The sequence below is a fragment of the Chiloscyllium punctatum genome, chromosome 15, assembly GCF_047496795.1.
Source record: "Chiloscyllium punctatum isolate Juve2018m chromosome 15, sChiPun1.3, whole genome shotgun sequence".
Taxonomy (NCBI): Eukaryota; Metazoa; Chordata; class Chondrichthyes; order Orectolobiformes; family Hemiscylliidae; genus Chiloscyllium; species Chiloscyllium punctatum.
In genome coordinates this window covers 59,467,139-59,539,227 of record NC_092753.1, presented here as the reverse complement: position 1 = coordinate 59,539,227, position 72,089 = coordinate 59,467,139, and the positions used below count along the sequence as shown (strand labels likewise).

The window sequence follows — 72,089 nt, the reverse complement described above, 5'->3', positions numbered from 1 at the left end:
GTTGTGTGTGGCCCTCAGAGCAGCTACAAGGCCAAGAGGGAGCATTGTCCTCTATCCACAGAAATCAGCATCAGCATGACACCAACCTCACTACATCAGCATGGCACTAACTTCTAATCTTGGTTTAACTTAGAATAAAGTTCAGTCCTTAAAGGTTCCACTTTGGAGCTCACCGCACCATATATCACATTGCCACTTCCAGATCATTTTGTGCAGGGCCATACACCCATCTCATACATCAAAGCAGGGTGCATCTCAGAGATCTTAGCTTGTTATTGTTGTACTGAATCACTTTGTTCTTACTTGAACTCTCGCAGCAATTCTGTCTTGCCTATGTTTTCGCAGGAAGCTAGGCTGGCAGGGTTGCCAGCAGAGAATACTCAATGGCATGAATATATCGGCATACTGTGTACTCCATCAGTGCCAAACCCACAGCATGTCCCATGTCTGAAGGGAAGTAGCTTTTGATCCAGTTAAATGGGACTGCATTCAGGCCAGTTGGCCATGGTCATTTGGGTCATAGGTGTAATCAGAGTATGAACATGAATGTACAAATAGACAAAGTAAGGGTAGAAGTAAACCATTCAACTCCTCAACCTGCTCTGCTTTTCAGTAAAATGAAGGATTTTCGTATTTTGAATTCTACATTCCCTTGCAACCCAATCAGCTTCGATTCCCTTGCCAAACAAGAATCTATCAACCTCTGCCTTAAATATATTTCATGACCCCCACCTCCACCATATTTTGGGGCAAAGAGTTTTACATTTTCTCACTGCTGTTCTGAAGTGTGACTCTTAATTTTAAAGCAGCACCCCTTGGTTCTGGATTGTCCCACAAGAGGAAACATCTTTTCCAGGTTCACCTTGTCAAGACCATTTAGGATCTTTAACACTTCAATCAAGTCAGCCCTCACTCTCCCAAACTACAGTATAAATAAGTGTTGCCTGTCAAAGCAACTGTCGAAAGCCAATCCATTTATTCCAGGTATCAGTCTGGTAAATTTCATCTGAACTGCTTCCAATGTATTTACACTCCTCTTTCAGTAAGGAAACCAAAATTGCAAACAGTATTTGAAATGCGGTTTATATCTGAAGCAAAACATGCTTATGTTGTGTGAGAAATAGAATGCATAATTACTGAGATGAGAAGCAAATCATTTTCTGAGAAAAATTCTCCATGAAAAGAAACTCATCGTGAAACTCCCTGAAATTGACATTTAGCCAAAATAGGAGAAACCTCAGTGCATAATTTGTTATTACTTCAGGTAGATAATGTACTTTGGTTCTGGATTTGAGAAATCATTTTTTATGGAATAACACCATATCAAAATCAAAACCTATTTTTTCATGTTTATCAGTATCTCTCACTACTTAAATGTGATTGTAATCTGACCAATGTTCCTTTTCTCTCACCATTCAAATTTATCTTTCCTCGGTCTGTCCTTATCCAAAAATTCCCACTCTTTCATGAAACATACTTCATTGCAGGAAAAAAAAGTTAAATTGAATCAAAATCAAGAGATCACAAATGCAGCAGAAGTTAGTAAAAACAAAAGAGACAAAAGAAGCAAATGCAATGTGAAAATGCAGAAATGAGCAAAGAGAAGAACTGAAGGGAAAATGTTTTGAACTGGAATGATATATACATCCTTAGGAACATGAGCAGAAAGGAAAGAATAAGTGAGATGGTGAAATGAAATAAGGAATAAAGAAGGAAATGTAGATGATGATTCCATAGGCAAGGAGTATAAAATGATAAAGGAAAGAAAAAGTAAAGATATTGTACATCAGTAAACCCATGAGACTAGAGTCGTAGTACCACAGGGATGTTGTAGAATTTAGTTTCAATTTCCAGAAATTCATTTCGTTTACGTATTTATATATTTGAAACATCAGTCAGACTGCAATCCAGGGAGTAGGCAACACTTCACCCTGTAGAGGAGTATTCAGGGGAATCATGTACCATCAAGAGATCAGTTGCACTCTCTAGCATCACTCACTATTCTCTAAATGCAAAATACAATTATAAAGCAACTGGGACAATCCCAGGGTGGGATGCATGCACTTTGATGGGTGAAAATGTGGGGTCCACGAGTGCTGAATGTTAGGACATTGAAGGGATAAATACACAAAGCAAGGTTTGCAAACTCCAATTACCTATCATCTGCAGACATTTCTTTGCCCATTTACAATGCACCACAGTGTGACTTTGCCTTTATATCAAATGCTGAACAAAGACAGATTGCACCATGGTATTGGTTGTTGCTAAACTAACATTATGATCCCAGCACTGCAAAAGTTAACAGCATACTTTCCTGGTCATCTAAGCTCTATAAAATCCGTACCTTCTCGGTCTCCTTCCTCATTGTGGGAGCCCCACGGTTTGATCCCAGTTGGTTTTTCTTAGCTGTGAAGGACAGTCTCATCCTTCTCAGGTGGCTGGGAAATTTTATCAGGAGTATATTAGAAGTCTGTTAGCAGTTAACATCCAAGGCTGATTCTTCATTATTTTTAACCTTGAGTCTTGAGCTCAAATAAAACTGAACCAACCCAGAATCCACAAATTCTGCAAAATATATTTAGCATTGGAACATTAATATAGTTTGAAATTCATTCTTTGTTCCCAGAGACAAGTTATTTGATCTTATTTTAGACACAGATACAAATCAGAACTGCCGAGAGCGGCTTAGTCGTGTCTTCTCAGATCTTATAAAAGATGAATGAATCAATCAGAATATGAGATGTGGTGCTCGTAAAAGGACTGTATTAGAACCGGAGATTAACACTTGGAATGATCTTCCTTCGTATTGTCTGACCAAAAAACAGGAACTGAACGTTTATTAATTGATATTTATTTTTAGTTAGTACACTTATAAATAGGATTTTGTTTTCTCCTTTCACAGTAGGGAAAGATGATTACTTCATAAACAACAGTTAAGCAAGACACATATTACACATTAATCTTTGCTGTGAGTTTTGCTGTAAATAAAAGCTAGAGATATATGAAACTGACTTCAAATTGTGAAGATCTCAAGTGATAGATTTTCGGCAGGGAATTTAAGTGGGAATTATAAATGCTTCATTATCTTCTGTAGCTAAACACTCTGAATAGCTCCACTAATTTGGAACATGGCGAAACTGGGTCGAGAAGGCAATTGTGGCAGAATCCTGTAATGTTAAATTTGACTCCATTAGAAACATTCTGGGACTGCCTGTGGAGACTCTACATTGAGCCCCTTGGAAATTGATGCTAGGAATGGAGACAACACTGGCAGTTTGGTGTCAAGAACCAGAATTCACGCCGGAGGTGCCACCAATAACCCCAGCATATGGCAGTTCGGTATAAAGCAGGTGTACAGACTTTTTAATAAGGTAGCAGTGGGAATCAGCAGATTCTTAAAGGCTAGTTTCTTCAAATCAGCCAGCTGCCAAATTATCAAAGAGAAGCAGCCTTTGTAGAAAAAGCACAATTGGTATGTAGTTTTATTTCTTCTGCTGTACCTCCTGGCCCAAAGCTCCAAAAGCTTGTCAATGCTACAACCTTTGTGGACTTTTACCTCAATTGAGCTGATACTGGCAAAGGTACACATGAATATTATTAAAATAACCAGACCAGTGAACATTTGTATTTGAAGAGTCATATTCAACTTGAACCATTCATATTGTTTCTTTCTCCATTGAGGTTATCAGAACAATTCAGTATTTCCAGCAGTTTCTGCTAAAATCCTTGCATTTCCAGAGTATAATGATCAGCTAATATTATGACACTGATGAGAAATAACTTACTTACAGTTCTAATGAGGGGAATATTAACCCTAGAGTTTGATTTTGTCAGGATGAGAGAATAGAAAAAGACACTTTGTAGCAGCATGGAGTCATAGAGATGTACAGCATTGAAACAGACCCTTCGGTCCATTTTCAAAATGCACTACAGAAATTCATCAAGTCTCCTTAGATACCACCTTCCAAATTCATGACTACTACCACTTATAAGGACATGGACAACAGAGAGATAGGAACACAAAACCACCCACAAGTTCCCTTCCAAGCCACTCATTATCGAACTTGGAAATATATCACCGTTCCTTCAGTGTCATTCAGTCAAAATCCTGGCACTCTCTTCTACTGGCATTGTGGATCGATCTGTAACACATGGACTGCAGCAGTTCAAGAGGCAACTCATCCTCACATCCTCAAGGGCAACCAGGGATGGGTTATAAATTCTGGTCCAGTCAGCGATGTCCACATCCCGTGAATAATTTTTTTTAAATTCAAGGACTCAGAATTGAAACTTTTTAAAATTTTGATGTTTGGAAGTAGACTTTTTTTTAAAATGAAAATTTCATAAGAGTTGATCTTAACTCGTGTACCAAAACACGAATGGAGTTCATGCCTGGAAATCCTGTGAGAAGTTGTGATATTTATAACAGCTGGAGGTGAATAATGCTCCACCATCTCATGATAAATTGGGAATGCAACCTAGTACAGCACCAACTGCTCTGCATGACTCAATTGTTCCTTACGTGAATCAATTGAGTCATCACGGGAACTGTATCAATTATTCACAATGGATGCAGCTTCCAATCAGTACTAGTAATTGGGAAATGCAATCTCCTTGGATTATAACTGTTTTATTCATAATGTAAGTTTGATATATGTTGTTTTTCTTAAAATAGCAGAAGCAACAAAATAATCCTTTTATGGCCTTGAACTTGATAGAGTAAATAAACAAGCTCTTTTCCCTGAGGTGAGGGACTCCAGCTGTAGAGGGCATGGGTTTATGGTGGGAGGGGAAAGAGATAAAAGAGACCCAAGGGGCAATTGTTTCATGCAGTGGATGGTGAGCTTGGGTTCAAACAGTTTACAATTGTGCAACATGCCAAGAATGAGGAGGAGCAGGGTGAGACCAATCAAACAGATGACAAGGCTCCTTTCACTCATCAGCAGAAGGCAAACATGGACTGAAGGGTCTGTTTCCATGGTGTCCATCTCTATGACTCTATGACGCTATAAGTGAGAAGGGATGTTGAAGTTCTCCAACTATGTTGTATTTTAATCATTATTTTCTGAAGAAACAGAAAAGAGTGTACCTACTACAATGAAATCACAATGAATCAAATTCAGATGACGCAAAACTCTGGTTGTGTCAAATTTGACGTCAATTCCCTCTGGCAGAATAACAAATTCACAGAATGATGCCTATAAAAACCTATCATTTGAAACTGGAAACATTCTGGATTAGCTGAAGTTGTGTGCACGTGTCATATGACTGTGCAGGTCAATCAGAGCAGAACAAGGTCTCACAAGAACATTGAATCAAGAAGGGTTGGGCAAGTTATCACTTGATATTGAGAGATTTCCGTGAAAGGACATACAAAACCTATGGGTAAGGTTAAACTTGGGGGAATATTACAAGTGATTGATCAAAAAGAGGGTGAAGTTGATACAAGTGGTAAACTGTGGCTCAAAACAAAAAAATGAATATTGTGAAGGAGTTGGAGATTCTACCCCTGCGTTTGTCAGTCTCTCTGAAAAGCAAGGAAAATATCCTGAAGTATTTTGACCAGTAGCCACTGTATTCTCTCCAACAAGGAAAAGGATGAGAACGGTTTCCTATTCCAACAGCTAAGTAGTCTGCTAATTCAGCTCAATCAGTGAATGATCCCATCTCCATTCCAATCCTATTAGAAAAAACAGTCACCAAGGGGATGGACCACACAGATTTCATCTTCATGGCTGAACTGATTCAAGGCACAGCAACATTTTCCATGCAATAGGCATTATGGCTGCAGCAATTATGGCAGCAATGACAGATGATAGTTTGCAAAATGGTGTCATCTATGCCCTGAATGAAAATACAGAAGTATGATATTTTGAATGTGAATGAAATTGGACTGTTTTACTGTCTTTTACCAGGCTACTGTTTAATGTTTAAAGATGAAGCATGCAATGGTGTAAAGCAGGGTGATGAGCCAGAGTTGTGCAAACACAGATAGAAATTAAAAGCTGCTGCTTCTGGTAATGGGAAAGATCAAGAAGTCACATTGCCTCATGACTGTGAAGACACTACTCATATGGTACAAGTCTAACAAAACTGCCTGGATGATCTACAATAACTTTAATGTATGTATCAAGTTGGCATTCATGCCTCCTAACGCCACAGCCAAGCTCTAGCCAAATGGTGAAGCTTCACTGGACCCAAAACGTTGACTCTGCTTTCTCTCCACAGATGCTGCTAGACATGAAGAGTTTCTCCAGCTTATCTATTTTGCTCCAATCAATGAGGCAGAGCAGTGTGTGATTAGGAACCTAAAAGCCAATAGCAGCCGATCTCTCAGATTATCAAGAGATGGAAAAGAAGCAGCAGTACAATCCAACCATTCTAGCGGCTATGTTCATACTGAAATATGATTTGGAGATGCCGGTGTTGGATTGGTATGGACAAAGTTAAAAACCACACAACACCAGGTTATAGTCCAACAGGTTTATTTGAAGGACTAGCTTTCGGAACACCTGATGAAGAAGCAGCATCTCGAAAGCTAGTGCTTCCACATAAGCCTTCTGGACTATAACCTGGTGATTTTTAAACATAATGACGCAGGCATGGAAGATGGAGACAGAATTCTTGATTGCCACTGGTTGCCAATGTCACATGGGTTCAAACAGTTTACAATTGTGCAACATGCCACGAATGAGGACGAACAGGGTGAGACGAATCAAACAGATGACAAGGCTCCTTTCACTCATCAGCAGAAGGAAACATGGAAGTTCATGCACAGGCAAACATGGAAATTTACATGGGGATGGACAGCACTGTACACTGCGCAATGGAACTAACAGATGAAGTACTGCAGTGTACTCTTCAGCTGAGGATTCCAAGAGAGCAGATGATTTTGCAGAAACAGATGAACACATCCCTGTTTTCCGAGCCAAAGTTGCAAAGGCAATAGAGATACTCCAAGATTTCACACTACAACACATAAAGACCTGTGAATATTAACTGCATCAATAACAAGGCAGAATGTATCATACTCATCCAGAAGACAATAGGCTAAGCAATAAAAGTTCAGTCTGATTTTTCAGAGCTAACCTTCATCATTTTTAATACCTTTCGCAAATTCAGATTACCTTAAATTATGAAAACAACTAAATATTTTTTACATATTTGCTGCTTTAATGTATTTCATTTGGGAATTGCTTTGGCATTTGCAGGCAAATAGGAACAAATGAACAGGAGTAAGCCATTCAGCTTCTCAAATCTGTTCTGCCACTCAGTGAGATCCTGGCTAACCTGCAGCGTTAGTCCATTTAACAGCTTTTCATCCATATCTTTTATTAGCTTTGCTTAACAAAAAGTTCTCGATCTCAGATTTAAAATCCATAACTGATCTAGCATCAAATCAGTTTACAATGGGCCTCCTCAGCTATATCAGAACACCACTCAACACAAATTTGCACTTGGATTTCCTGGGGTTCATCCCAATGGGATGTTATCATATTATAGTAACGCACACGTCAATGACTTTGATACTTTCACAGTATTATAAAATAAGCACACTTTTTAATTTCTACAACCTCTTTGATTTCAAAGGTACAGGCTTGAATCATTAATCGAATTCTACTTTTCATACACGATTCCATTAAAGCTACAGATTCAGTTATGTTGCTTTTTCTATAATTACATGAACTGTTTTTTCTTTGTTTAGTAGAAAGTATGAACATGGCCTTTAATAATGTTACTAAAACCTGCTGCTAAAAGGATCAAATCTTTTCAATAATTGTTCTTCATATTTTGTCACAATTGTCATTTCTGATATCTCTTGAGCAATGATAAAGCATTCTTGTCAGTTTTACAAAATGTGCAATAGTTATTTGCATTTTAAAGTTGTTTTTCTTAGAATCTGATTGCTAGCTCACTGTTGATCCTGCAATTGACAAACTTGTCTAAATACTAAGATGTTGCAGTCAAAAGTGCAAGCAAATGTGTTATCTATATCTATTCTTAAATCTTTGAACAAATAACATGTCTAAACTGCACATAAACCTATTCATTTACATCCAAATATAAAATCTAGAGAAAAGTATTTGCCTTGATTGAGCAATTTATATTTATTTTTCTAAGCTGTTAACTGGTATTACATTGTAATATCCAGCTTTTGTTACAGCTTCTGTCTCTACTTCAAACCTATATTCAATTTGTCATTTAAGATGCTTAACAATGGTGCAATTTTAAATCATCACATGCTTTAGTGAAAATACTTTGAAAATTGACCAAATGAAGACACAAACTAATATTAACTTGTACGTACATTGTAATGTTTGAAGTGCAAGAAACAATTAATAGTGCACTGAAGAGTATTTTCAGATGTACTGCTTTATGCTTGGCTGGTGTCAGAGATGTTCTTAATATTGATGAAGTGTGGTGATCCTGACCTCATATACAACCTGAGAAAGCACAGTAGCTAAATCATCGGCATGCTTCTTCAATTCAATTGCAATGTCTAGGATCTGTGAATATCAGCATTCCTCTATTCCTTGTAATTGAGCAAAGCACTGTTGATTCCTACCTAAATTTTACAAAAATACAGTATCTCTCACTGCAACAATCACACTTCTTAAAGGCAATGTCAGCCTAAGTCCTAATTAATCCACAGATTTCAAATAAAACTACAGACTTATCCAAACCTGGCCAGTTTACAACCTTTTGGTATTTGGGTCATAAAGTTAATAATTTAGCTCTGATATGTTATTGCTGAACCTTCAGGAGTTGCACTGGGATACCTTTTAGATTGGCTTGCTCAGTTAGCTCAAGCTATCACCATGTCATCCCATACAAAATGTGTGGAAAAGATTAATCGGGCTAAATAGAAGTTTTCGTTTGGTTTTTTTTGTATATTGATGTTAATTTTTGGCATTATTTATTGTGTGCTGAATTATGTGATGTCTTAAAATAGTTTCAATTAAACCATAAGATACAGGGAGCATCATTAGGCCATTCGGTCCATTGCATCTGTTCCACCATTCTCTCCTGGCTGATATGTTTCTCAACCCCATGCTCCTGTCTTCTCCTCATAACCCTTGATCTCCTTACTAATCATGGGCCTATCTATTTCTGCTTTAAATACACTCATGACTTGGCTATACAACCCTCTGAGACAATGAGTTCCAAAGATTAATTATCCTCTGGTTAACTAAATTCTTCCCTATCACAGTTCTGAGGAGTTGTCCCTTCACTCTGAGGCTGTGCCCTCATGTCCTAGTCTCTCCTATTGGTGGAGACATCTTCTCCATGTCCACTCTATCCAATGTCTGAAGTCACACAACACCAAATTATGGTCTAACAGGTTTATTTGAAATTAAAAGCTTTCAGAGTGCTTCTCCTTTGCCAGGTGGAGTGAAGAGAAGCACACAGGGACAGAATGTATAGGCAGAGAAATCAAAAGTTCATACAATGGTATGAGTGGAATGTCAACGGACTGAATAATAAGTCAATGCAGGTGATCGAAAATATCAGATGGTATGAGTAAAGTGCCAACCACTGAATAGCAAGTGAAGGGGTCTCCATCTAAGCTTCTCAGTATTCTGTAAGCTTCAATGAGATCCTCCTTATCGTTCTAAACTCAGAGTACAGATCCACAGTCCTTGATTGCTCATCACATGACAAGCCCTTCATCCGTGCAATCATTCTGGTAAATCTCCCCTGGGTCTTCTCCAAAACAGCATAATCATTGCTTAGGTGTTATAATCAAAGGTGTTATGATAAGTCTCCGGGACCTGATGGCCTGCATCCCAGGGTACTGAAGGAGGTGGCTCGGGAAATCGTGGATGCGCTGGTGATTATTTTCCAGAGTTCAATAGAATCGGGGTCGGTTCCTGAGGATTGGAGGGCAGCTAATGTTGTGCCACTTTTTAAGAAGGGTGGGCGGGAGAAAGCAGGAAATTATAGACCAGTTAGTCTGACCTCAGTGGTGGGAAAGATGCTGGAGTCTATTATAAAGGATGAAATTACGGCACATCTGGATAATAGTAACAGGATAGGACAGAGTCAGCATGGATTTATGAAGGGGAAATCATGCTTGACTAATCTTCTTGAATTTTTTGAGGATGTAACTCGGAAGATGGACGAGGGAGATCCAGTGGATGTAGTGTACCTGGACTTTCAGAAAGCTTTTGATAAAGTCCCACACAAGAGGTTAGTGAGTAAAATTAGGGCGCACGGTATTGGGGGCAAAGTACTAGATTGGATAGAGAATTGGTTGGCTAATAGGAAACAAAGGGTAGTGATTAACGGCTCCATTTCGGAATGGCAGACAGTGACCAGTGGGGTACCGCAGAGATCCGTGCTGGGACCGCAGCTTTTTACAATATATGTAAATGATATAGAAGATGGTATCAGCAATAACATTAGCAAATTTGCTGATGATACAAAGCTGGGTGGTAAGGTGAAATGTGATGAGGATGTTAGGAGATTACAGGGTGACCTGGACAAGTTAGGTGAGTGGGCAGATGCATGGCAGATGCAGTTTAATGTGGATAAATGTCTGGTTATCCACTTTGGTGGCAAGAACAGGAAGGCAGATTACTACCTCAATGGTATCAAATTAGGTAAAGGGGCTGTTCAGAGAGATCTGGGTGTTCTTGTCCACCAGTCAATGAAGGCAAGCATGCAGGTACAGCAGGTCGTGAAGAAGGCTAATAGCATGCTGGCCTTCATAACAAGAGGGATTGAGTATAGAAGCAAAGAGGTGCTTCTGCAGCTGTACAGGGCCCTGGTGAGACCACACCTGGAGTACTGTGTACAGTTCTGGTCTCCAAATTTGAGGAAAGACATTCTGGCTATTGAGGGAGTGCAGCGTAGGTTCACGAGGTCAATTCCTGGAATGGCAGGATTGCCTTACACGGAAAGACTGAAGCGACTGGGCTTGTATACCCTTGAGTTTAGAAGACTGAGAGGGGATCTGATTGAAACGTATAGGATTATGAAAGGATTGGACACTCTGGCAGGAGGAAACATATTTCCGCTGATGGGGGAGTGCTGAACCAGAGGACACAACTTAAAAATATGGGGTAGACCATTTAGGACAGAGATGAGGAGAAACTACTTCACCCAGAGAGTGGTGGTTGTGTGGAATGCTCTGCCCCAGAGGGCAGTGGAGGCCCAGTCTCTGGATTCATTTAAGAAAGAATTGGATAGAGCTCTTAAAGATAGTGGAGTCAAGGGTTATGGAGATAAGGCTGGAACAGGATACTGATTGGGAATGATCAGCCATGATCATATTGAATGGCGGTGCAGGCTCGAAGGGCTGAATGGCCTACTCCTGCATCTATTGTCTATTGTCTATTGTCTAAAACCACTTCCAATATTCCAAATGCAATCTGACCAGAGTCCTATTCAACCTCAGCAGTACACTTTGCTCTTGTTTTCTAGCCCTCTTGAAATGAATGCTAACATTGTATTTGCCTCCTAAACATCAACAGAACCTGCATGTTAGCCTTAACAGAATCCTGAATGAGGATGTCCAAGTCTCTTTGTGCTTCAGATTTCTGCAGACTTTCTCTTATAAAATAGTCTACATCTCTATTCTTCCTACCAAAGTGCATAACTTCATACTTCCCACATTGTATTCCCCTTCTATGCTGCCTTTTTGCTCACTTTCCCTGCCTGTCCAAGTCCTTCTACAGCCTCAACACATCCTCAGCACTACTTATCCCTCCATCTGTCTTTGTGTCATCTGCAACTATAGGCCTGAAATCCAAAGTCAGGTAATTTCCAGGACCCAATCTTGTCCACGTCACTATTCTCAAACATAAAATACACAATTAGCTTTGTGAGGTGACTTGGGCACCCATCAATGGCTGAGAGCCCTTTGTAAAGACAAACAGCAACCATGGTTGGGCTTGCTGTTTGCTGAGGACATAACACTGGAAGGAGCTGAATGGACCAGCACTGGCAGAGATAGGCACCTATGGTTGGCACCGATATTTCTTGTTGCCTCTCCTTAAGGATTAACAGAGGTCCCTCTAAGCGAGATCAGATAGCTTGAAGCTGATTGTTTGGGTAGGCACAGCTACTTATAACAATGGCACTCCGCCATTTGCAGGTAGCTGTCTCCTGAGTATTATACTTAAGACTTTGGGTTGTACCTTCTTGTCCTTGCAGTCCCATTCTGTACTGTTCTAGCTTCCTCTTGATTACAAAGCCCAGGCAGCACATTCCAAATCCTAACAACTCTCTGAGTAAAGAAGTGCTTCCTCAGGTCACTCTTAGCTCTCCTGTTGACAATCTTGAAATTGTAACCCCTAATTACTGACATGCCAACTATTAGAAACAGAATATCCTTCTTTGCCCTGTCAAAACTATTCATAATTTTGAACACCTCAGAAAGGTCACCTCTTAATCTTCATTGTTCCAAGGAGAATAAGTTCAATTTCTCAAACCTTCCTGCTTTCATTCTAGCAAATTTCTTTTGTATGTTCTCCAGAACTTTAACATCCTTCCTTAAATAATGTGCCCAAAACTGAACACAATATCACAAAGGTGGTCTGACCTATGTGGTAGAGGTGTATAATCACTCTTTGCTTTTGTACTAAATGCCTGTATTCATAAACTGAAGATCCTAGAACCATTCTTAACAACTGTTTCAACTTGCCTGGCTATTTTAAGAGAATTATGCACGTGTAGCCCAAGGTCTCTGTGCTCCTGTACTCCCTTCAAAATGCTTCATGTTTCTTCTACCAAAATGCCATACTTCACATTTTTCTGCATTGAAATTCATCTGCCAGGTACCTGCCCATTTGGTCAAATTGTCAATGTCCCTTTGAAGCAGCTCAGCAACATCCTCACTATTCACTATTCTCCCTAGCTTAATATCATCTGCAAATTTAGAGGCTTTGTCCTCAACACTCATCTTCAAAATCATTCATATAAATCAGAGAAAGCAAAGGTCCCAATATTGATCCATGAGGAACATCATTTACAACTCATCTCCAGTCTGAGAAATACCCATCTATACCTACCCCCACTGTTTCCTATCTTTGAACTAATTTCTAATCCATGCTGCCAAGGATCCATCAATCCCAGACATTTGTCATTTGCTAACTAACCTGCCATGTGGGCATTGTATCAAGTGTTTTCTGCAAGTCCAAATATACAATATCCACAGCATAAGCCTCAATCACTGTCTGTATCACCTCATCAGAGAACTCAATTAAATTTGTCTGACATAACCTTTCCTTGACAAAATCATGTTGATTATCTGGTATTAGCTTATTTTTCTCTGAACGTATATTTACCTTATCCCGTATTATGGCCTCCATTTGTTTTCCCACTATTGATGCCAAGCTTGACAGGCCTTTAGCTTCCTGGTTATCCTTTGCCCCTTTCTTAAACATTAGGCACCACATTTATAATCCTTCAGTCCCCCAGAACTAATCCTGTGTTCAGAAAGGCAAGGAGAGATTCTGTCAATGGCTCCACTGTTTGCTCCCTTATCTCTCTCAGCAATCTAGTATGCATCCCATCCGGACTCGACAACTTCTCTATCTGGGGTGCTGCCAGCCTTTTTAGTACCTCTTCTTTGTCTATCATTATACTGCTCAGTTGCTCAATATCTACATTTTCAACTGGGCCATTGTCACCATCTTCTCATGTGCCAAAGACAAAATTGAAGTACTCATTTAGTACAGGTAGTTCTTCTATAATGTGATGGTGGTGTCCTTGTGCAACCCTGCATTACAGAACAATCATGCTTTGGAAACAGTGCTTAAAGAGTTGGCAAACTAATTGCGCCACAGCCAGCACATGTTTTATATGTTCATGCTATAAAAACAGTGTCCTGAATTCACCAATTGTGTTACAGCAAATTCATGTTAACAAAAAGTGTATTATAGCAGAACAACGCGCACAACTGCTTCAGTTTCCTTATGGGCCCCATTCCTTCTCTAACATTTTAGTATTAATACGCTTGAAGAACATATTACTACTTGTTTTAGCACAACCTATCATCCTTTCATCATGCTTCCTTTGAGCCTTCTTTATTCCAGTATTAGCCTCTCTCTTGTACTTGAGATACTGTACCTGGTTTCTGTTGCTATTTTTATCCCTCAATGCATCATATGCTGTCTTTTCCTTCCATATTTTCCCATTGAAAATCTAGCCCACAGAGTCATTAGGGGACAGAAGGTGCTCAGTGTAGAATAACCCATTTTCAAACTCTATCTCTGTAATATGAAAGGTTCATTTTCCTCCAGTGCCCATCTTTTGAAATCTTTCATCATTTCCAATTCCACAACCCTGGTTGGTAGTGAATTCCACATCCTTACCTGTCACCACAGAAAAGAATAGTCATTTGGTTGTACAGAACTTGAATAATACTGAAAAAAGGCACACTTTGTCAAAGATGTTTATCTTTGATTCATCAGGTTGTAACAATTGACTGAAAACTCCTCCATATCTAGGGGAAAAGAAATTGAGAGATTATGGCAAATTGTTCTAGTATTTCCATCCCCACTGCCCTAAGCTATCCAAAATACAGCCACCTAGCCCATATAGCTTCTTAATTCTAAGCTTGCCTAGACTTTCTAGAACATACTTTCTATTCATTTTCACTCAACATTCATCTCTACCATCTTTGCTTCTACTGATATTTAGTAGCATCCTCTTCCTTACTAAACACAAAGACAAAATGCTCATTAAGTATTCTCATCTTGTCCTGTCCATCTAAGCAAATATCACCCATTTTGACTCAAAGGATTAACCCACCTCTTACTATCTGCCTAGTAACCAGTAGAATATTACTGAATTATGTTTTATGCTAATTATCATTCTATCCACATTTTCTTTCATTGCCAGTCTTATTTTCATCTTCAGTTCCTCTTTTAGCGACCTGATTAATGAGAAAAAATGATGAGGAGATATAGGCAAAAATGGGGCTCATTTCAGCAGAACAAGACACAACAGACAGTAAAAGAAACCCTTTTGTAACAGAAAGAGTGATTTTATTCATTGGACAGCTGGTGCTTGATTGTTTTAACCCCAAATCACCACCTACAAGAATGAAGAACTGGAAAGATAAGGAGTGCACTTTCTGAAAAAGAAACAAGCATGTTATAAAAGTTGAGTTGTTTTCACACATATCAACCATTGCAGCCCAGATGTATCACTGCGAGAACAGAATATGGTCAAATCAGTGTTGAATATACAGAATCAAAGATGCTTTTGATGCAATCATGTGATGCAAACATGTATATGTGCTTAAAAACTGTGACAATATGTGGGAAATATTTAAGGAATTATAGTTTGTAATGAGTAGTTGGATTTATAATCTTTATAACAATTTGCCATAATCTCTCAATTTCTTTTCCCCTAGATATGGAGGAGTTTTCAGTCAATTGTTACAACCTGATGAATCAAAGATAATATGCTGAGGTATAATTATAACACAATTGAATCCTCAATTATGAAATGTGAAGCAAGTGCTACATTTTAAGTACATCTATAAGCATTACTGCAAGTACTATATGCATAACAAATCTATGAAAGTTTGACCTCAATATTTTAAGGTCTTATTGATTTTTGAAGAATAGATAGGATATGATACCACAAATAAAAACTAGCCTCTGATGCATTTGATTTCTCCCTCTTCCCACACTGTTTTATGATACACAAGATAATGGCTAGTGTAAATGTGCTTATTTCCAACCACAAACCCCACCCCACGTTCCCTTGCAACTCTCCCTGTGCTTTTCTCCTTTCAGACATTGGGAAGGGCACTGACGAAGAAGAAACACAGTTATGTAATTGCACTCCTTTTGCCACCAGCTCACATGGACAGGATCTATACGTGGTGGCACATGAATGGCCTACACTGTGGCAGGACAAAAGTGTTATATGGATGCCAGATCCTGGGAGACAAAGTCATGCATGGATTCTATTGCAGAGGACCCTGATGAGGACTTCAGTAAGGCAGTGTATAGAAAAAGGTTGAAGGCCTTACATAATTAAATTCTTAATGCATTGGTAGGCATGACTAAAAACCTGCTGTCATTAGTCAAGGAACAGCAAGGTCTCCAGCACCAACCAGTAGAGCCTTGAGCAAAATCTTTTCAGTGTAGGAATAGTGAGCAATGCTCTGAGAACACTTGTAGGCCGAGCCATGCTGAAGGATCTGATGACTGATATCTCAGCTTCCATTACAGGGCATGCAGAGACCGGGCAATGCCTCAGGGCTGCCAAGAGAAGCTCAGACTGAAGTTGTGAAATCTTAACTTGATGCCAGGCAAGCACATCTTGCTACCAATTGAGCGTGATGCCATGGCTGTGGATACTAGTGTTCAGAGGAGCGAGCAGGGTGTCGTGGCAGACAAGCAATCTCTTGTTTTGCCATTGCCTTTGCCTCTGAAGAAGCCTGCCTATTTATGACCTGTTAAGACAGTGCAGTTCCAAGTCAAAACTTCAAAGCTATCTGTAATCTCTGCATGAAACACTAGCAGCCTTCTACCAGCCATGCTCAAGACTAGCACTGTATAGAAACATTACACTGGGCAAAAGTGCTGCAAGACAGGCACTAAAGGAATGCACATGGATGGTTAGTTGGCTTTTGTATGGAATATTGAGTGATACATTTCATAAAGTCAGTTTGGAAACATTGTTTTGTAGTAGTTTTTATTTTTATATTGTCACCAAAAACATGTTGTGATGGTCTATGACACTGGGACAGTAAGGGGTTGCTGAATAAGGATTTGTGTTCAATGGTATCATATTAAGATAAGTTCAGCCCATCCAGAAAGGGAGTGTGCTGGTAACATCCTCTCTAGCACCTACTCTTCTTGCTCCTGAGCTGCTTGTCAATTTCCTAGTGCCTTTATGATGGCTAATTTGTGCAGCATGCAACATGCCTTGAAAAATCTGTTCTATGTTAGTTTGTGCAGCAGCTTGTCTTATATGACCAAATGCATTTCCACAGGAGTCTTGAGTCAGTAGTGTAGTGGATTGCCCGCATCACCCAGCAACCACACTCTGCTTCGGTGCGGTGGCTAAAGTTGTCATGGTAACGCAGACTGATACAAAATAAAGGCAACAGTACTGTTGCCTGGTGAGGGACCATTGACCTACACAGTTGCACACCAACTGTCCATACAATGCAGAATAAACTTTACAGTTGTGGTACTTCTCAACATTGAGATGTGGTGGCTATAGAGAATGGAATCCAGCCATAAACAGCTTCAGTCACTTTCCTTGTGCAACAGTGGATGGAAAACTTCGTAATGTTACCTGTCACGCCCTGAAAGGATTCTGACACAAAGAAATTGAGGGTCAGTGGTCCCCTTTAGAGTCCCTGGTACGATAGCTGTTGCCCTACCCTGAGGTTGAAGCTCTACCAACAAGAGGTGACAGATTTTCCTGAGTACCACTTTGTGAAACAAGAGTTGGTGCACACATTTTTCTGAGTGTAGGTTGATGTTGGAGGTGGCTATGGAGATAATTGATGTATTGGTGATCATCTTCCAAATTTCTATAGATTCCTGCGATTGCATTCCATGGAAAGGGAGTAGTTAGGCCACAAAGGGATTTGAAAACAAGGATAAGTATTTTAAAGTCCAGACACTGAGATTCTATGTATGTCAATGATCTCAGCAATGACAACTGACTGGGACTTGGTACAAGTTAATGCACGGATGACCTCCAGGTTATACAGGGTGATATTAAAAATTCTTTCATGGGATAAGAATTTGTTTCTTATTTCCAATTGCCTTTGAGAAGGTAACAGTGAGTCACCTTCTTGAATTACTGGAGTCCACTTACTGCCAGTGCACCAATGTAGCTATTGATAACATGAAAGTTCAGCCAGGAGTGCATTGAAATAGTAAAATCTGGATGTTACAAAAATATGTATGAAGGCTTCAACAGAAAATGAGCTCAGACAGAGATGAAGTTGAATGAGTATTTCCAGAGCCAACGTAGCTGATACAATAGACAATAGCTGATAGCCTGCTGTGAGGTCAGATATGGCATCAGAGTTTCTCTGATTTCTGAAGGTCAGCCAGAAAAGCATTAAAATGGTTGAATTTTGAAGTAACAAAGGCATGGGTGAAAATTTCAGCACCAAACTAGCAATATTAGGAACAGGCTATCTTTGCTCAGTTTACCTTATTCCTCCTGTATCTCTACCACTTCCTCCAAACTTACACTCATGTTTGGGACAAAGTATATGGAAATTCTACCTCATAATGTCAATTTGTTCTCTTTTGAAGAAATGATAGCAATGTGCAAAATGCCAAATGATCAATAAATCACAAGGGTGGTTTCATCATTACACTCCCATATTATATCACCACATTAGCTGATATCGGATTATGAGACCACTTTTAAAAGTGACTGCTGCGGATGAATCCAAAGGATAACGATGGCATCAATTCCATACCCAAGGGTTGCTGAAAGATTGGACAATGGAGAACAGTTAAAGACCAAGGCTATTGAATAATTTCAGACAGTCCTTTTCCAGTTGCAACTCAGCAACGTGTCATGTTCAAAGTGTAATATGTGAGTCTCTTTAATCATGACATTCTAATTTATTGTTCATGTGTATCTGTCTATAAGCCTATTTCACTGCCTTAGGGCTGTATGTGCACACAGGCCAAGTTTGCTCCTCACCATGGGGACGGTTTGCAACCACTAATATTTTTCAGAATAGGGTTGTCTTCTCTTTAAGATCAGCACAGCCTTTTTGGTGGAGTGTGATAGAGAAAACCCCCTTACTTGTCTAACTAGAAGGGGCTGTTAATATTGAATAAGAAGTAGCATCTTGCAAGACAGCAACTAGTCACAAGTTATATTGTCATGGCAGATATTGTTAGAGAGACAAGCTGCTTTGCACACAAGCCTATATGATGTCATCATAGGGTGTGTTACCTTCTGCACCCAACCTTTCAGACACTGATACGACAGTTAACATTGAATCAGTCTATTGGGACATTTGCTTAGTAAAACACTAAGGATTTAATATTTACAAGGTGGGGTGTATGCATGCAGCAGGGATGAAATGTGACTATGCTGGGAATATCGAAGGACTGCTAAACTTATGAGAAGAGTTCATTAGATTTCCTTTACACTTTGCTGTCCTTGGTAGACTGAAGAGGAGTTGATTGCCAGGTGGCTTTTCGGGTGATCGCCTGTAGTAACCCACAGCCAGAGATAGCAGGGGATAGATGCAGCAAACAAGAAGATCAGAGGTTGGTGGAGGCAGAGTCAGATCACCAAAAGCAGGGGCCGCATGGTTGGGGGTTGGTTAAGAGAGATAGTGGAGGGTAAAAGAGATCATAAGGAACAAAGATTGAGGAGCAAAATGATGGTGGGAAGAAAGCTCATGGGACTCAGATCACCTGGGACTGGTGATCAGATGATGGGGGAAAGGAAAAGATCACAACATGTTTACTTGAGGGGTCGGGGGTAAGCAATCCCAGTCGTTCAGGACCCAAGGGCACAGCCTTAGGGTGAAGTAGCAACCCTTTAGAACTGAGATGACGAGGAATATCTTCAGCCAGAGAGTGGTGAATCTGTGGAATTCATTGTCACAGAGGGCTGTGGAGGCCAAGTCATTGAAGGTGCGGAAGACAAAGATAGATAGGCTCTAAATTAGTCAGGTTATGGGGAGAAGGCAGGAAAATGGGGTTGAAGAACATCAGCCATAATCGAATGGGGGAGCAGACTCAATGGAATAAATGGCTTAATTCTATGGCCTTATGGTCTAACTGCAGTGCTGGAGAAATACTTAACCTGCTGCAGCCAATATCTCTAGCCTCCCGTTAGCTCCTGGGTTTCCCAAGTTTCAGGATACTCAGACCGCTGCGGTTTGCTGATAATACAGAGAAATGAAGCTTCCTTTCAATATTACAAGCACAGGTCCACCTCTACAGAGCCAGTTACTGACTGACCATAAAATCACCATCGTAAATCAGATATTTAAAAATTTGGAGCAGGGTATTTGACAAGCTTCTCCTGTCTGTCTTGAAGGTCAAGAGTGACAGTTAAAACATTGATCTAAATATTCATTATTTTGAATGTTAATTCTTAACTTATGAGTATTCCTACATAACAACAATTACAACAAACATATTTGATTGGGCAAAGTTATTTGAAACGTATCACAATGGAATATATCATTCATAAAAACAAACCTTGATTTTCACGATTTATTTTTAAGGTCATAGAGCCATAGAGATGTACAGCACGAAAACAAACCCTTCGATCTAATTCATCCATGCTAACCAGATATCCCAACTCAATCTGGCCCCACCTGCCAGCACCCGGCCCATATCTCTCCAAACCCTTCCTATTCATATACCCATCCAGATGCCTTTTAAATGTTGCAATTGTACCACCAATTCCTCTAGCAGTTCATTCTATATACATACCTCCCTCTGTGTGAAACCGTTGTCCCTTAGGTCTCTTCTTTATCTTTCCCCTCTCACCCTAAACCTGTGCCCTTTGGTTTTCTAGACTCCCCCACCCCAGGGAAAAGACTTTGTCTAGTTATCCTATCCATGCCCCTCATGATTTTATAAACCTCTGGCGCTCCAGGGAAAACAGCCCCAGTCTGTACAGCCTCTGCCTATAGCTCAAATCCTCCTACCCTGGCAACATTCTTGTAAATCTTTTCTGAACCCTTTCAAGTTTCATAACATTCTTCCGATAGAAAGGAGGTCAGAACCACACGCAATATTCCAAAACTGGCCTAACCAATGTCCTGTACAGCCCCAACATGACTTCCCAACTCCTGTACTCAATACTCTGACCAATAAAAGAAAGCTTACCAAACGCCTTCTTCACTATCCTATCTACCTGTGACTCCACTTTCAAGGAACAATGGACACGCACTCCAAGGTCTCTTTGTTCAGCTACACTCCCTAGGATCTTACCATTTGGTACATAAGTCCTGCTAAGATTTGCTTTCCCAAAATGCAGCATTTCACATTTATCTAAATTAAATTCCATCTGCCACTCTGTAGCCCATTGGCCCATCTGATCAAGATCCCATTTTAATCTGAGGGGTAACCTTCTTTGCTGTCCATGACACCTCCAATTTTGGTGTCATCTGCAAACTTACTAACTATACCTCTTATGCTCACATCCAAATCATTTATATAAATGATGAAAAGTAGTGGACCGAGCACCAATCCTTGTGGCACTCCACTGGTCACACCCTCCAGTCTGAAAAACAACCCTCCACCACCACCCTCTGTCTTCTACCTTTGAGCCAGTTCTGTATCCAAATGGCTAGTTCTCCCTTTATTCCATCAGATTTAACCTTGCCCACCAGTCTCCCATGGGGAACCTTGTTGAACACTTTACTGAAGGTACTAATTAAAATTTCAGTTCTCCTCTTATCACCATCATCCACCAGGGCTCAATGTGAGGGGAAGCTGTAGAGTTTTTAATTACCTCAATAGATGTCATTTTGAAGACCTGTCATCTACCCTGCTCATTGCTGTTCACTGGCATCAGATTTCTGATAGCATAGCTTATTATTTGATCATTCCTTTGGGGATACAGATAATTGCGCAGAAAGAATAATTCTGCGCAAAAATAGGAATACTTGCAAACCAAAATGTAGGTTAATGTTTTTCAGCAGGGATTGTATTTAAACTCACTACAGGCTCGTGCTACACGAATGAGTTAAATCTGACATGTCTTGCTGATCCTTTCTCTTATTTCATTATCCTTCGATAAAGCAAGGTTATCGAAAATAGGGCAATGCTTTGGAGATGTATGCAAAAATGGGCACTCTTTTTTTCTGTTCTGTTTTTAAACTGCTGTTACCCCTTTTCCCTGTGCCACACAGCATTTGACCTAGATTCAATTGTTTTGAGTGCACATGAAATATCAGAGCTGGTGATCGCCACATAACTGTTTGAATAAAATGTATAAGAATGAAGCATAGAATCCCTACAATGTGAAAGTAGGCCATGGTGGCCCTCCGAAGAGCATCCCAACAGACCCACCCCCCCATCCTTGAATTTCCCATGGTTGGTCCACCTCTCTGCACAATTTAGCATGGCTAATCCACATCTTTGGACTGTGGGGAAGAAACCTGAGCACCTAGAGAAAACCCACACAGACACAAGGACAACATGCAAACACCAGCCAGGCAGTCACCCGAAGGTAGGTTTGAACTTGCGTCCCTGATACTGTGAGGCAGCAGTGCTAACTGTTGAGCCACCGTTACTTGTTAATGTACTTGCAGACATACTGGAGACATCTACTTCTTGCAACTTTTAAGCAACACATGTTGCCAAGTTTACAAGGAAATAAATTATGCTTTACTCTGAATAAATTATGAGACCACTGACTCAACCATTCATTATCAGATAGCAGCCATTTTAAAAAAATGAAGCACTCACATACATTCACCAATTTTTCAATGAAGAGTGGTTGAGCTGATCATTTTCAGAAATGTTAAGAGAATCTAATTGATTGTGGGATGCAATTCTGAAACCTCATCAAGATTTTGAAAGTTTCCATTTAACAATCAAAAAAAAGAATCTGACCTTCAATTTGATGTTCCTTTGATATTATATAAGATATATATGCATAAAAGTATAATTGTACTAAAATTTGTTTCATCTCTTATATGTCCCTCAATGCTGCGCTCTCTTCATCTAATGTGAAAAACATAGGTATTTATATTCTGAGGCTGTAAGCCAAGTATTCTGTAACTCGATGTTGTTGAAGTGATTGATTTGTCTTGATTTCTGGTCTGCTTTTTGTTCTATAGGGAAACTATCTTGTCTACATTTAGTGACCCAGACCAATTTAGATCAGAAGCTTCCCATATTGGCAATTACAGGAAGTAACTATATCCTAATTGGTCTAGAGGGCAAAACATTTAGTGATTGAACACCTGATGTGACCAGTATACCCTCTAGTTCGAGTGAGGAATAGAGAGCATGGCTAACAATATCAGAATCACAATATGATAAAACCAAAATATCTAACAAACCTTCTGAACACACTACAGTTTCAAAGAGCTTCAGTTGGAATTTTTTAAAAATTATATAGTATAAAAATAGCACACGGTATGATTTGTAATCTGGTATGTGATTAACCAAGCATTGTTTGTTAACCTAGGAAATAACTTTAATCAACATTCTACTTTGAAAGCATAGTAATGAAAGACATTTAGAATTGCAAATCCCTTACAACTCCTTCCAAAGTAAAAAAAGACCGGGTACCCTTTAATTAACATTATTTTCATATTAATTCACAAAATCTAGATTCTAAAATGAAAGGTATGATACAATTGCACAAAATATTTATTCAGGTCATACTTGGGTCAGAAATTACATTAGCTACTTTGAATCCATGCTTCCAAAAACATTAAAATTTTCAGACTAATACAGGTACTTACTTGTTTCCAAATGCAAAGATGCCTTCAGGTTAACAATATTATCATTTAAGTACTTCACTGTTAAATATTTAGCTCATAAACTGCACCTCACTGGATGTGTGAAAAGTCAGAAGTCACATGACACCAGGTTATGGCCCAACAAGTTTACTTGAAATCACAAGCTTTCCGATCATAGCCCCTTTGTCAGGTGATAAAGGGACTTCACCCTGAAAGCTGATGATTTCAAATTAACCTATTGGACAATAACCTGGTGTCATGTGACTTCTGACTTTGTCCATCCCAATCCAACACCAGCATCTCCACATCACTGGAGATGTAAAACAGATATCATTTTCATGCTGGCCAGAGAACAGCCAATAACATATGCTAATAAAGGGCCTAACACTCTTATCACCCTTGTTTTTGAATGCATCATAGAAAAGAATGGGTGTTGCGACCTTTTCATTCAGAGCTGAGTGCTGTACATGTAGTATTGTAAGCAGCAAGACCTTTGACTCAGAAACAAAAACTGAAATCAGTGGGAAAACCCAGCTGGTCTTGAGATTAGATTACTTACAGTGTGGAAACAGGCCCTTTGGCCCAACAAGTCCACACCGCCCCGCCAAAGCGCAACCCCCCCCATACCCCTACATCTACCCCTTACCTAACACTACGGGCAATTTAGCATGGCCAATTCACCTGACCTGCACATCTTTGGAATGTGGGAGGAAACCGGAGCACCGGAGGAAACCCACGCAGACACGGGGAGAATGTGCAAACTCCACACAGAGAGTCGCCTGAGGCAGGAATTGAACCTGGGTCTCTGGCGCTGTGAGGCAGCAGTGCTAACCACTGTGCCACCGTGCGGCCCACCAAGCTGGTAAGTCAGCTTCTGTGGAGAGAAAACAGAGTCAATGTTCTAGGTCCAGTGGCCCTTCTTCAGAACTGTTCTAGCTGGGCAGAAATCAATTTCCGCAAAAAGGTGAAAACTCTAAAAGTGTGGAAGGTTTCAGACTATTCAAGATGAGGCTCAATGTCCAGTTTCAGGATAGCCTCCAGCTTCAGACATAGGTTACAGCTGCCTTCGCATCTGAAATTGGGTGCTAACAAATTTCAACTGATCACTAATTAAACTTAGAGGTTAGATAATTGTGAAGTTCTTAGGAAGGAACAATACAAAGTATTTAGAATCATAACTGTGCATGCTGTTTAGTATGCTTTCCTTTATTGGTCAGAGTATTGAGTACAAGAGTTGGGAGGTCATGTTGCGGCTGTACAGGACATTGGTTAGGCCACTGTTGGAATATTGCTTGCAATTCTGGTCTCCTTCCTGTTGGAAAGATGTTGTGAAACTTGAAAGGGCTCAGAAAAGATTTACAAGGATGTTGCCAGGGTTGGAGGATCTGAGCTACAGGGAGAGGTAGAACAGGCTGGGGTTGTTTTCCCTGGAACGTCAGAGGCTGAGGGGTGATCTTATAGATGTTTACAAAATTATGAGGGGCATGGATAAGATAAATAGACAAAGTCTTTTCCCTGGGTCAGGGAGTCCGGAACTAGAGGGCATAGGTTTAGAGTGAGAGGGGAAAGATATAAAAGAGACCTAAGGGGCAACTTTTTCACGCAGAGGGTGGTACATGTATGGAATGATCTGCCAGAGGATGTGGTGGAGGCTGGTACAATTGCAACATTTAAAAGGCATTTGGATGGGTATATGAATAGGAAGGGTTTGGAGGGATATGGGCCAGGTGCTGGCAGGTGGGACTAGATTGGGTTGGGACATCTGGTCGGCATGGACAGGTTGGACCGAAGGGTCTGTTTCCATACTGTACATCTCTATGACTCTATTGTAAGCCAAATTCACCTTATGGATTCTTTCTGCTTAGTAACTTTAAGAAGACAAAATGCATGTGCAATTTTCCAAACACTACCATCACAAAGTCTGGGGTTGCCAGCAAAACTCATTGGGTGCCATTTTATCAAGCCAGTGGAAGCGGATTTTGAGGATGGGTGCAGGAATCTTGGAATTCTATAAGTAGGCTTTGCTTTCCACATTCGCACATTGGTTTGATTTTGCTAATGATGGCCAGCCAACTGTCGATAGATGGTATTTATAAAACCCATTGGCATCTTCCAGCCATTAGACAGGTTTCCCTGCTGAGGATAGAGTTTGACAACAACCTGACATGCCAACTGGATGAGGCTGTAACAAGTGCTGTTGGAACCTGCTTTCAAATGCCCAGTCATGGAGCCATTGGGATGAGAAGGGCATAGACCCAGCAACAACACTGATGGCCTTGGAAATTTATATTTTGAAATTTTCATCATGCTTCAAAGAACATCTCCGTTCTGAGGCAACCTCGCAGTCCCTTATTTACCTCAGAAGAACACACCACTCTCAGTGGGGCTGCTGACTATACAAGGCTGCAAGCCATTATATTGTGCCTTAGGATTTGTGCTGGATCTGAATCTGGAACATGTACCAGCACCTGATTGATGCACGCACATGCTTTCTAAAGCTCACAAGCTGGTGAGCACAATCCCACTTGGATTTCAGTGCTTCTACCTTCATTATGTCCTACTATTTTAGATGTGCTGTTCTGTTGAATCTCCATAGTCTCACTCTATGAGTCCTGATATCCAATGATCCTCCATCTTTTTAACTTACCTGTTAACTGGAATGTGTCATGGCATTTGTTGCCTGTCCTCAGTTGCAATTGAATTGAATAATTTGCTAAATATTTCAGAGTGGGTCACTTGTCGGCGAGACCAGAGAAGAATGGTAGGATTCCTCCCCTCAAGAATAATTGTTCACTGGATAGTGAACTACAATTTACAACAAATGACAATAGTTTCCTGTGTACCATCACATTAGCTTTTTATAAAATCCAGATTTAATTCCAGAGTTCAGAATTCACCACTTGCCAAGATGAGATTCAAACCCATGTCCTCACAGAGCATGAGCCAAGCTCACTGGATACAAACTCAGTGACAATACGACTACATCACCACCTCCCCTATTGCCTGACTTGTTATAGTGTTATGGGCAATATTTTTCTGCATAAGGAAGGAAAAAATTTTCTTTATCAGACAAAATATTAAAGGCTGAGAATTTTAACTTGAAATATCACAGGACATTGATGCATGAATACATCTGAGGGAAAATGATTTGAATAGATATATTATGTTCAGCTGTTAATTCCTTGCTTACTGTGATGCCCCATTGGGTAATACTAGTCTACTTACAGCATAAAGTGCTAACTTGTCTCTGTGGTTCTATGGTTCTAATTAGTCTTGGCACATTGCTGCCAAATCACCCACCTTTGCTGTCCTTGTCAGACAACTGAAACTTCTTTATATCACTGTGTGTCATGCTGGTTAAAGATGTTTCACTAACTGCTTTTTCCATTTCCTTACCAATCATTCTTGTAGCTGCTTGCAGGCTTTTTGCTTCTAACCCCAAACAGCTGTCATTCTCCACTCTTCTTTTTTTGGAAAAATATCATTTATTCATAACATTCATAGAAGCACAGATCAAATTCAGTATTCTGTTAAATCCAAGACAATTCAATTCCATTCATTAAAGTATATTCAGTGTGAGATGCCGTACTTTATTTTTGCCAAAAATATATGTTGCATATAACAAGTAAAAATATACTTCAATTTGAATATTATAAGATTTGCAAGAAAATTCAACTTGTCCCCAGACAACATGCTCCATTTGAAGTGATTGTAATAAACTTAGACTCATGGAGTCATACAATCCCTTTTGTCCAACTTGTCTATGCCAGGCAAGTTTCCCAAAAGAAACTAATCCCATTTGCCTATGCTTGGCCCCTATCCCTTTAAACCTTTCCTATTTATGCACCTGTCTAAATGTCTTTTAAATGTTGTAACTGTACCTACCTTGACCACTTCCTCTGCCAGTTCATTCCACATATAAACCACATTCTGTGTGAAAAGGTTACCCCTCAGGTTCCTTTTAAATTTTTCTGCCCTCACCTTAAAAATATGACCTTATCATTTAAAGTGTCAGGCTTTTACACTGAGGTCATTAATTATCCTGTCACATTCCTCAGTACCAGGTCCATTCTGAGTTTTCTTCATCTGTCCAGATAATTGGATATTTTTTCACTTATGTGTAGATTAAAGTCACCTACAATTATTGCTATCCCTTTGTTGCAGCATGCAATATTGCTTCTTGTTACATCCTGGATATTGTAAACCATTTCAACTAATGGCTTCATTAATTATAGTTAAAACAGGCATTGTTTAAAACATACATTTTAAATCCACTGTTTAGATCCACTTTCAGGTGGCACATTGGCTCAGTGGCTAACATTGCTGCCTCACAGCACCAGGGACCCATGTTTGGTTGCACCCTCGGGTGACTGTGTGGAGTTTGCACATTCTCCCCGTGTCTGTGTGGGATTCCTCTGAGTGCTCCAGTTTCCTTCCACAGTCCAAAGATGTGCAGATTAGTTGGATGTGTCCATAGTGTTCAGGGATGTATAGATTAACCATGGGAAATGCAGGGGTACAAGGATAGGGTTGGGGAATGGGTCTGGGTGTAATGCTTTTCAGAGGATTGGTGTGGGCTTGATGGGCTAAATGGTCTGCTTCCATACTATAGGGATTCTATGATTTTCAAACTGTATGTAAAATTCAATCATATTATGAACGCTGCAGGATTTAGGTTTGGTTTTTTGAATCACTAAAAAGTGTTCATGCATAGCAAGTCAATAAGAAAGCTAATAGAATGCTATCCTTTACATTGTGAGGAATTGACGCTTAAAGTTACGAAGCCATGTTTTCGTTGAACAGAGCATTGGTGAGGTAAAAACAATGACTGCAGATGCTGGAAACCAGATTCTGGAATAGAGTGGTGCTGGAAAAGCACAGCAGTTCAGGCAGCATTCGAGGAGCAGGGAAATCAACGTCTCAGGCAAAAGTCCTTCATCAGGAAAATCCAGAACATTGGTGAGACCACATCTCAAATTCTATTTGCAGTTTTAGAAAGAGCATGTGCAGTTTTATTTAAGAAAGGACATAGAGACAGATCAAAGCAGCTTTACCAGATTGATATGGAATGAGCAGGTTGTTTTATGTAGAAAGGTCTGACAGGCTGGGCTCATCTTCACTGGAGTTTCAAAGAGCGAGGGTGATTCGATGGAACTATGTTTGTTGGAATCATATGTATAAGAATTTGAATAGTTTTGACAAGGTGGATATGGAAGGGATGTTTATTCTTGTGTGTTAATCCAGAACTGGTAATACTGTTTTAAAATTTGGATTTGCCTTTTAAGAGAGAGATGAAGGGATTTAGTTTTCCCCGAGTGCTGTACAACTTTGGAACTGTCCACCTCAGAAGGAGGTCTCTGAATGAACTGCTCTTGCTCCCAATTTGGATGCCCATTTTGCATGTTTGTAAACATGTTGTAGCCTCTGGAATCTGTGGCCATCTTCCTCACAATGCTCTTTCTGAAACTCTCCAATCAGGTTTCTAAGCCTGCTGCACCTCAGGAATGGCCTTAATCAAAGTCACAAATTAAATTCTATATGAGACTGAACATGTTCCATTCCTGCTCCAAATCCATCTCAATCTCCCAACAACCTTTAACATGATTAACAGCACCATTCTCTACTGCTATTTCTCTTCCATTATCCAGCTGACTGAAGCTTCCTTTTCTTGGTCCCTATGTTATTTTTTCAGTCAAAGCCAGAGTACCACGAGGTTTATTTGTCTATTTGTAACAACAATGTTTACTTATAATTCATTAAGTGATTTAATCTGCTTTGAAAGATAAGCCTTAAGGTTATAGGGTCAAAAGGAGGCTTTCTGATTTGTTCAATAGATTGCAAATTTAAACCATCTAACTGTTGTCTTCCAGTCAAACAGAGATTTATTTTATTAATCATTGTCAAATATCTGGAGATAGTTATTCAACATGTTGACTTTTAACTAAATTTTTACCAGCACTTAAATGTGGTGCGCATGGCTTCAGGGAGTTCAAAAGCATTTTCTGAAAAGTGTAAGATTACTCCAAAGCCTAAGCTTTAACAAATAATATTTATGATTTTAGAAACAAATCAATTCATGCTGGTCCAGGTTGACCTGGTCCAGCTCAATTTATATTTTGAGCTGGTATTTGTCAAATCATACTTCGCTGTGTACGACAAGCCATATTTCCATCAATGCTGTACTGAAATCTGTTCCAAAACTGATATTTTCAATTACTGCACTGTCTTAGCTTCGAGAATCTCACGAGTGTGTCCCTTAAACCAAAGGCTGTGACCTTGATATTTAATCAGCACATGAGAATTGTTCAGCGCCTCACATACTCATCAGTCACTGAGGCTATTGCTGAAGTAAATGCAGGACCCTGAGATTGAATGGACCATAACACAAAATTCTGCCTCTCTTAAATTCCCTTTAACGTGTGTAACCTGAATTCTTTCATAATTTCATTTTCAGACACAACATTTTATTAGAGGAGAAGGAGCATTGAAAACAAAAAAACAACTATTTGTTCCAAATATTTCTCCATTTTTCCAGATTCAAAGAAGACAATGTTCATATAAAAAGATCCTAGTCTGCCATAAAAAGTACAACTGTAGAAATTAAATAAACAAGAATATGTAAAATATACACATTGCAAACTGAAAGAACCTAAATATTTTGAATCACTCTGTAAAGCTTTTTTTTAAAGATAATGTTGGTGTTTTTGACATTCTTGCCTCTAGTCTCCATGATAGGGTATTAGCTGGTGTGATCCTGAGTCGATGATTCAATTTTCAGTTTGTTCTCTCGTGGAAATTAAATCGACTCAACTCAAATGCTAGCAAGAGCAAAGAAAAAGTTTGTTTTTGGACTCTGCAGAGTCGACCCAATACATTGGCAAGGTGCCTCATATAAGGGGCGCCTGACGAATCTCACATATTCCCTTTATACTATACTTCGCCTTTCCTTCTTAACATCTCAAGGCCAGGAGCCTGGAACATTCAAGTTCCTTTCCACATCTGGAGTTGTTTTTCTCATTCCTTGACTGTTGATATGATAGCTTACTGTCCTTGTAATTCCTTACTGTTAGTACATTTTTTCTGTCAGTCTGCAAGGCTTTGCAAAGTCAGGCCCTTACTTCTTTGTTTCAATCATGCTTTTATAGATTTCACAATAAATATTAATTTTCCATTACAGTTCTTATTCCAATTCCTCCCAGGCCACAAGTTCAGGGACACTGCAGTTGACCTGGTTGGACCAGACAAGGGAGAAGGAAATCAAGAAAGATGCCCTCACATTATCGCTATCCATCACTGACAAACTACAAAGGACCTCTGTGGAATTTGGATGAAATTAAGATGGTGCTTGTCCATAAGTCCTTCGTAACCTACATCACTCATCAAGATTAGCTCATTTAACAAAAGGCTAAACTGTTGAAGCACCAGAGGTTGATACAGAACTGTATCCTATGCAACCAAAGGAAAAGGCGGGGATAAAAGAAAAGAAAACTGTAAAATAAAAGTTATTGACTGGAATTGAGTATTGGCAAGGATTGACCTTTATTGAAAATTTTAAATGCATAAATAAATACGTAAAGGAAACACAGTTATTACTAAATTTTCTGTGGGGTGGAAAATCAAGTTTATTATTTATAAGTGAAGTAGAAAAGAAATCGCTGTTTAAAAATGTCAGGAGGATACTAAAGCAAAACATTTTGGGGCAGGTTTCTGCCAGCTGGTTATTATGCAGCATTGATGGGAGTTGCACATAGGGACCTGTGGAATCTCCATCGTCACACATTCTGAAAGAAATGCTCAACAGAATATTCCGTTTTCAATTCCCCTACTTCTGATACTCTACAAAAGTCTTAAAAAACAAAGACCTCAGAGGGTTCTGTAAATTAAGCAAAATAGTTACTCAAAACAGTTAGACTATTAAATATACAGACTAACTGTGCTGAGAAACTATTAAATTGACCACATACTTACCTCACACATGAAATTTTCAATAATTGCAGATATTCACAAATATCTGAGTGCATTGACAGAATTCTCGCTCCCTTGAGTGATGTGGGCAATGGCGAGGAGGTTGGGAAAATACAACAAAAATGAAAAAAATCTGATTCTCAACTTCCTCTTAAAACCATTCAATGTTTTTTGGCCTCAACTGCTTTCTGTAGCAGAGAATTCTGCATGTTCAGCATTCTCCAGGTGAAGAAATTTCTCCCCCATCTGTCCTAAGTTGTCTATCCCATATCCTTATACTGTGACCCATGGTTCTGGACTCCCTGATCAATGGGAACAGCCCTCCTGAGTTGACTGTATTTAGTTTAGATTAGATTAGATTAAATTCCCTACAGTGCGGAAATAGGCCCTTCGACCCAACCAGTCCACACCGACCCTTCGAAGAGTAACCCACCCTGACCCATTTCTCTCTGACTAATGCACCTAACACTACGGCCAGTTTAGCTTGGCCAATTCACCTAACGTACACATCTTTGGACTTGGGAGGAAGATGTGCAGGTTAGGTGAATTGCCCATACTAAGTTGCCCGTAGTGTTAGGTGCATTAGTCAGAGGGAAATGGGTCAGGGTGTTCTGTTGAAATTTTATAAGTTTCTATGAGAACTGCCCTCATTTTTCTAAAGTCCAGTGAATATAGTCCTAATCAATTCAATATCTTTTCATACATCAATCCTGTCACCCCTTTGTTTTACTCTCTCCATAACCTTTTTGCTTTGAAATGTGGAGCAAAAGCTGCTTTCACTTCAATAGCCCCAACATCGATGTGCTGTTGGGAGTTGTAAGGAGGCACTCCTTCCTATAAATATGAGGAAGATATTTGCAGATGACACAAGGCCTGGTTGGAAATCATGCAGGAGGTCAACCTCAGTAATATAGTGCTATGCTCCTGGATTAAGTGTAGGAAGTGAAAAATGACATATACTGATGTGCTTTTTACTCCAAATCTCTTCACAATCTCTGCTCTCAAACCTACTGCAGTACAGCATTCCTCACACAAGTTTACCTTGGGATATACCTATCCTTCTCTAGCAGTGCCCTTCCTTACATCTCATTCCTATGTAGCATCACACCTCTCCTTCATAATCACCATCTAGCAGATGAATTTTTCTCACCAGTCACTGTACCTAACCTTTTCTCCCCCTTCTTGCAGGAGAAAAGGACAAAAGGAAAGGGAGGGAGAGGCTCAGAGCTGGAAGTGACCCTCTTTCATTGACGATCTAGAGAGGAGGAGGATCTGGAGATCAACAGAGTATCAAGGAGCCTGACTTTGGGAGATGAGATACTGCCCCAATCCAGTGATGGATTTAGCTATCATATAGCTATGTTGCATTTAACATTCAGTCACACAGACCAGGACTACAGGGGTCAGTTAGCTAGATAGCTGAGGTTACCATGAAGGTCTCACATTCTCAATCTTGGCTTTTGACTGAGATGTGGTGACCCTAAGGTTAAACTACCATCTGTTGTCTCTCTCTAATGAGAGAGCAGCCCTGTGGGAATATGGTGACTTTAGACCAATGCCACAAAATTTGGCTCAGTTGCCCTTGTTTATTCTACACCCTGTACATTGGGTGGATCTTGTGTTTTGTAGTTCCTTTAGACCAGCAAAGGACAGTCTTATGGGGAGGGCATTAATGTCATTGTTTGGAGTGTACATTGTCAACAGTCAGAGAAGCCAGATCATAATGTAAATGTAGAAGCAGACACAAGATTTAGATTTTCAATTTGCATGGCCTTTGTTAGGGGATATTAGGGTATGCTAGCAGTCTAACAAAGCGTAGAAGCCATCTTGTACTGTCAAAATATGACATATTAATTCAATTTCAGAATACTGACTATGTACTACTGCTGGAAACCAGCAGCCAACAACAGATGATTGATTCAAAGGAGTACATCAATTATGCAAGAATTGAAGAATAAGTAATCAATAATTAATAAAGGCTGCATTTTATTCTTTTCTACTAATTACATGAACAGTCTGTATTTTACTAAGTATCATAACAACAATACTGTAGGAAAAGAATAAATGGGAAAAGAATAACAACCACCTCAAATCCAGTCTTATTACTACCACTGTGATTGAACAATAGAGACAGTTCTAAATAAAACTTTATTCATTTTAGACATTAGATAAACATTATAAGATACTCCACTGTCTTCATGTTGGGTGAAACCCACACACATGGACAAAACCATTCAATCGACTATTACCACATTATTAATAAGTAGATTTCAAAATCAGTGTTTGATTCAGGGGAGGGTTTTTTTTTGTAATCTGATATAAATTGAAGGTTCTGGCAGGCATTAATTTGAACACTTTGGACTGAATTTTATCACAAATCGGCTAGATGTCACTTATGTCGAGTTTCATTTCTAAGGTCTCTTTCTGCAGGGCCAAGCAGATTTTCTCACTCTATCATCCCACACTCACCTCATTAATCATGCATCATGCTCCTACGGTAACTCACTCATCTAAAACTAGCCCCCACTGCTGGAGATGATGTTCTCACCATTACTGGGGTTCCAGGTACAAATACCATCCTTGAATACCTGCCATGCCACTGGTGAAACATTGAAACATTAAAGTTGCCCTTCAATGTGAATATAGTGGTATAGCACCCACAAGATAATGCTTCTCATGGCAAATACATGGCATGGCCGACACTCCTTTGCACATACAAATGATCTTTCCTACACCTACTGCTGTTTAGGCACCAAGCCACACAGCTTACCTGTCCTTCGCCCCAACCCATCTTGCGACTCTCAATACATCACTTCATATGCCCAGCATCTTATCATTCCCTTTCTCTTTCTTCATCTTTTGCCTGTAATTAAAGCTGCAATTGAATTTTAGCCATTTCCAAATCGTCTGATGGCAATTTCTGGCAATCATAAATGTCGAGCTATTGCTGCAGTTACCTCCCCTATACACATGGACAAAGGCACCTCCAACTCCAGTTTGTTTGCCAATTCCAAAAGCTTTGTGTTGTTCACATCCTGTAAAACTCTCAAAGTGACTTCTTTCACCCCCAGGAAACTCTTAGCGACTGGAAGAGCAATTACTATACAAGGCTTACCTTATTTACCAACTGAACGCAACACCAGAAAAGAGAACGCCCACACTCACCCGCACTGTCTTTGAGTCCAATAATCCTAAACACAACATAGAATTAGACATTTTGATCCTGACAAGAGCCCCCAGTTTGTTATGGACCAGACTAAACACCCTTAAGATAGCCTAGACCCCAATTTTTTCTTATTTTTAAAGGCAAGTGTTAGGCTTTGTGTTCTGAATACAATTTGATTGATCAAACTAGCAGGCTTGAAGCAAAACATACTTTATTCTTACACAAAGTAAAAGTATTTCTAACAGTAGAAGGAAAAATTGGAATAACATAACTCTACTGGAAAACGTGACAGAATAATAGATTATTCAGCTACTGCACAGCAACTGTTCCAATATAGTAGTATCCTATAAATATACTCTTAGCAAAGGCAAATTCAGTAAAATAGATTGTCTTACATAAAATTCTCCAGTCCAGGAGAAAAGAACATCAAGAGAAAATTCTGGGACTGGGAGAGAGAGAACTCAAGTGTTTTGTTATAGCAGATAGAGATATATAGCAGCTTCCAAACCTGTCAGCTACTGAAAGTTAAATGAAAATCCTGGTTCTGTGGGAGCCTGACCCCATTCGTTCATGCTGCTTCTATTGTTCTAATTTTTTTTTTAAAACCCAAGGCCTCATCAGGTTTTTTTTAAGTTAGAACAGTAGAAGCAGCATGAAAGGATGTTTATTGACTTGGAACAGACTACTCAACACCTCTGTCTCAACCTCTTCTCATAAAATACAGGACAAAGGACAAAAGACACCTCATAAATCCATAGTAATGTCATACAATTTAAGCTAACCTAGTCTTCAGGGGAAGTTCTCAGAGCAGATACCTCTGTCCATGGGTATCAGTATCAAAAATGTAGGTGCTTTACCTCAAGGAAGACAAGATTTTCCCTACTCAAGCCAAGTTTAGCGAACCAGTGTAAAGTTTGTTCTGTGTTGTTGTTAAGTATGATCTGCTTGTATCCTTTGCTTGTCCTTTAAATAATCCTAGTTATTAGATAAGGGTGTTATTTGTCTGATTGCCTTTAAACTTTATTGGGTGTAAGGTTGCATTCTATCTATTAACGTTGCAAGGGAGAACACTGCTATTCTAGACTGCGAGGTGTGTAAGGGGAAGTTCACAAGCACACTCCCCTCGTAGCATAGTGGTCTACCATGAAGAGCTGCCTCTCTTATGTTAAATGCCATCCCACTGGATGTTCAAACATTTCAGATCAAATAGAGGTCTATCCAAACTCTGAATCATTAAAAGCTAATGGAAAATAGAAGGCTGCGAAGGTGTCTCAGGATTTCTCCCAACCTGCTACCTCTGATAAGAGATTTGCTTGGATATCATACACTCAGTTAACCTAAAAGATACCTACTCTCGGAGCCATACAATGTTAATGCACTGTCTCACTGACTGCTGCTTTCTCCCTGTTAGCAGAATCCAAAAATTGCAAATACATGAAAGTGGGATCATCCAAATACACTATACCAACTATTGAATCATATGGATAAGAAAACATTCAGTTAACAACTGATAAGTTCAAGAATGCAAGACTACTTGATCTATAAGTCCTTCTATCGAGTCAAATTCAGGCTGACTTATTAAGTAATAACATCAGCTTGAATCATAACAACAGCATATGAGTGACAGGACTCAAACCAATCACTACAAAGCCTCATGTCATGCTCCGACACTATGCCATTGAGGTTCCACAAGGAGGAATGTCATGTCTGGATAAGGAGCTCTGAGATATGTAATCTTATCCAGATGAATGTTGCAGAATCAAAGCTACACCAGGGGTCTGAAATTCTGGCATTTATCTATTTAGCATAATTTCCCAAAAGAGTCATCCTTAAAAATTACAGATCTTGCAATTCAGTGTACAAATACAGCCGCTCCAAAGATTGTCATCCAGTGTCAGGTAGGCGACGTAATTCAGAAAACTGAAAACCAAGGTGAGAGGTTTAAGCTAGCATTTGATTAAAATTGTTTATCTGGTGCGTCAAGGAGGTAATTAGTGCAAAGTTTGTAATGGTCATGTTTGCTTGAGACCATAATTTGTAATTTGTAATGTTCATTCTTGCACAAAGAATGACCTGCCAATGAATTGCGACTTGATCCCAGGAGAGTGGAATTACTGAATCTATTGATTATGATTAATGCAATTGTCCCAGCAGCACTTCCACATCAAAGAATTATACACAGCCTCTGAAAAAAACATGGATTTACTCTGCCCACTCTACATATGGCGGTAGTCATTTGTTCTTGTTATTAAACTGTTAATTTTGGAATGAAGGTGGAAAAGTTCCAATTTCATGTCCTCCTCAGTGAGTTTCAGACACCGTTTGGGATGCAGCATGACCTGCTCCAAACCCAATCTTTCATGTTCCATTTTGAAGTGCTCACCTTGTGCCCCTGACGACAATTCAGCCTACATCTATTCCCACATGCCTCTCCCATTATCCCAGAGTTTGCAGGACAGCCCATCTGACAGGGGTCCTGCCTCCAAACTGAATTCTCCCCCTGTATTTCCCCAGATAGGTTGCATTTAACATGTAAGACTCGCCATGGCCCAATCTCTATCCTGCAAGAGCACAGATCACAGTGTTCTGGGAGGAGCAAGCATCTGATTGACTATAGTCAAGCCCCAAGACCGAAAATGGATGAGCCAATGAACTGACATCTTTAAGGATAGTATTGCCCCCTGACTGACCATAACTCCTTTTCAGACTTTCAGACATGGCCATTTGTTTGAAACTAATGCATTGCGTCTCTCATTTAAACTGCAGGCACATGCTGTAGGTTTGACGTTGACTTAGCCTGGAACCAGACAGTGACATGTCCACCACCTTAACTGTTCAGTGCTATGACGGTGAAAAGATTAGATTAGATTAGATTACTTAGATTAGATTACTTACAGTGTGGAAACAGGCTCTTCGGCCCAACAAGTGCACACTGACCCGCCGAAGCGCAAAAGATGCCTGTATTTTCCTCTGTGTTAACAGTCATTGAAATCCCACAGTAGCTGGCATTCTTCAAGTAAGTAGAAAATGAGTGAGTGCTAAGAAGGTAAACTAGGAGCTATAAGATGCATGCTATTTGAATGCATGAGATGTGTGTGTGTGTGAGTTCCTACACACCAAACATCCTTACAGAAATATGCAAGTTATCAGTGTGTCTGAACTCCAAAGTGGAATCATGAAATGACAAGATCAACTAATCCCTTCAGAATAAAGGCAATTGTAGGTCGCACAGATCTTAACATGATTGAATTTTACATCCAGCTTGAAACAGCTAAGAGTGGATCCAGGACTAGTATTTTAAACTTAAAAAGGAGCAACTGTATGGACATGAATGCTGCATTAGTGGAAGTGGAATGAGATATTAGACTAGAAGATAGATGAGTGGAGAAGCAGTGGCAGACATTTAAGGAGATACTTCAGAATATTCACAATAAGTATACTCCTACTATTAAAAAGGTTCCAAGGCAAGGAACCACTCTCCATGCCTAACTAAAGAAATTAAGGAGAACATCAAACTAAAGGAAAAACATATAATTTTGCAAATCTGAGTGGCAGGTTAAATAACTGGTCAGAATGCAAACAATGCCATTGAATGACTAAAAGGATAATTGGGGCAAGGAATTAGAGCAGAAGAGAAAGCTAGCTAGAAAATAGCAAGAATTTCTTTTTCATCTAAAAGGAAAAGTATAAGTCAACTGACTGTTGGTCCTCTAGACGGTGAGAATGGGGATGTAATAGTAATAAAGTAATAGCAGATATAATGAAGAAATATTTTGCTTTTGTCTTCACTATAGAGGATATAAAAACATCCCAGTAATACCTGTAAATCACACATTGAAGGAAGAGAAGAACTTGAGGAAAATATAATTTGTAGAGAAGCAGTAGTGAGCTAACTGATGAAGCTGATAAATTTCCATGTCCTGATGCATTCTACAAATGATGGCTAATTATATTAGATTCCCTACAGCGTGGAAACAGGCCCTTCAGCCCAACAACTCCACAATGACACTCTGAAGAGAAACCCACCCAGACCCATTTCCCTCTGACTAATGCACCTAACACTATGGGCAGTTTAACATGGCCAATTCACTTGAACTGCACATCTTTGGACTGTGGGAGGAAACCGGAGCACCCGAAGGAAACCCACGCAGACACGGGGAGAATGTGCAAACTCCACTCAGGCAGTCACCCGTGGCTGGAATCAAACCTGGGACCCTGGTGCTATGAGGCAGCAGAGCTAACCACCTGCCACCATGCCACTCATAAGATAGTAATGAGATAGTAAATGCATTGATGTTAATTTTCCAAAGTTCATTAGATCCTGGAAAGTAACAAGTATAACCCTTCTATTTGAGAAGGGGAGAAGGAAGGAAACAAGAAACTAAAGGCAACATCTATTGTGGGGAAGGTGCAAAAATCGATCATTAAGTACAGACCTGATGATATGGGGAATTAAACACCTGAATGTACATCAGGTTTTCTGGCTGCTAGAAAGTAGACAGTATGGATCAAAATGTCTTTTACTGATTGACAGCATGTTACAAGTGAGGTCCTGCAGGGGTCTGTGCTCAAACTTCAGCTTTTTACAATACATATCAATGACTCAGATAAGGGGTTGGAAAGCAAGGTAACTAAATTTGTAGTTGACACAACATAGTAGTATATTGTGAAGTTGACATTACAATGATGCCGAATAATTGGATAGTTTATGCACTTAGGCTGTATTCTGGCAGGTGGAGTATAATATGAGAAAATGTGAAGAGTGAAATGACAAAGTATTATCTTGGATGCAGGTTTGCTTGCTGAGCTGGAAGGTTCATTTCTAGATGATTCTCACCCTACTAGACATCTTCAGTGGGCCTCCGGGCAAAGCACTGTTGATAATTTCTGCTTTCTATTTATATGTTTGGGTCTCTTTGGGTTGGTGATGTCATTTCCTGTGGTGACATCATTTCCAGTGGTGATGTTATTTCCTGTTCTTTTTCTATGGGAGTTGTAGATGGGGTCTAACCCAATGTGTTTGTTCATAGAGTTCTGGTTGGAATGCCATGCTTCTAGGAATTCTCATGCGTGTCTTTGTTTGGCTTGTCCTAGGATGGATGTGTTGTCCCAATCGAAGTGGTGTCCTTCCTCATCTTTATGTAAGGATACTAGTGAGAGAGGGTCCGGTTGTTTTGTGGCTAGTTGAAGTTCATGTATCCTGATGGCTAGTTTTCTGCCTGTTTGTCCAATGTAGTGTTTCTTGCACATTAGTTTGTAAATTACATTAGTTTTGCTTGTTGTCTGCTACTGAACTTTGGCGATGGAGGGAGTGGATATTTGTGGATGTAGTGCCAATCAAGTGAGCTGCTAGGCCTGGATGCTGCCAAGCTTCTTGAGTGTTGTTGAAGCTGTACCTATGCAGACAAATGGAGAGTATTCTATCACATCCCTGACTTGTAGATAGGGGCAGGCTTTGGGGAGTCAGGAGATGAGTTATTCACCACAGTATTCCTAGACTCTGACCTGCTCTTGCATCCAATGTATGTATTTGGTGAGTCTAATTGAGGTTCTGGTCAACCGTAACTCCTAGGATATTGATAGTCAAGGATTCGGTAATGGTAATGCCTTTGAATGTCATGGAGCAATAGTTAGATTGTATCTTATTTGAGATAGTCATGGTCTGACATTTGTGTGACATGACATTACTTGCCACTTGTCAGCCCAAGACTGGGTATTGTTCAAATTTCATTGCATTGGAAAATGCAGAACACAAATAGATCAACTATCTTCTACTTGAATGGAGAATGAACTTGAAAAGCAATTCAGAAACACTATTAGACTTGGTAATATAGGGTCAGTTAGCTCAATTGGCTAGACCATTGGTTTGCACTATAAAGTGACAGCAACAATACCTATTTCAGGCTAAAGTTACCATGAAGCTCCTGCCTTCTCAACCTCACTCCTTTCTTGAGTCAGGGTGACCCCCAGGTTAAACTTACCACAAGCTGACTTTTTAGAGTGAAGCCCTATGGGACTATGGTAACTTTAGCCCTTTTTTTGACAATGAGTTGACCAAGTGGATCAAGTATCAGTAGGAAAATATTTAAGGAACAGTGATCTCTGCATCATAAGGTTTAGGATGATAGAGGAAAAGAATATCAAAGATGAATGAACAATGTCTTGTTGATGGTGGACAGACATTGCGGAGACAGGAGATGACTTATTCAATACATAATCTCTGACCTGCTCTTGGAGCCATGGTATTTATATTGTTGGTTGATTTCAGTTATTGTTAATGGTAAACATCAAAATATTGATAGTGGAAGATTCAGTGATGGTAATGTCAATGAATATCAATGCCAAGATTAGGTTCTTTTTTAATTCTTCTTTCAGGGAATGTGGGCTTTGCTGGCTGGGCCATCAGTTCTTCTCCTGTCCGTATTTGTCTTTGAGAAGGTGGTTGAGAGTCACCTTCTTGAACCACTAGATGCATCCTCAATGCTGTCATGGAGGGTGTTCCAGCACTTTGGCTCAGCAAAAGGTAACTCCAGGTCAAGATGATGAGTGGTTTGGAGAGGAATTGGCACGGTCTCAATAAAGCCATAGCAACCACTGAATAAATTTTGTTGTAACTTGCCAACTTTCTCCTTCCAATCCTCCCACTTTCTCCAGGCCAAAAGGGTAGCCATGGGCACCTGCATGGGCCCAGAGATAGCTGCCTCTTCATTTGGTATGTGGAACAGTCCATCTTCCGCAGCTACACCAGTACCATTCCCCACCTTTTCCTCCGCTACATCGATGACTGTATCAGCGCTACCTCATGCTCCCACAAGGAGATTGAACAGTTCATCAACTTCTGAAACAACTTCCACCCTGACCTCAATTCACCTGGACCATCTCGGACACCTCTCTCCCATTCCTGGACCTCTCCATCTCCATTTCCGACGACCAACTCGACATGGACATCCACTACAAACCCACTGACTCCCACAGTTACCTAGACTACCCCTCCTTCCACCCTGCCTCCTGTAAAAATGCTATTCCTTATTCCCAATTCCTCCGCCTTCACTGCATCTGGCCCCAGTAGGACCAATTCCACCACAGAACATCCCACATGGCCTCCTTCTTCAAAGACAGCAATTTCCCATTCAATCCATCTTCTCCATTTCCTGCACTTCTGCCCTTGAGTGCCACCCCTGCAATTGTAGAAGGACAGAACACCCTTGGACCTCGACTTCCACTCCACCAATCTTCAGATACATCGCATCATCCTCCACCATTTCTGCCTCCTACAAATAGACCCCACCACCAGAGATATATCCCTCCCCACCCCTACCTGTGTTTCAGAGATCATTCCCTCCACGACTCTCTTGTCATGTCCATGCCCCACCACCACCACCACCAATCCTCTCTCTGCACCTTCCCTGTCACTGCAAAAAATGCAAAACCTGTGCCCACATCTCCCTTCTCATCACTGTCCAAGGGCCCAAAGTATCCTTCCACACCCTGCAGAAATTTCCCTGTATTTCCACACACGTCATCTATTGTATCGTTGCACCTAATGTGGTCTCTTCTACATCAGGGAGACAGGACACCAACTTGCAGATCGTTTCAGAGAACATCTCTGTGACATTTGCACTAACTAACCACCAAGGACATGCAGGTCCTGACTCTCCTCCATCACCTAACCCTTACCAACCAACACCTGGAGGAAGAACACCATATCTTACATTTTGTGTAACTTCAACCACACAGGATTAATGTGGATTTCACCAGTTTCCTCATTTCCCCTCCCGCCATCTTATCTTAGATCCAACCTTCCAACTTGGCATCACCCTCTTGAATGGTCCTACCTGTCTATCTTCCTTCCCACCTCTCTGCTCCATCCTCCTCTCCAAGCTATCACTTTCATCTCCACCGTCATCAACTATTGCATTCCCAGCTGCCTTTTCCTCAGCCCCACCACCCTCCCATTTATCTCTCAGCCCTCTTGGGCCACAAGCCTTATTCCTGATGAAGGACTTATGCCCAAAACATCGATTCTCCTGCTCCTTGTATGCTTCCTGACCAGCTGTGTTTTCCAGCGCCACAATCTCGACTCTGATCTCCAGCATCTGTAGTCTTCGCTTTTTCCTATATCCTGTAATCCAGTGTGAGATAGCGTGATCTTCCTGGTTTGGAAAGTATTGTGGATAGTCTGCTAAAATATATACGTATGGGGCAAAATGGAAGAATCCTTCACAGACCATGATCAGTATATAGTGTGACCGCTAGAGAGCAATCACCAGATGAAGCTGAAGTTGAAAAGAAAAAAATACATTTGAAAATGCCTGAAGTCAAGTGTGTAGATCATGTACCGATAGTGATAGGACTTCATCTGGATCCTGACAAGGTGAGTGCTGAAGCAGAGATGCAATGACTAATAGATGGGACAGCAGTGCAACAGTTTGTTGAATTCATGTGCTATTTACCCAAGTTCTTGTCTAAGTTATCATCAGAGTTTAAATCACTGCGCAAGCTCATTGCAAACAAGATGTAGTGGCTTTTGCGACATTGAACATAAAAAACAACACTAAGGTACTACAATGTAAATGATAATTTCACATTACAGTGTAATGTCAGCAAGACAGATCTCAGAATAATTCTTGTCTCGCAAAGACATATAGTTGCACACTAAACAACTCCATGCTTAGATTGAGAAAAAGGTGTGTGGCTAGTGCTTTTGCCAGTCAGCCTTTTTATTCAATACCTGTTTAGGAGAGACAAAGTGACGGCAGATTCCAACAAAAGCCTCTTTGACATATTGTCCTCAAGCTGCTTCTATCTGCTCCAAAGAGTATGCAAAGAATATTGATAGTTTGCAAAGATATCATCTGGGTGTGAAATATAAACAAAATAAACAGAAATGCATTGCAGGCCTCAACATTTCCTGTGAAGAAAGTTGAGAATGCAAAGATGGATTACGAAATTTTCCGTATTCAAGGAAAAGCAACGGTTCAATACACTCAGCAGATGCATTGAATTTGAAAGGTAAATCTTGCACAAAGCAAGCAACTATGCAAGAAAATGAAACTCTGTACTTGCTGCAGGATGTTGAAAGGATAGTCTAAATGTAGCAAGCATGGATGCTGCCTGAACTGCTGTGCTCTTCCAGCACCACTAATCCAGAATCTGGTTTCCAGCATCTGCAGTTATTGTTTTTACCTAAATGTAGCAAGGTCTATTAGTATCAGAGAACTTCAGCACAGAGAGATGAAGTGTTTGCCCAGAGACACCATCTTGTACAAAGGAAATAAATTCATTATCACTCAGAACATGAAAAATGAAATGCTGAAGTACATTCAGACAAGCCAGGAAGGAATTGAATCTCGCCTGAGGAAGGTAACAGAAGTGCTCTCTTTGCCAAAAGTGAGCAACAAAATCATGGACCGTATCAGCCAGTGCATTGCTTTTGCTGAATACTAAGCTAAGTGAGCTAAAGAGTCCATTATAATGCATGATGTTCCAGACAGGCCAAGGATGAAGCTTACAGTACACTTCCTTCCATCCATAACAAAGGATTTTCATTTCACTGTTGATTGCTTTCTAAACTGGTTGTCATTGAGTTAGATCAGCTGACATCAATGACTACCAGTAAGATTAAAGAATGCCTAAAAGCATACTTCAATTGTTAAGCATTCCACACATTTTAATGAGTAACAATCACCAAAGTATGACAACAAAATTAAGTAAATCCAGCATAGACTTTAAGGGCTTTTGCCCAAAACATCAATTTTCCTGCTCCTCAGACACTGCCTGGCCTGCTGTGCTTTTCCAGCAACACTCTAATCTTGACTCTAATCTCCAGCATCTGCAGTACCCACTACTGCCTTTGGCAAAGCAATCCTTAGGTAGAAAAACACACCTCCTGGAGAACTGGAAAGTAGTCCGGTCCAAGGAATAATGTCATGCCACAACTAAAGTACTGGTCCAAGGGTGAAAGAACCAATGAAGCCAGAAAAAAGTAGGAAGCATGAATAACAAAATTAAGGCTAAATGACAGAATTCTAAATTTCACTTTGATAAAACTGCCAAGTCATTGCTCAGGTTAAGTATTGGTGAACCAGAGTGCAAATATTCAAAGCTCTTAACAATAGCCAGTCCACATGTCAACATGGGACATGTACTGAGCAGTCTTCATCTCAATCATATGCAGTGAACCTGAACGACAAGATGTAGTGTTGCAAACTTCAGACATCTATCTGCAATTGGAGAAGGAGTGTCTTTACTACAGCCAGCTGACCAAGAAGATGTGATCGCTGAACAACCATTAGTCCTAGAGTTCCATTGTTCCCAGCAATAGAAATGTATCAGAAACAGTTATTACCATGGCAACTGCATTCATCACACGAATGACATTCTTTGGAGAAGCAACATCATTCTCGGAAGAAGCAGATACATCATGAACAACTAATGATAAAAGATATGAATACAATTCAGAGATCTGCATTATTTAAGCATTTTATATGCAATGCAAGTACACAGCCTGATGGAAGCTGACTGTTAATCTTCTGCTCTTTTAATCAACGATAATTTTCATTGTTAGCTGTGTATGTTGGATAAGTTGGATAATTTGTAACTACAAATGATTACACATGCAATTTTATTTATGAAAAGAGGGTGTTAGCTAAAATGAAATTATACATTATTTGCTGGCAAGATTGTCAAAGCAATGTGACCTTTACCTCTGCTGTACACAGACTGCCTTTATGTGTAGTCTGTGGTAGCCATTAAACACACATCACTTTAAACACCTCAGATCCATTGTAATGTGGTTAACTCATGACTGGCATCTGAAGAGAACTTGCAAGCAATTCAGTTCAAGGGCAATTTGGAATGGGTAACAAACACTGGCCTTGTCAACAGAGTAACATATTGAAAGTGACGAACTGCTTCTCCTGAGGGGATTCCTTGTTTCCACCCTCTTGGCTGCAGTGAAAAGAGAGACCTACTGAATTGGAATTGGTTTAAATAAGCACTATCAATTTTGTTGGTTTTAACAATCCAACCCCCTCCAATTCTTGTACATTAAAACCCAGCCCATAATTTTAGTCCATACATTTTAGAATAACACTTCCAGGCAGAAAAATGTTTGAACCAAAGCACTTGTCATGTCCAGTTGCAAATTACGCTAATGAAGAGTCTGGAATACAGAAAAATAATGAATCATTCTAATCGTTACTTCATATCTTTTTGTTTTACAGATAATTTGTTCATTATTTTAATTATTTTATGCATATTTAAGGAATAATTTCCTGATAGCTACTTTTAATCTGATGTTCAGATGCATAATTTAATCTTTTAAAAAATAACAATTCTATCTAAAAGCATTTGGCAAATGAGTTGAAATCACCCTCAGAATACCTCAATTTATTTTTTTAATGGATACAAATTTGTGAAAAAGCAGACAATTATTATTGAGTAAATCAGAAAGATCAATTATATTCCTTTTCTTTCAGGACAGTCATAACAGTTAAGAATAACAATGGAACCTGTTCAATGTAGCAATTAGGCAGGAAGATAAAGCAAAATTTAATACTTTTAAAAGTCAGATTGTTATTGGCTTTAAGCCCAATCTGCTTGAGAAGTCCAGGAATGATGGGTTCTGAAAATAAAGGAAGACAGTTAGAGCTCTACTAACAGTTTAACTCCCTTGGATTCAGTCTTTTGATGAGAAATAATTAAGGAACCTGATGAGAAGAAACAAAGTATCTGAAATAATGTATTTTATCTTGACACTTTTTCAGAACTGCAGTCAAATTTAAACCAAATCTTTGAATAGTATTAGTACTCAGTATTGGGACTACCTTGCTGAAGTCCCATAGTATCCATCATCAGTTATTATGGTGGAGGAACTGAAGGCAAGTTGTAACAATCAACGTCAACTTACATTTATGTAGTGACTTTCATGCAATAGAATGTCACTCGGCTGCTTATAAGATCATCATAAAACACAAATTAGGCACAGAGCCAAACAAATTAGAGCAGGTGACCAATAGCTTCATCAGAGGTCAATGTTTTGAAGTAAATTTAAGAAATGGTCTACTTCTGCTGTTTTTTGTGGCCACATGAAAAAGGTTGTGGAGAATTGGTGGGGTTTGACAAGGAAATTTCAGAACTTAGACTCTCGAAGATCCAGTCACGAATGGTTGAGTTGCTAAAATAAGGGCTGCTAAAGAGATCAGAATTAAATGATTGGAGATATCTGAGAGATTTTTTAGTCTGGGGAAGACTACAGAGGTAAGGAATGATACGGCCATGGAAACATTTGAAAACCAGGTGAAATTTTTGAATCAAATTGTGGCTTTTAGGGAATTTGAGACAGACAGCGAGCATCAGTGCATTGTTGAAAAGACAAGAACAACAGGGTTAATGGAGAAACAAATTTGGGACACAAGCCGACATGTTACAATAATCAATACAGTGATATAGAAATGTTTCAAGATAATAATTGCATGAATGAGAATTTGGAAGCAGGTGAGCTGAGGAGGGTTAAAGTCAAGTATTTTATGCGTATGAGTATAACCAGACTTGGTGATGGAACAGATGTGTGATTGGCTATGCATCGCAGGATCAAATATAACACCAAGTTTGTGAACAGCTAATTTCCACCTGAAATAGTTTCCATGGAGAGCGGTGGCGTTAATAGTCAGGGGACAAAAATTTAAAAAGGGACACAAGTCATTGGTTTCAGTCTTCTGTGATGGAATCCTGTTTTAGTTTTACTTTTTACTTTGCAAGTTAGCAATCTATGAATGTTATAACATTCATAAAACAAACAATTGCAAGGCATTGTTATATTTGACTGTTCCAAACTACTAGTTACATTAAAAACTTTCAAGCAATAATAATAATAATAATTGCAATGTTTTCAATAGGTCACTTAGAACAGTTCAAGAATAATTGAACAGTCAGTTGGACATAGGCAGTCAGAGGAGAAAGTTCCTATCTCAGTCAGTCCTGAGTTAGGAGCAGGAAATAAAGACTCCACCTCATAAACCTCCTGCTACAGCCTCTGATCCATTAGAACTCTGGAATATGGACAGCCAGGAAATCAACTCAGTGTTGAGGTTAAGGCTCAAGAAAAACTTGGGAGCTGTGGGAACTTACAGTCAGCTGTGTTGCCCTAATAGTGCAGCAGAAGTGAGGTTGAAGGAATTGTTCTTAATAAATGCTGGAGCACTATTTCTAGAAGCCAAGACAGGGCTGTTCTAATTGTGAGAGTGAATTACCAGACTGTAGGTAGCCTTTGAGACAATCCCTGACAGAGTGATTTTGAGGGAGTTCTATAGCAAGATCATGAACAGTGAATAATTGGAATCCCTTATGGTTTTAATGAGATTCGGTGAGCTGCTGTGCGATTGACTTTTGGGAGAATGCTGAGAAATTTGTGGGATCTGTCTTGATTACATCAGTTATTTAGTATGTTTTGTCATGTATTCATCCACAGTGCATTTATTATGCATTTTTATCTCAGGTTAATTCAAACAGATTGTTAAAATGTAATACTTTATTAATATCTGTTTACAATACTATAACATAATATAGAGTTTATTACCATTTGTTCAAAAGAATGGAAACTTGTGTTTTAGTCTCTGAATGAGCCCTTTGAATCTCTCATTTTGCCTGCTTTAAAAAATTGTTATTGGTCCCTAACCAGATTGTAATAAAAAAGTGGCAGTGTGGTCTGGGATCATAACACTTCCTGATGCTTAACTGGGAAAAAAAAATGTTCACTCAATATTGGACACCAGATTAGCAATCCAATAATTTAGCAGCAATGAAGGAATTGAGAGAATGATGAGCTAGCTGGGTGCCAGGAGTGAACCTACGAAAACTGATGCATTGTTTGTAGATTATGTTGCATTGGGATAATATGTTACTTAGAAAAAATGTGTTTATGTATAGATTCTTGAGAACGGCTGACCTAATTATGTGGGAGAGGGATCAGAAACTATTGAAAATGATGCTGTCACAATGATTAGAAGATAGGAATAGACGGTAATAGTAGGGCTGACCAGCTGGAGAAAGTAGGCAGCACTGGAGAGTGTTATTATCAACCGTGCTAAAGGCGGCAGACAATTTGTGAAGGATGAGAATGGAAATTGTCACCTTCATCATGGTCACAGTAAATATCAGTTGTGACTTTGATAAAAACCACTTTCCGAAAGGAGGGATTCAAATACGGCATTCTGGGAGAACTGACATGGATTTTGGATGGTGGCACATATTCAAGGGCTTTGGAGAGGAAAGAAAGGTTTGAGATAGGGTCCTAATATAAAAGGTTGTCAAATGTCAATGGTTTTTTAAGAAGAAGGATGATTTGAACAGTTTCACAGAAGAGAGGTACAGTATGTGTAGAGAGAGAACAAGACAACCAGGGATCAAAGCCATTACAAAAGAGAAAGTGCTAGAAAAGCTAAAAGGTCTGAAAATTGATAAATCTCCTGGCCCCGATAAGCTACATCCTAGAGTTCTGACGGCTAAGGAAATAGCGGAGGTGCTGACTGTGACCTTTCAAAAATCACTGGAGTCAGGGAAAGTCTCAGATGATTGGAAAATTGCTGTTGTAATCCCTTTGTTCATGAAAGGATCAAGACAAAAGATGGAAAGTTATAGACTGATTAGCCTAACCTCAGTTGTAGGTAAAATTCTAGAATCCATCATTAAGGATGAGATTTCTAAGTTCTTGAAAGTGCAGTGTCAGATTAGAAGAAGTCAGCATGGATTTTGTAAGGGGACGTCATGTCTGACAAGTCTGTTAGAATTATTTGAAGAGGTAACAAGTAGGTTCGACCAGGGAAACTCAGTTGATGTTATCTATCTAGACTTCCAAAAGGCTTTTGATAAGATGCCTCACAGGAGGTTGCTGAGTAAGGTGAGGGCCCATGGTTTTTGAGGTGAGCTACTGGCATGGATTGAGGATTGGCTGTCAGACAGAAGGCAGGGAGTGGGGATAAAACAAATTCAGCTGATGACAAGTAGTATCCTGCATGGTTTAGTGTTGGGGCCGCAGCTGTTCACTTTATATATTAATGATCTGGATGAAGGGACTGGGGGCATTCTGGCGAAGTTCACCGATCATACAAAGTTAGGCGGACGGGCAGGTAGTACTGAGGAGGTGGGGAGGTTGCAGAAAAATTTAGACAGTTCAGGAGATTGGTCCAGAAAATGGCTGATGAAATTCAAATGGCTGATGAGCAAATGCAAGGTCTTGCACTTTGGAAAAAAGAACACAGGCATGGACTATTTTCTAAGCAGTGAGAAAATTCATAAAGCCAAAGTACAAAGGGATCTGGGAGAGCTAGTCTAGGATTCTCTAAAGTTTGATTTGCAGGTTGAGTCCATGATTAAGAAAGAAATGCAATGTTGTCACTTATCTCAAGAGGGTTGGAATATAAAAGCAGCGACGTGCTTCTGAGATTTTATAAACCTCTAGTTAGGCCCCATTTAGAATACAGTGTCCAGTTTTGGGCCTCACACCTCAGGAAGGACATAGTGGTACTGGAGTGTGTCCAGCAGAGATTCACACGGATGATCCCTGGAATGGTAGGCCTAACATATGGCTGAGGATCCTGGGATTGTATTCATTACAGTTTAGAAGGTTGAGGGGAGATCTAATAGAAACTTACAAGATAATGCATGGCTTAGAAAGAGTGGACGCTTTGAAGTTGTTTCCGTTAGGCGAGGAGACCAGGACCTGTGGGCAGAGCCTTAATATTAGAGGGGGTCAATGTAGAACGAAAATGAGGAGATATTTCTTCAGCCAGAGAGTGGTGGGCCTGTGGAATTCGTTGCCATGGGGCACAGTGGAGGCCAGCACACTGGGCGTCTTCAAGGCAGAGATTGATAAATTCTTGATCTCGCAAGGAATTAAGGGCTATGAGGAGAGTGTGGGTAAGTGGAATTGAATCACCTATCAGCCATGATTAAATGGAGGACTGGACTTGATGGGCCAAATGGCCTTGCTTCCACTCCTATGTCTTATGTCTCATAGCTTAGTGACAATAGGAAAGACGAAGCTGTCAAGGGTCTGGATCAGCTCTGTGATGTCATGTAGAGATAGCAGAAAATGTGAAGAAGGATACAATTTCAGTGTTAGGGCAGGGAGACCTTCCGAGCAGGAAGGGAGGGAAGAAGAAGGTGCCACTGGTGGGATGGTATAGATCTCAGTGATAAAGGAATCCATGAGTTCCTTTTAATTTCTTTTAGCTGATGGAACAGATTTGGAAGAATGGTTTAAGAAGGTAATTCACAGGGGAGAAAACCAGTTGATGCAATTATTGCATTCCAGGATGACGAGGAATAATGAGCAGTTTAAGTAGATGAGAGTAGGGTCTGAATGTACTTTATGTGGTTTATCCAGACCAAGTACTGAATGGCTAAATGACCATAGTCTTTCAAGTTTGCAGGTTTACAAGTCTTCATTGTTTCAATCAGAGGGGAAAAACTTGGATGTGATACACAAATCTTTCTTTAAAGTATTCATTGCCAATTTTAAAGTCTATGCTATTTTAGCATGTAGCAGAGAAAAGGCACAAAAATGCAATATGCCCATAAAACAAAGCATAACCACAGACAATACAGCATATCAATAGCCAACAAAGCATAGCTACACAGAACAAAGAAAGCCATGCACACACAATAGAATGTAGCCACATGATAAACCATAACTAGACATCAGAGGGATTCTGTTTCTTTGTGATGTCCAGAAGAGCAAGTGTGGCCAGATTGGCAAGCCTCACTGTTCTTCTGATCAAGTCTTGGTTTAAAAAGGCAAATCAGGCCATATTGAAAGACTTAAAAGCTGCCGTCAATGAGATTCGAATGAGAAGAATGTTTTCATTACTTTTTCCATTTTATCCCAATCCAGCCAACCACGCGCCTGGTTTCCAGGCAGAGTAATCTTTGATGTATAATAAGACACAATTACAATTACAACATTTACTACAGCATTCATAAAGTAACATATACCTGTGTATGAAATACTAGCATGATCTTTGTGCAGATGTCTATCACAGAACCAAGAATAAGCGGGAATTTAAGAACAAACATTCACACTGGCATGCGCAAAGTGACCTGCTCAATACAAATCAAGGGGTGTAAATTCTGCACTTTGCTTTAGCTCAGAACTGTACTCCTGGAGTGACATCTTGCTGAGGCTACACCATAGCCCATCCTTTGTGGCATTTAATGACTGTGTTCTTTTTCACCGGGTTATGCTACAATCATTTAAACTGAGAAACCCTTTGACGATGAATATGGCAGGTCTTTGATTTATAAGGTGCAGAATGGATTTTGAGCATTTTAAAACATTGCTGTTGGGCTGTATAAAGATTTGACATCAGTCAACAGCAAATGCAAAATAAATTGATATTGAACAATTTTGCCATGTATATTTGAGGGACTACCTGGCAGTTTAATGGTATGATTGGATAACATTATCTTGTCAGTTGTTTTAAGGTCTAGCACCTGCAAGAACTTGAATTGTATATTAAGTTTTGACTCCAAATATACCACACTATTATCCTTTGGCAAAGGTTCTCCCCTAGCAGTCAACTCATGTAACAGCTCACTCCACTAATCACTGAAGTGTTATGCACAGGAGGAGGTCATTTGGCCTTTTGTACTTATACCAACTTGTTAAATGAGCCATCTCCTGCTCTATCTCCATATCCTTGTGCATTATTCTTTTATCCAAACAATCATCCAATGTCCTTTTCAAGCCCTGAAAAAGGGAACTTGTGCACTGAGTTTTATAACTTGGTTGCACACTTTGTTTCCATAACTAGCTTTGGAAAGATTGAAAAATATTTTTAAATCCTCACAATCTTTGAAAGAAGTAAGAAATCGTATGACATGCAACAACGTGTATTTAAGTGACTGTATACCTTTAATTCTGTTGCACAGCTATTGTTATATAATCATCCATTGGAAAGCCACTGCATGTTCAGCAATGGAGTTTTCTTCATCTTTAGAAGGGCCAAAGATAACGTTGTCAGAAATCAGCTGGTTGTTACATTACTGACATCATTCATGCTTTCGTGAGGATTTCTTCAGTTTATTGGCTCCAGAAATCATAAACCCTTTTTATTTCCAAATATGTTTACGATTTTACTAATAAAGCTCAAAGCTTTTCACTAAAATTGGTAGAGTAGGATATATGCTGCATGCTGAATAAGGGCACTTTGCATTCAGTCAGATAATGCTAACAACCAATGAAAAAAGGTGACAATTTTTCTTTGAAGAGAGCAATTTTCTGAAAATTTATAAGGTTACTTCTCCTGGTTAATGACATTAACACAGCCTGGGAGGTAGTACCATTTACAACCAGATTTAATATTCAGTTGGTAATCAAGCATTCTTAGGAAGTATTATTTGACTGTGTTTCAAGTATCATAGAATCCCTACAGTGTGGAAGCAGGCCATTCAGCCCACCAAGTCCACACGAACCCTGCAAACAGCATCCCTCCCAGACCCACACCAGTACCCTACCCCTATAACCCTGCATTTCCTATGGCTAATCCACCTAGCCTGTACACTATGGGCCACCTAGCATGGCAAATCCACCTTACCTGCACATCTTTAGATTGTGGGAGGAAATTGGATCACCCAGAGGAAACCCACACAATCACGGGGAGAATGTGCAAACTCCACACAGTCACCCAAGGCTGGAATTAAATCCAGATCCCTGATGCTGTGAGGCAATAGTCCTAACTACTGAGCCGTTGTGCTGCTCTTCAACTTTAAGAACCATGTATGAATGTGTCAGAATGTTACTTTTAGCCTATATGGGCACAAAAACATAAAGTGTTCTTCATCATGCTTCTAAATCTAAATGACTGCATAATGCAAAGTCATCAATTAGATTAATTATGAATGTGATCAGGAAAATTCAGCATTAGGTGGTGTAATCATACGATGTATCTTAAAGTCTGCCAGTTGGTTAGTTATTTTATTTTAACAATTTTTTGGAGTGTGCACCAGGATCTGTGGATTTTGCTCTAACATTCCTAGCTTTATAGGGATGAATCGGGTACTCATTTACATGGTATATATATATATATGCTTTGTCTTTTAAAACCTTTCTCCTAACAGGCCACAAAACAGCAATTGCAGAGTACAACAGTGCCATGTACTGGCCAAAAACACGAATCAACATTTCTCTTTTTTTCAGCCCCAAGGGCAAAACACTATCAAGCAATTTCAAAAATTAGGTGTAGAAAAATCCAATAATATTTTATATTTAGTCCAGCATTTTATTAGTTTTAAATGCTTTCTCCTTATTAAAGGACATAGAAACATTGTTCTACCCATATTATAAAAATGTTGATTTCTTTATGACTTTCCATAACGTTTTAAAAATTCCATTCATTCATTGAGTAAGTTACACTGCATTAATTTATTATACAATAATCTGGTTTCAGGGATCTGCAAATAATTTGAATAAATATCTTAAGCAAATCACAAGTTCCCCTAAACCTCAACAGAAACCTAACTAACATTTGAAAACTCAAGACAATCTTTGAGATGTAATTAATGATAATACCTGAGGGTGACATTTTTAAGTTTTTTGTAAAAGGGGATTTTGGGGTGATACACAATTAAAGGAAGAAAATAAATGCTAGCATAGCCAATGGTATCTACATTTTATGAACTGACAATAAGAAACTAAAAGTTATTACTAAGTTAAACCTAACCCCCGAGGGGTTCAATTACCAGAGCAGCAGGATTGTGAAATGTGGTTTAGGATTTGCTAAAGGCAATAAAAGTAGTAGAAATTTTCAGTAATGGTATAGAATAGATAGTGTCAGAATGTCATCTCATATAGGTTTCCTTTCACTTGGCATACATGGAATGAGAAATTGGGTGTGTAACAGGCTGTTGATCCAATATTGCCTGTTTTAAACATCACTAAAAGTTAAAATGATCCCAGTAAAAGATAGTTTAACATTGTAATGATCACTACATTCATTACTGCTGCAATAACTCTATTCAACAGAAATTATCAGAGATCAATGCTTGCATTTTATTTTGGAGTCTATAACTAGTATGACTGAAAATTAGCACATATGTCAGACACAGAAACAGAAAATTGGAGGTCAGGTACTGGTGAGGGAAAAGTTGTGAGGACAATTGTGGAGGCAGATGTTTTAAATGCATTTGACAAGGTTTCACAGGGCAGGCCATTCAGGGAAGTTAAAGCCAGAGAGACGGATGGAAATGGGGCAATCTGGATCCAAAGTTCGCTCACTGACGGGAAACAAAGTGTAATGGTTGAGGATATTTTTGCTAATGGAAAGTGGTTTCCAGTGGTGTTCCACAAGGCTGTGTTCGATACCTTGCTGTTTACGATATGTATTATTGATGTAGATTTAAATGTGGGAAGCATGATTGGGAAATTTGCTGCTGACATATAAAATTGACCATATATTTGATAATGAAGAGAGAGGCTGTTGACCGCAGAATGATATCAATGGTTTGGTTGTGTAGGTAGAAAAGGGATAACTGGAATTCAATCCAGAGAAGCACAAGGCTTTGCATTTGTGGAGGGCAAACAAAGCAAGGGAAATACACAATAATTGGGAAGGTGTTGAGAGGGGCAGAGGAAGAGAGAGACCTTGGAGTGAATCCTATGAGGGAAGCTGGATAAGATTCTCATAGAACAAGGGAGGCTGAGGCATTTAGAAAGATTGGACAGGGAAGACCTACTTTCCCCAATGGAGAGGCCAATTACCATGAAGCACAGACATATGGTGATTACTACAAAGGTTAGAATGGATATGAGGAAAAATGTTTTCACCCAGAAAATAGTGGGTATCTGTGATTTGCTGTCCATTTTGGGGGTTGAGGAAGGAACCATCAACCAACTAAAAGGAACCTAGATTTGAACATGAAACTTTATAATGTGAAGACTTTCCAAGTGCTGGAAAGTGGGATTAGAATGAGCAGTCAGTTTATTCAGCTAGCATAGACATGATGGACTAAATGACCTCGTTCTGTTCTGTAAGCTTTCTATGGCTTTATGTTCTATTACTAAGTTAAGCTTGTTGGGAAAGTAGAAAGTGCTAACTAAAACATGTAGATCCTGAAAGATGTTGCCCAGAATTGTGAGAAGTTACTTTTCACATTTCTATCCTCAGGGTCTCGGTCAAACCATTGGATCTACTGACTTGTCTGAAGGTGTCTGGAATTGGATGTAAATGTTAGCGGAGCATTGTGTTAGGTTCTTCTCAGAGATTTGTACTGAGGCTGACACTGAGTATCATTTGGACATGAACCTCTGGCAATCTTGACAAGACAGCCATTTTGCTGTAGACTCCTCGAAAAGTTGTCAGCAATGCCAACTTTGCTAACTTAATTTAGACAATTCAACAGTATTAATTGATTGAAAGGCTTTTTTTTCAGAACTGGAGGTTCCATGGGGTTGTAGGAACTATTAAATGAATGCAGAGTTATATTCCTGAGAGGATGCTGGTGAAGGAAGAAAACAGAGTCAGCTTCTATTAGGAATATGAAATTGAACTTGGAGCATGGCAGTTGCCCGAAAAGGAGTACTCAAAGCTTTTACCCAAGTGTTCTTCCCTTGTTTGGCAGATAAAAGGCAGGGAACCAATTCAGAATTTAATTAAACAAACTCTGTTTAATTCTTAAAGTACCAAAACTCAATATAAAACATACATTTATTGCAGCATTTACTTCTTACTTCATCTAACTTAAACTTAACTTTCACTACTTCATTTACATTACTTAATTCACATTTAACAGGAACTTTAACTCTTTCAGAAACAAAAAAGAAGTTGCCGGAAAAGCTCAGCAGGTCTGGCAGCGTCTTTAAATTTGGGTTGAATCAAACCCTATCCTAATTCGAGTGAAGTCACCAACTTTATTTTCCATGTAGATTCCACCTCGTGATTCTTTGTTCTTTCTGAAGGTGAGTTCAGGGCATGTGTTTTTCAAATGTGGTCTTAAAGGCTTCTCCTTTGTTCTGCTAACTTACCTAAAAGTGTGCTTGTAAGCATTTCTGCTCTAGGCACCTGACCACTGCTTCAACTTCAGTACACTGGACTCTGAAAGCAATAGTTATCAGGGAAGGTCCCAGAGGACTGGAAAATGGCTAATGTTTGTTATGGACTAGGCTAGACTACTCAAAACATTCGTAAGCAGGCAGCCCAGACCATAACTTTGCAATTTGTTTTGGTAAGTGTACAGTGAAAATTACCCAGAGTAATTTAGCTAGGTTGACTACTAGGTTTCAAAACAGACAAAAATTTATTCACCAAATTACATAATGAAGCACAAAGGATAGAATAAAGAACTCCTCCAGAACTCAGTCTATCTAAACTAGACTTAATTATGCTGTTCCAAATATACACAACAGTCCCAATAAGCAAACCCCTTAAACACAGTAAAAGTGAAACAAAGCTTTATAGATCGCAGTTAGAAGGGCAGATGGAGAGAGAGTCTAGCAGCACTTCTTCACACAGTCCACTGCTGAACTCCTTAACTAGTCCTGGACTGAACTGTTCAGATCGAGAGTTAGTCTCGCCCTTTGATTTATACAGGCCACTTCTAAAAACATAAAAGCTTTGGCCTAAAGACTCATCTGTTTACGTATAAGCAAAAAGGCCTTTGATCTCTGTACCAAACCCAGCCATCTCGGAGCCTGGCCTGTTTATGACCCCTCTGAAAAAAGTCAAGGACACAGTATCCTTGAGAAAAGGAACAGATTTTAGAAAAAAAGACCAGCTTTTTGACATGTTACATCCCTGTTTCAGAAGGGATGGAGACAGAAGATGGGACATTTTAGGCTGACCTCCGTCATTGGTAAGACTTTAGAGTACATTATTAAAGATGAGCTTGCTGATTACTTGGAAACACATGGGAAAATAGGACTGAGTCAGCATAATTTCATCAAGAAGAGGTCGTGCCTGACAAATTTGTTAGAATCCCTTGAAGAGGTAACAAGAAAGTTGGACAAAGGAGAGCTAGTGGACACAATCTATTTAGATTTCCAGAAGGTCTTGGACAATGTGCTGCACAGGAGGCTAGCAAATAAGGTAGGAGCCCATGGTGTTAGAGGCAAGGTACTGACATGGTTAAAGAATTGGCTGACTGACAGAAGGCAAAGAATCAGATGAACTATCTGACTGGCAATCTGTGGAATCTTCTGACTCACTATCTACCTGACTATCTCCCTGTAAAGTCAATGTCAAACAACCAGATAAATAAGAACAAATGTAAGAATTAGAAGTATATGCAGAGAGATCACATGCTTCTGACAGAACATGAAACCGATTATTACATGGAACACTATATGCCTTCACTTGGTCTATATGAAACCATCTAGTTTTTTTCCAGAATCCTGTAACACTTTATACACTAAGGACCTACTTTATCTACAATAGAATAGGGTCCATGCTATCCAAATGACAAAAAAGTACCTGGTTGATGAACTTGAAGTGTCATCTGTTGTCCCACCTCATACTCTGTTGAATTCACTTTACCATCAATGTAAGCCTTGCTCTGTTTCTTTTTGTGTACTATTTTAATAACTGCTGACACCTGAGCTGTTTGAACCTTGCCAAGCAATTGTTGTACAGTTCTCTCATGACTAAGAGCAACAATGTCAGGTTTAGAAAATTTAACCCCCAACAGAGATTCAATTCCCCTCATAGAATGTTCTATCATCAAAACATGTGGAGTAAATCCAGTTGAACTAGAAACTGTCTTTCACACTGTCACTGGAACAACTTGTAATACTATGTTCCATGTAAAATTGTTTTGCTGTACGGTCTTCCCATTCATGTTTTTTAAAGTACAATTCATCCTCTCTGCTATCCTACTTAATTGAGCATGACAGGCAATACAGAATATATGATTGATCCCAAATAAGATCATAACATCTTGCGTTACTTGAGCAGTAAAATGAGTGCCTTGATTCGATACTATGTAGGAGTCCCACCTAGAAAACACTTGTTGCACTGGGACATTTGCTGTCACTTTAGCTGTGTTGCTATGGTAAGGAATGCCTCAATCCACTTCCTGAAAGCATCATTTACCACGAGGAAATATCAGAATCCTCCCTGACATGGTGGTAAAAGATTGATATAATCTATCTGTTCATTAGTCCTTGGGCTTTCAACCAGTCTTGCGTGCTTCAATTCCATCTCACTCACGTACCTATCAGGAATTTCTGAGCACATATTAAACAATTGGCCACGTAAAGCTTCACAACCGTCTGCAAATTAGGCCACCAACATAGCCCTGTAATTTAATTAGCAGTTGTTTTTGCTCCCTGATGACCTTGAATGTCATGAAATTGATAGACAATTTGATTACTATCTTCAGTTGGCACCACATACCATCCATTATTTAGAACAAGTCCATCCTGGAGTTGTAACTTAGCTTTCCATCTGTGATAGAAAGCAGGATTTGTTCCATCCTGTAACTGTTTTAAATTATCATCATTACACTGAGCCTGTTTGAGATCTTCTACTTTAGCCTGACTAATGGTAACAGCATCCATGTTGGGCAATTTGAAAACTATACTTCAACAAGAACATAGACAATAGAATCAGCTGAAACAAAACTCTCTCACTTCACACAATGGCAGGAAGTCAGTTAAACTACATACATACTGGCAGAAGATATATCTGCTGGTGTTGAGAACTTATCTGGGTGACTAACTACATAAGCTGTAGGTGCTAATTTGGCTGCTGAGAATTCATCCCATTTGGTCATTTAACAGCTAACGTAGCGTGAGGTGTACCCTTGGTGATCCTCTACATATATTCCCCATTCTGACTTTTGTTATGAAGATATGGGTGTACTGTACCTTTAACAGAGTTAAAAGCAAAAGAACTACCTGACAGGACCAAGTGTTCTGAAAAAAAAATAACATTTGGTGGAACAACTTGATTAGCTGATTGCCTGGAAATGACAAAACAGATTTGAATTCGACCAATCAATTTAGATTACATCCCGAAAAAATACCAAACTCTGAAAATACAAACCACTTTGAATTGAGTATATTGACAATCTTGAAAGCCAATGACACAATCCGATGCTTTGGGGGGAGGGGAAAGACCCAGGAAAATTGAACAGTTGGGAGGAGAACTGCAAAGTCAACAACATCTGCACACTGCCCAGAAAATAGCTCTCTTAAAAGGTACCTTTATCAATCAGTAACCTGGGAAGCAGGATCACCAAAAAGAAGAAAAGAGGACCAAAATACCAATAAGAATGAAAGCTGCAGGGGTTTTGAGATAAGACGTTTTGTTCTGTAAATCATAATCGAGGGTTTTATCGAACTACTATTAGAGAAGGGAAGGTAAAAGATAGCTTAGAGTAAGGTCTTGCATATAGTTGTCAGTTAATTATTCTCTGTTATACTTTAAGAAATAAATTTATTAATTTTTACCCTAAATAGTTCTTGGCCACTTGAATTTTTATAGATTACTGCATGGGATAAATCTTTTCTGTTTTGCTGGTTTTAAATTAAGCAGAAAGGTTTACTCGTGTCGTAACACTTTCTAATGGCATTCTCCACCATACAGGATCCATCAACAGAAATATTCAAAAGCTGTTTGGTGGCATCTCTCTGTTCAGGTATGTCAGACATATATTCCAATCTTATTGAATTTATAAGTCCTCTTTTGTTTTGTAACAAATGATCCCTTAGGATTACTTCTTGTCCAAATTTGACATTTGTGCAATTCACCACTGTAACTTAAGTTATCAGCTAAGAAAGTTAGCAATTTGGTCAATTTGACTGTGATATCTGGATCTTGAATCATTAAGGTCCAACCCACTGTCTGATTTGACCAACAGTACCATTTTTAATGCACCTATCTTAACAACAATTGAATAGGAGTATGTTCTGTAAGGATAATCAAGGAATTAAGCCCAATTAAGTAAGAAAAATGCTGCACTGCCCAAAACAGTGTGAATCCTTTCATACAGTGTGAATCCGTACTGTATTTGTGTTAAAAGCCTAGAAGCATAAGACAATCGTCCCATTTTCCCATTCTTGCAGTTGTGGAGCTGTAGCTAAAGCCTGTTTTAATCTGAAACAGCCTGTGTTGTTCAGTCTACTATCAGGGAATATTCTCCTTCCAAAGATGTGATAATGGAAATGCTTTGGTAGCAAAACTATTAATATGATTTCTACAAAAGTCAACAAAAAAGATCAAAGCAATTTCACATCTTTAGGGAGGGGACTACTGCATGTTGGTTGAATGCATTTCTTTTCAATTTTGAATTTCCCATGGGTTACCACAGTGTCTAAGAAAACTGATTGGCTTAATTCGAATCTGTTTTGCCATCTTCCAGATCCGGCACCAGATTCACCAACCACCTCGCTGTCATCTTCCAGATCCCACACCAGACTCACCAACCACCTCGCTGTCATCTTCCAGATCCGGCACCAGACTCACCAACCACCTCGCTGTCATCTTCCAGATCCCACACCAGACTCACCAACCACCTCGCTGTCATCTTCCAGATCCCACACCAGACTCACCAACCACCTCGCTGTCATCTTCCAGATCCCACACCAGATTCACCAACCACCTCGCTGCCATCTTTCCGATCCTGCACCAGATTCACCAACCACCTCACTGCCATCTTTCCGATCCGCCACCAGATTCACCAACCACCTCGCTGCCATCTTCCAGATCCCGCACCAGATTCACCAACCACCTCACTGCCATCTTTCCAATCTGCCACCAGATTCACCAACCACCTCGCTGCCATCTTCCAGATCCCGCACCAGATTCACCAACCACCTCACTGCCATCTTTCCGATCTGCCACCAGATTCACCAACCACCTCGCTGCCATCTTTCCGATCCCACACCTGATTCACCAACCACCTCACTGCCATCTTTCCGATCCCACACCAGATTCACCAACCACCTCGCTGCCATCTTCCAGATCCTGCTCCAGGCTCACCAGCCACAGCCATGCTCTGGATCTCAACAAAGCTGCTTTCATATTGCCTCTGCCAAAAATCGATAAAAAGAGAAAAAAACTTTAAAACAAGATTTAAAAAACTGAGAAAAAAACTGACATAGTGGACAACCCCTGGGCACAGGAGCCCTGAAGCTGCCTACACTGCCTACAGTGTGGCATTACACACTCACACTGGAGAGGCCTGGCACAGTCATGCTCTTGGATTTGTATCCGGTACTGGTGGATAAAGTGAAGCAGTGTCCTCTGCTTCCCTTCTAGTGACAGAGCTCCGTACCCCTGGCCTGATTCCTGTCCTTGTGTCTGTCCTTGTCAGTACCGTCAAGGTGCTCTACAATCCCAGGCAAAGTGACACAGTCGATCACAATTGCAACACTGTACTGGAGGTCTGGTGTCCTCTTGCCATTGACATCTACCTCTACCCACAGGCATTGTATATGGAGGCAGGAAACCTGAGGATTAACACTCCCCACACACACCCCTTCGTCTAGCTCTTTAATTTCTTCACAGTTGACCAACACGATGACCTTTTACAGGAAACAGTTTCCCACACTTATTCCCTTTGCCCTCATTTACCTCTGGAATTTCCTTCTCAAAAGCTCAAACCATTCACCTTACTAATAGTTGTGGAATTCTATGTCACAGAAAGCAGTTGAGACCAAAACATTGAATGATATCAAGAAGAAGTTAGATATAGTTCTTTGTGCTAAAAGGATCAAGGGGTATGGGGACAAATTAGGAACAGAGTATTATGTTGAATGACTAGCCATGATCCTGTTGAATGGTGGAGCAGGTTTGGAGAATTAACTGGTCTACTCCTGCTTCACATTTCTATGTTTCTATGGGATATTCCCAGATAAACAGTACAGATGCATTCCAATGAGTAAGAACAATTCCAAGGGATAGACCCACCACCTAAGATTTACCAGAAAACTAAAAGATGGTATTAAACTCCAAAAATGATATAATTGTGCAAAAATGGACGGCAAGTCAGAAGCTTGGACAGAATACAGCAAGCAGCATAGAATGGTTAAAAATTAATAAGGAAGGAAAAATTTGGAGTACAAGAGAAAGCTAGCCATAAGTATAAATATTTAAAATGAAGTTAGTTAATATTGATATTATAGGAAGTAAGCCTGAAGAATTATTAAAGCAAAATCAACTCAAAGCAGGTCCCTTGGAAAGGTATTTTGCAAACAACATGAGGGCGGTGATGTTTAAACATCCCTCACCACAAACTTAGTGGAGAACCAAGCGGAAAAAATTGAAAGGACAATCTTAGACTGAAATTCAGATCAAAATCTCACTTTACTGCCTTGTTCCTCATTCTAATCTCAAGTTCCCCTTAAGAAATAAAACAAATTTAATTTTGAAATCAATGTCTTTCTGAGGGAGGCGGATGACAGAGGAGATGAGGGAGGAGACATGCGGGAAATTTGATCTCTTGGCAGTATGCATTAAACTCCTGTAAACCGTGGTGTAGGATTTGTTGGTTTGCACATGAAGGGGAACTTGAATTGCTATTGCACAGAAGCAGTGAATATCCTGGCACTGACCGGTTTAGTGTTGCTATTCCTTTCTGTCTGTGAGCAGCAGTGAGTGTGATGTGAGTCAGTGCACGGTCCACCCGCACCAAGCTCGCTGCGACCTGAATTTCCTGCACAATGACCAACAGCTCCAAGTAACCAGTGAGACAGCGTCAATGAAGTGGAAGAGTGTGTGATGAGAGACTGAGTGACAGAGAGAGAGAGAGAGAGAGAGATGGGGGGGAGAAAGACAGGCATCTTGAGAGAGAGAGTGCAAGAGGAACCAATGATAAAGATGGGGAGGTGGGAGAGCAAGGCAGGCAAAAAGGGAAGAGTCAGAGACACAGAGGGAGAGAGAGACAGACAGTGGGAGAGACACAGGTCTCTGCCTTTTGGCTAAGATCAAGTGTCTGTTCTTATCAGGACAGGTGTCGAGTTGCTAGTCATCAGAGCTAGTGAAGAGATCATCGCTGGATCGTGATTGGACGTTGGAGGATCGTTTGGTTGTGCTGACCTGCTCTTGGTAGATCTTCATGCTGGCTTCGGCCTAACGCCAATTCAGGGACCAGCCAACCTCAGAGCTATGGCCTCGACAGCTGCCCGCAGCCCTGGCCAGGGCATTCGGAACACAGTCAGGGTGACTGTGAAGAAGATTGAGGATCATACACCACTCGACCGCACCCTGTTTATTAAGAAGGTACTGTTGGGATGCTGTGGACATGTACTGCCTGCAGGATTTCCCTGGGGCAGGTTACTTTGATGTGACCTTCAGAGATGTGAAGCAGTGTGAACAGCTCCTGAAAGTCTTCAAGAAGAAGGGAAGGGAGCTGCTGTTTTCCATCTTGTCAGCAACCCCATTGTGTGTGCTTCTTGCACAGAGGAATCGGGTTGTTACAATCCATATGTACAACCCTTACGCTCCAGCGGCTGATGTCCTGACCTTCCTGGGAAGGTACGTCCAAGTTGAGGGAGAAGCCACTGAAGTGATCGACCCCTTTGGGATCTGGGCCAGTAAGCGGCAGGTCAGGGTAACTCTGAGGGCCGATGATAGTGGGAACATCCTCCACCCACCCTCGAGCTTCGCAATTGGAGGGAGCAGAGGCTACCTGGCATATGCAGGGCAGCCGAAAGTGTGCCGAACCTGCGGGAAGTTGTGACACGTGGCGGCAGATTGCAAAGTGACCATCTGCAGGAACTGCAAACAGGAGGGTCACTTGACTAAGGACTGTCAGGAAGTAAAGAGCTGCAACCTGTGCGGAGAGGCAGGCCATATGTATAAGACCTGCCCAAGATGAGGAGCCGCCACCTACGCACAGATGGCCGGAGGTGGCAATGTGAGCCGTGGACCCCCAAAGGCCAGTAAGGTCCACCTGGACAGCAGGGAAACGGAGTCTGGTGGCACCCAGAAAGAAGAACAGGCTGGAGTGGAGGAGGCGGCAGCCAGCGGAGAGACACAGCAGCTGATCCTAGCTCTAGCCCAGCAGATGGAAGAAATGGAGGAGGAGGAGGTAATCAAGCAGGCAGAGGTGTGGATACCTGTTAAAAACAGGAAGAGGAAATCTTGCCAGGCCCCCAAAGCCTCCCAGCAAAAGGGGAAAAGACAGCTGCACGAGGGAGGGACGGCCAGCTCTTCGGAGGGGGAAGATGGACGCAAAGAAGGCCATCACCACCAGAAGAAGAGACAGAGCGCCATCGGTAAAGAGGAGGGCATTTCCTCCCAACCAGGAAACAACGGACCCCCCGAAGTCCACCCTCCACCCAGTGAGAACCAGGAGGTATCCACTGCCCCACAACTACAGGCAACCGAGAGCTGTGATCCTCTGACAGTCCCACTGTCAGACACAGAACTGGACAGGGAGGACCCTTGCCTTGGCTCAATGACACCAGAGCGGGTAAATGACCCCAGTGAGGAGCTGGAGAGCTACCTCAGCCCAGCGAAGGTCCAGCAGTTCGTGCTTACGATGGGGATGTCGACAAGCTACCCCAGAGACAGGACAGTCAAATGGACAATGGTAACCCCATAAACTGGGGATTAAAGAAGTTTCATTTGCTTTCATATAACAGGGGACCCACTCAGTAGGTGGGTTCCGCTGAAGCCACAGCCAAATACCAAGAGACTGGATAGTTAATAAAGGTAACTGTTAATAGGATAACTGTGAATTCGATTAATTCAATTTGTTCTTTGTAATGTTAAGACATGCAATGTATATAACTGTGAACAACATGGAAAATTGTACAAGTACCAGAGATTTATTTACATGAATAAAGTATATTTTGAAATAAAAAAAAGTGAGACAGCGTCACCCTCAGGAACATGGGCTCAGTTCTCAGGCTCTGGCTCTTCCTCTTAGGTAAGGATTGCCTTTGATTCCAGGGAGCAGTCATTGCAGTTAGACTCGGGCTCTGTGGAGTTGATGTTCCCATTTGTTGTCACATTATGTTCCAGGGCCTGTTGTCCCTCTGGAAGTGATTGAGTCTCCTCCAGTTCTCTCCCTCCTGAGAGGGCAGACAGCTCGGATCAACTGCAACCTGATACCGGGAGAGGAGCGGGCGGAGCTGGTGAGATATTATTGGTGTCGGGCGAGAGACAATCCTGACTTCAGCGGCAACAGACCCAGGAACCTCCTGGAAAACAGCTCCCGTGTGTCAGTGTCAGAGAGTTTCCTCATCATCCGGGAGCTGCTGGTAAATGATTCTGACACTTACCGCTGTGTGGTTCTGAGAGAGAAACCTCGGCCCTGGAAATACTTCCAGGGAAATGGAACAACATTGAACATCCAAGGTAATTGTGGAAGATCCGAAATATTCAGCAGGAAGGGCTGCAACTGCAGAGAGAGAGAGAGAGAGAAACAGGTCATGGCTCAGGTTGGTCAGAACTGGGAGAAGTTGGAGGTTTAATAGTTGAACAGTTTATCAAAGTCGTTTATCTGAGCCGTGCCCCAGAGACAGTCTGACCTGCTGAGTGTTCCTAGAATCCGCGATGTTTTGTTGCTGATTCAGTGTCTGAACAGAATAGTCAGGGAGAGTCTATCCCCATCTCCCAAACCAAGCGGTACAGAGTTACACTGAATATCCTCAGAAACGTGGGACACAGACAGATTTCATCATGAATTTCAAAAGACAACATTCTGAAGAGAAACATTTCTCAGAAGTTTCCGAATCAGGCGGCTGTAGAACCAGCACGGACACGATGGGTCAAATGTCAAGGTGAGAGAGTGGTGCTGGAAAAATCAGGCAGCATCCCAGGAGCAGGAGAATCGACGTTTCCGGGCAAAAGCCCTTCAGCAGCCCTTCACGTCAGGCTCACTGAAGCTCCAGTCTGACCTGATGTGTTTTTCCAGCACCACTCTCATCTTGACTCTGACCTCCAGCATCTGCAGTCCTCACTTTCGCCACGATGGGCCAAATGGCCTGGTTCTGAGCAGTGAGCTTTCTCTGAGAAGATGAAGGGAGAGTGAAATAACTCAATGTGTGAGAGAAGGAAACAGAAACAGTGCCCAGTATCACAGAGAGAGAGCGCAGACTGGGATGTTGTGTGGGAGCACAGGGTCTGCCCGGGGTTTACCTTTAATCTCACATTAACCACCCACCAGCAGAACCTGCTTTTCTATCGGATCCTTTCAGTCCCATCCTTTTCAACACTTAGCTTGAAGAAAACCGCCCAAAAGACAAAGCTCTCTAAGCTGAACCCTAACAGCGAAAGTTCCGATTTCCAACAAGTCAATTACCAAATAAAACGAACATGATACAAAAAAAAACAAAAAGAGAAAAAATAATAAACAGGAAAAAAAAAGAAAAAAGATCAGGAGTTCTCTAACTATTTTGATTTAGTCCCTACCCTCCCCTCCACTGTTTTGATCACACAGCATTGCAAAAAAAAAGAAAAGAAAAAAAAACGAACATGATCTTGGGAAAAAATATTTATCATTACCTGGAATATTCTGCTCCAAAGAAACCCAGCCCGAGCACGTGTCGGGACGAAGCTGATTGATGCTCCCGGGCTCTCATTCTAACCCACATTGTTAGGAGGGGTCTGTTCTCCTTGTGGCGGTGATTTGGGAATCGGGGTACAATTTATTAAACCCATTCTGCACTGTCCCATTGAGGATCCAAGTTTCACGCTGTTTTAATCATCCCTCTCCTTGCTACCTGCCGATTTCTATTTACTACAATGAAGATTAACACAATGTGTGTTGTTTAATGTGTTTATTTAGCGAAACCTGAAATCTATCTGACTGCGGATCCCCAGAATGAAGGTGTTGGGATTCAGACACTGACCTGTTTGGCTGCGGGATTTTTCCCGAGGGATCTGACCATTTCCTGGATTGTTGAGGGAGATGTCTCCTATCAGGAGGAGCCGGGCTCGCTGACAGTAAACACGGACAGCAGTTACAACCTGAGCTCCCGGCTGCGGATTGCAAGGCCCCAGCAGGAGCAGGGAGCCACCGTCTCCTGTCACTTTCAGCACAGGACCTTCACTGGGTCAGTGAGGACAAGGCTCGGAGATAGTCCAGGTAGGTGCCTCACTAATACCGACCACACCACAGTACTCCCAGTTACAGCCAAGGGGCTGGAAAATTAACAATTTCATTATAAAACACGCAATATTCGAGATGGAATAACAGGAGAGTGATGTGCACATTTTTCTAACAAGAAAAGTGCCCTCAATTCCATTAAAACCGACACATTGCTAAAGCTGTATTTATTGGTGTCGATAGTAGTCCTGATTTGGAGATGCCGGTGTTGGACTGGGGTGTACAAAGTTAAAAATCACACACCACCAGGTTATAGTCCAACAGGTTTAATTGGAAGCACCAGTAGCTTTCGGAGCGTCGCTCCTTCATCAGATGATAGGATTGAGCCTTCCACTACCACCTGATGGAGGAGCGACGCTCCGAAAGCTAGTGTGCTTCCAATTAAACCTGTTGGACTGTAGCCTGGAGGTGTGTGATTTTTAATGTTGTATTTATTGGTAATTATTGCATATAATGATCATAGCTTTTCACATTGCACATAGTAACTTCCAACATTGCTTTGTATGGACTTTAATTCTGTCGAACAGGTGGGTTCGCTTCAGTCTCTCTGTTAGAGCACACAATAATAACCTTGAGAATCATTTAAAAAAAGGCAATTCCTAGCTAGTTTCAACCCTTTGTTTTCACACCGAGTGGTGTCAGAGCCCCTTTCTAAGCCACATTTCCAGAGCGGAATCGCTCCCTGCTGCCACACCAGGCGGCTCAGTGAAATGTCAGCATTGACTGAAGAGTAATTCTGACTTCAGGAATGAAGAGAAAAGGAGCCGCTGGATACAGAACAGGCAGCGTTTATACAGCACAAACCAGATGGGGGAATTACAACTCTGTAACAGATGTCAGCAGTTCCACATTGACCCAGTTCATTCAGCAGGACCGCTGCATTGCTGACAGAGTGACCATGACTTCAGGCCAGACAGGAATACAGAAGGAAAGGCGGGAATTACAGGGAAATGGGAAAAAGTTCCATCAAACTATCACGGCGACACAAGCAGTGGGCTGAATGGCCTCCTCCTGTGCTCCCATTTATGATTCGCTTCAACAGCCACATCCCATTTAGCCGGTTGGCAGGTTCCCAGAGCGTGTGAATAGAATGAACCTGTTATATTTTATGCTTTTTTCTGCCCCATCATCAAGTCACCCTTTATTTACACATTTAGAATCCTTGACACTGATCCAGCTCCCTCAGAGCCAGCTCTCAGAGTGAACAGAACCTCTGACACTCCTGCTTCTTTTTTTCTTTTTTCCTTTTTTACCCTCACACTACCGCCTAACTGCGGTAGTGCTTATTTTTCCCCAGCACCCATGTTGTGTGTGTGCAAGTGTGAGACACAGTGAAAGACACAAGGTTTACAAATCTTTGTTCAATTTCCGCCACCAGGAAGAAAAGAAACATTCAAATGGCCAGTGACAAGCACTGCCCTTCACATCAAAGGGCAACGCTGCGTGATCAAACAGTGAAGGGGAGGGTAGGGACTAAATTAAAATAGTGTTGGAGGGGGAAATAATGCACTCCACTCCCTGCGGCGCCCACCTCTCCCTGAACAACTTAGGGTGTTGGTGGACACCGCGTGCTCCTTCTCCAAGGAAACCTGGGCTCTAACGTAACTGCGGAAGAGGGGCAGGCAGTCGGCCCTAACGACCCCCTCCACGGCCCGCTGCCTGGACCTGTTTATGGCCAGTTCAGCCAGGCCGAGGAGCAGACCCACGAGGAGATCTTCAGACCTGCCCTCCCCCCTCCGTACTGGGTGCCCGAAGATCAGGAGCGTGGGACTGAAGTGCAACTAAAAACAGAAGAAGGTTTTTAAGAAAATCAAAAAGGGAATGCAAGCACCCACACCCAACATTTACATGGTCCATGGACTCCACAGCATCACAGAATAAGCGGTTGGGCTGGGAGTCCATGAACCACTGCAATCTGCGGTTGCAGGGGAACGCCGCATGCAACACCCTCCACCCCAGATCCCCGAGTGAAAGGGGAGGACCCCTGCGTAGAGATCCCTCCACTGGAGATCCCCACTGCCCGGTGATAAATGGGCACACCAAGGCATGTCTGGGTGGTGGATGAGGGAGAAAAAGTGGACGGTGTGCAGCAACAGTCGATACAGGCCCCGGTGTTTTATGTCCCTAAAAGGGGCAAAACTAAAATTCTGGAAGTGGCTCAGGTTGTGGGGCACAGGTTTCCGGGGGAAGTACGAGACCTTGGGGCCAATGTGAAATTCCATCCAGGCAGGGGTGAGCGCGGACGGGATTCCACCGCACACTTGAGCGTACTCCAACTGGTGCACTACATTGGGTCCGAGAACCGCCGTTTTAAGGCATCGAATGGCAGTGGCCACCTGCCGGACGTCTCCTGCTGCCCTGCTCGCTATGTCCCGCGGCAGCATCCAGCCCAGGTCCCCGGCACCCAGCACGTCCCCGATCCTGGTCACCCTCGCCGCCATGGCCCTCCCCTCCGACAGCCACTCGAACCCGCGAGTACGGAGGTGCGGATTCCTGAGCAACGGCTCCCTGACGACAGCCGCTACTCCTGCTGGAGGGTAGGCACGATGCAATTCAACCATGTTCCAGACAGTGATCACATCCTGGTAAAAGACTGGCAGCGTCCTGAAGGTGACCTCTAAACCATCACGGTCAATGAACAGGAGCTGTGTGCCATAGTTGAGGTTACGCAGCTGGCGGAGAAAATACGTTGCCAGGGTGCACCACCTAGGAGGATGCTCAACGTAAAGGTATCGCTGGAAGGTCTGAAGGTGGAAAGTCACCACCTGGGACGCACACCAGCAACTGACCGCCCTCCTCAATAGGGAGACTGAGGACCTGCGCAGTGACCCAACGCATCTTTTTGTCCCAGAAGAAGTGAACTAATGTTCTCTGGATGTCAGCGACAAAACCAGGAGGAGGGACTAAAGTGACCAGCCAGTACCACAGTATGACAGCTACCAGCTGGTTTATGACCAGTACCCGACTCCTGTAAGATAGCCCTCGGAGCAGTCCTGACCAGCGGCCTAGGCGAGCCGAGGCCTTGGCCTTCAGCTCCTGCCAATTGGCCGGTCAGGATTCCTCAGCCGGGCTGAGGTAGACCCCCAGGAAGAGGAGATGGGCAGTACTCCAGCTGAATCCACATAACTCCTCCAGCAGAGAGTCCACCCGCCATGGAACCACCAGTAGTCCAGAACATTTGGCCCGGTTGATCCTGGCAGAAGATGCTGCCAAGTTCACCGCCTGGCACTCACGCATCCTCACCAGGTCAGCCGGGTCGGTGAAAATGAGGAGCACGTCGTTGGCATAGGCCAAGAGGACCACCCCCATGCCTGTGCAGCGCAGAACCAGCCCCGATAACCTCTTCTGCAAGAGGGTGAACCTGCTATATTCTGTGGGCGATATCCTATTGACATCATTCTGCTGCTTCACTCTGTTATAGTTGTGTACAGGTAATGTTCACGGCTCCTATTACACCACTGTCACTTGGAGGTGCCGGTTTACTGTACCAAATCTCCATGACACTGGACTCTAAATTCTGTGAGCATGATCTTAACCTCCACAACCACCTGATGAAGGAGCGGTGCTCTGAAAACTAGTGCTTCCAAATGAACCTATTGGACTATAACCTGGTGTGGTGTGGTCTTTAGCTTTCACCACTGTCACTGGCCGGGTGGAGAATAGACCATCTATAAATCCCCACTCACATGAGTTTCTTTGGTTCATTACCACAGACTGGTTGGGATTTTAGATGCAGGATCATAGCCACAAGAAAAGGAAACCCGTTCAGTCCATACCCACAGTGTCGCTCCTAACCCTGCTCATTAAAGCTCAGGCAGGAAGCTTATCACCCGGATTCCCAAACTTCACCTTTTTGAAAAAGACTGAGAGAAAGAAATGTCTCTGGGCATGATCTTGATATTTAAGGGAATGGTTGATAAAGAAACAGCGAGGGGACAGATTGAAAATGTACAAATGTTGTGATGATCTGCCAGCACCTTTGAAAACTACTATGAGCCAAATTCCAGTGAGAGTCAGCGCATTGGATTTGCACATCAGGCAGAAGCTTGGGAACAGGGAATTCATGACCAACTTAAAACTATTGGAGAATAGCTTAGCCAGAGGTCAGAAGTCACACAGGTTATAGTCCAACTGGTTTATTTGAAGTCACAAGCTTTCAGAGTGCTATCCCTTGCTCAGGTGAAGAGAAGCACACAGCACGGAGAGATCAAAAGATCACACAAATGGTGTGAGTGGCATATCCACAGGCTGAATAATAAGTCTCTGTGATGATCAGAAGTGTCAGACTGTGAGACTACAGTAGGTGAAAGTGGGTACTGCAGATGCTGGAGATCAGAGTCAAGATCAGAGTGGTGCTGGAAAAGCACAGCAGGTCAGGTAGCATCCAAGGAGCAGGAAAATCAACATTTCGGGCAAAAGCCCTGAGGCTAAAATATCATCAGCTGAATAGCAAGTAAAGTGATGACCTATGATCTGATTAATTGAGGCAGAGAGATAGTTACA

At 41.0% G+C, this 72,089-nt stretch overlaps 1 gene segment (V, D, J or C); it reads left to right on the top strand.

Moving 5' to 3' along the window:
* The first annotated feature begins 65,365 nt into the window (after window positions 1-65,365).
* LOC140485968 (immunoglobulin kappa light chain-like) lies at window positions 65,366-70,560 on the top strand. The segment is given in 4 exon segments: window positions 65,366-65,402; window positions 65,498-65,833; window positions 67,266-67,565; window positions 70,469-70,560. Coding segments are annotated over 4 exon segments (765 nt in total).
* Window positions 70,561-72,089: the final 1,529 nt, after the last annotated feature.